At 47.6% G+C, this 72,089-nt stretch overlaps 10 non-coding genes and 1 pseudogene across 10 annotated transcripts; all 11 read right to left on the bottom strand.

Annotated features, from left to right (window-relative positions):
- Positions 1–3,587: 3,587 nt before the first annotated feature.
- LOC141099361 (U4 spliceosomal RNA) lies at positions 3,588–3,644 on the bottom strand (annotated as a pseudogene).
- Positions 3,645–17,645: 14,001 nt separating this feature from the next.
- Positions 17,646–17,785, bottom strand: LOC141099348 (U4 spliceosomal RNA). Its single transcript, XR_012234481.1, has one exon. It is a non-coding gene; the product is annotated as a U4 spliceosomal RNA (small nuclear RNA).
- Positions 17,786–20,045: 2,260 nt separating this feature from the next.
- On the bottom strand, positions 20,046–20,185 carry LOC141099358 (U4 spliceosomal RNA). The gene has a single exon (XR_012234490.1). It is a non-coding gene; the product is annotated as a U4 spliceosomal RNA (small nuclear RNA).
- A 4,609-nt stretch (positions 20,186–24,794) lies between these two features.
- Positions 24,795–24,934, bottom strand: LOC141099345 (U4 spliceosomal RNA). Its single transcript, XR_012234478.1, has one exon. It is a non-coding gene; the product is annotated as a U4 spliceosomal RNA (small nuclear RNA).
- A 1,309-nt stretch (positions 24,935–26,243) lies between these two features.
- Positions 26,244–26,383, bottom strand: LOC141099359 (U4 spliceosomal RNA). The gene has a single exon (XR_012234491.1). It is a non-coding gene; the product is annotated as a U4 spliceosomal RNA (small nuclear RNA).
- A 10,237-nt stretch (positions 26,384–36,620) lies between these two features.
- On the bottom strand, positions 36,621–36,760 carry LOC141099346 (U4 spliceosomal RNA). The gene has a single exon (XR_012234479.1). It is a non-coding gene; the product is annotated as a U4 spliceosomal RNA (small nuclear RNA).
- A 1,213-nt stretch (positions 36,761–37,973) lies between these two features.
- Positions 37,974–38,113, bottom strand: LOC141099366 (U4 spliceosomal RNA). Its single transcript, XR_012234497.1, has one exon. It is a non-coding gene; the product is annotated as a U4 spliceosomal RNA (small nuclear RNA).
- An 18,856-nt stretch (positions 38,114–56,969) lies between these two features.
- LOC141099350 (U4 spliceosomal RNA) lies at positions 56,970–57,109 on the bottom strand. Its single transcript, XR_012234483.1, has one exon. It is a non-coding gene; the product is annotated as a U4 spliceosomal RNA (small nuclear RNA).
- A 1,213-nt stretch (positions 57,110–58,322) lies between these two features.
- Positions 58,323–58,462, bottom strand: LOC141099364 (U4 spliceosomal RNA). Its single transcript, XR_012234495.1, has one exon. It is a non-coding gene; the product is annotated as a U4 spliceosomal RNA (small nuclear RNA).
- Positions 58,463–69,173: 10,711 nt separating this feature from the next.
- Positions 69,174–69,313, bottom strand: LOC141099351 (U4 spliceosomal RNA). The gene has a single exon (XR_012234484.1). It is a non-coding gene; the product is annotated as a U4 spliceosomal RNA (small nuclear RNA).
- Positions 69,314–70,524: 1,211 nt separating this feature from the next.
- LOC141099342 (U4 spliceosomal RNA) lies at positions 70,525–70,664 on the bottom strand. The gene has a single exon (XR_012234475.1). It is a non-coding gene; the product is annotated as a U4 spliceosomal RNA (small nuclear RNA).
- Between the last annotated feature and the right edge of the window lie 1,425 nt (positions 70,665–72,089).

Raw genomic sequence — 72,089 nt, 5'->3', positions numbered from 1 at the left:
AAAGCACCGCAAAAAGCACCCCCAAACGGAGCACAGCCCCAGACGATTACCAGGTCCTTAGAATCATTAAAAGTCAATGCACATCGCACTAGCTTCCCCAGCCACAGCGTACCACCAGCCCGACATTAATGAAAGTAATGTTATAGCTGCAACCTGCTCACCCACTACCTAAAGTACACCTCCCCCGCAGCAGCGCTGCACCACAACCGTGTCCCCATAATACCAGCCGGTCCTGACAAGTGCGCATAACGGAATAAATGACATAGCCATGTATTGCCGGACGGGCTACACCCACGCGGGAGACCATTCACACGGCCATCGAAACAACATGTCCTGCCTCATGCTCTATACAGAATTCCTGACAAATGGAACAACACCCGCTGGATAAACAAACCGTTCACCAACCAGGACCCCCGAGACCAGTAAAGCACACGCTGGGTTACCAAACTCAAATGTTGCATCATCCTTACGCAACACTTCACCCTGGCCCCCCCGTCCGGGGGCACCCAAAAAGAAGAGACTCTAAGGAGAGCTGTATACCCAGAAGGCAAAGCAGGACCAGCTGCACCCACAATAAACCTCCTAGCCCATTGTAACGAAAAACTATCCACTCTGTATAATAAACTCCTACGTAGCTGCAATCAACGGCTGTAACAAATACCACCCGATACAGCCTGCCAAAAGCTCAATCGGCAACCCTAAAGAACCGCAGTGAGAACCCACCAGTCCTTACGTACAAAAGTTGTTAAAACTGCCCCAGGGCAGCCACGACCAGCAAATTACCGTAAGAACGCCATATGACTGCAGATCATGCAAAAACCCCCAGTGGATCGTAGCCCCACGTATTCAATAACCAAAATCAACCCCCCAAAACAGCAGCGCGATATATATGGGAACCTAATAACGACCCCCGAGCTAACACGATGTACTCGTTAACCTAACCTGACTTAGACATAGGGCCCCAGGTGAATCAAACACTTTGACTTATCCAAACACATGATAACCGCAACAATGCCCTGAGCATGAAGAAACCCAAAGTAGTCAAGGGTTGGACCATGAACAGAAATAAGCACACCACCTTCCCTAATACCAGATAGTAGTCCCAGGTTGGACCATGAACAGAAAATAAGCACTGCACCATCCCTAATACCAGATAATCCCCAACTACCACACAGAAACCAAACCACGGACCTCAACAACCGGACATTGACCAACCATAACCCCAGCTCCACGCCATATCTACGTACCCCCAGAAATTAACCAGGAAAACAAATCCGGTAAAAGGTCAACTCCAAGCCCCCCGGGGGAAATGTCATCCATTGCTGCCAGAAAGGCAGGTTCCCGAAAGATCTGCCGTCCCAAGCATCTCGACCTCACCAGAACGTCTGCCGCAACAAACCAAAATGCCCCTAGTGAACATGAAAACCCTTAGTACACTCAAAGCCCCTATTGGTGAACCGAACCCGGCATATAAATAAAACACACCCTAATGAAAACTCGACCACCTACCCCCTCACCTCTGACCAGCAATAGAACACACCCCACTGTAACGTGAAAGATTAAGCCGCCCGATGCACTACCCAAACAGATCACCACGTCAGTGAACTGCCATCCAACCCTTATCAAATACTAGGCGCGGCGATAAAACTGCTCGCCACATCAGTGAACTACCATCAAGCCCTTATCAAATACTAGGCGCGGCGATAAAACTGCTCACCACATCAGTGAACTACCATCAAACCCTTATCAAATACTAGGCGCGGCGATAAAACTGCTCACCACATCAATGAACTAACATCAACCCTTATCAAATACTAGGCGCGGCGATAAAACTGCTCACCACATCAGTGAACTAACATCAACCCTTATCAAATACTAGGCGCGGCGATAAAACAGCTCACCACATCAGTGAACTACCATCAAACCCTTATCAAATACTTGGCGCGGCGATAATCCACCAGCCCAAAGACCCCATGCCTATAACAATAAACCATAAAACTGGCATGGATATGGCTATCCACCACCACTCTGCCAATATCCGTATCACCACCTGAATTACTCACAAACCGCCATGGAATCACCACCAGTCATACACAAACACCCAGAGAATGCAAGCACAATTATACTAACCAAAATAAAATGATGTCGTCACCTATAGATATACCCACTATCATAAAAGCAAACTAGCATGAAATTAAAAAATACCTCCCAACACTCATGAAGTGCACAAAACAGCCTCCTGGACCACAAAGCAACCATTCCCTCACAGATTCGAACGCTGTCCACATGGACCAGCAGCGCATCTTTCCGAACCCCTAGACAAACACCCGAAACCATACGTAGCAACACCCTTCCCAACCAATATAATCTAGACATTAATAAAGGTTTAAGTGAGCCTTACTTACTAGGCTGACTCCGCGGAACCCCACGGAACAGCCGTCACGTGTCCTCCGCGTCGAGCACCGCAACTGCGATCTTCTCCATGGATCTACGCCGACTGCAGCCCTCCTGGGCTGCAGCGCCAGCGCCCAGACCGACTGTCCGTCCGGGAACGCATGGCAAAAAGTCACTGGCTCGGAGCCTCAAACAGGGGGGGGAGGTTGGCGCTCCAGCCGCAGGCAACACCTCCTGAATCTGGCACCCAACGCCGGGGGAACGCGACGCCGGACCACATGACCTGTGGCCCCTGGCAGCTGAAGGGTGGCCACATGACCGAGCCACCGCCCGCTTCCCCCCAGCGCCGCGAGAAAGGAAATGAGGCCGGTGAAGTCACACACCACCTCGCCACCGGGCTCCTTGCCGCGTCACGTCACCGCCGTCCACCGATGCCGATGACCGCGCCGGGTCAGGTGACCACGCCGGGTAACGTGGCCGCGACGTGCGCGTCACCACTGTGTGACGCGATCCGAAATGGAGGGGAGGCCGGCCACGTCACTCACCGCCCCGTTACCTTGCTGCCTGCTTCTCGACTTCTGGCTCCGGCCCCGCGATGTCTTCTGCAACAGGTCTGCTAATGGGGCTCATCCTCCGCTGCAAACTTAACTCCAGGCTGAGGTGCTCAGGAGGCCGTGATCGTCGCTGCCGCTTCGGAGGCAGAGGGGTCCCATCTTCTCCGCCGTCGCCATCACCAGACCATCGCTGCAGCTGTTCCTTCATCCACTGCTGGCTGCGCTGCTCCATCATCCTCTTCATCTGTGCCACGAGGTATTCCATCTTCTGGATCCAAAGATTCAAGCTGAAGTCCCAGATGTGAGGAGCTGACGATTCCGGACGTCTGCAAGGTAAGGAATGACCATCCCCCCACAGTTCTGCCCTATATATCCATCCAACTACTGACCACTCCCTCCAACTCACATTGCACAATAAGCCCCATAGCTCCAACCCACACCTTCCCCACAAGCACAAAGCACTACTGACCACTCCCTGCCAACTCAAATTGCACCATAAGCCCCATAGCTCCAACCCACACCTTCCCCACAAACACAAAAGCACTACACCTTACCCTTCACTAACCCTCAGGCCTAGCATCCCTCCTTAGTCATGTGCGCCCTCCCTGTAGCCCCTTTGGGGCAGGCGTCAGGGCTTGCCTATAATCACGCCTCGGATAAACCTCATGGGCTATGATACTGCCACTGCGCAAAGCTGAAGCCTACCAATGAGGAGCCGCGGCCTCCGGATCTGGGGCTCTATCTACATTGTGGAGAGATGACGTAATCAGGGGGCTGTGGGAGCAAAGGATTCTGGGAGTGGATATGCTAATACCCCCCCTACCTTAAGGCTGGATCTGCCCCCATCCACCTTTCCTACAACCCCTACCCAACATCCCTACAGTCCCTACCCCTATTCCCTTTTGTGCACTTGCTTTGGCAAAACTAATGTGTACTTAGTCCTACCAATAAAGCTTCTTTGAATTTAAATTTGGAAGAAAGAAAAGACCCCCAGGCTGGGGGAAGGGAGCGGGTTTCTCTTCCTTTCTGGTAACAGAGTATCAGCACCTCCTACTATACAGACTGCTGTCTCCTGAGTCCTGGGTGGATCCTGCCCTTATGTATTAGAGGACTGCATTACCAGTGACGTCCTGCTGTTGGCGAAAGAGCATCAGAGAAGCATTACTGTCACAACGTGACCATAAAATAACACCAAATAGTGACTGAATACCATCATGCAATGACAAACTGACTTTCTCCTGCAGCCATCTGACTGCTCTTCCTTTCTGCTTACACAGTATCATCACGCACCACTGTACATTCCATCCATTGGTTTGTATGTAATGGAAGGGAACCTACACTTATATTCCATTCCAATCGTGTCCAGCAATGCAGAGATCATCCCATAAGACGTAACGTTTCAATAGCAGAGAGGATGACACCAGGGACTAATAATGAATTGGGGGTGGGGGAGGATGCTATACAGGGACTAATAATGAATTGGGGGTGGGGGAGGATGCTATACAGGGACAAATAATGAATTGGGGGTGGGGGAGGATGCTATACAGGAAATAATAATGAATTGGGGGTGGGGGAGGATGCTATACAGGAAATAATAATGTATTGGGGGTGGGAGAGGATGCTATACAGGGACTAATAATGAATTGGGGGTGGGGGAGGATGCTATACAGAGACTAATAATGAATTGGGGGTGGGGGAGGATGCTATACAGGGACTAATAATGAATTGGGGGTGAGGGAGGATGCTATACAGGGACTAATAATGAATTGGGGTGGTGGAGGAAGTTATACAGGGATTAATAATGAATTGGGGTGGGGGAGGATGCTATACAGGAACTAATAATGAATTAGGGGTGGGGGAGGATGCTATACAGGGACTAATAATGAATTGGGGGTGGAGGAGGATGCTATACAGGGACTAATAATGAATTGGGGGTGGGGAGGATGCTATACAGGGACTAATAATGAATTGGGGGTGGGGGAGGATGCTATACAGGGACTAATAATGAATTGGGATGGGGGAGGATGCTATACAGAGACTAATAATGAATTGGGGGTGGGGGAGGATGCTATACAGGGACTAATAATGAATTGGGATGGGGAGGATGCTATATAGAGACTAATAATGAATTGGGGGTGGGGGAGGATGCTATACAGGGACTAATAATGAATTGGGGGTGGGAGAGGATGCTATACAGGGACTATTAATGAATTGGGGGTGGGGGAGGATGCTATACAGGGACTAATAATGAATTGGGATGGGGGAGGATGCTATACAGAGACTAATAATGAATTGGGGGTGGGGGAGGATGCTATACAGGGACTAATAATGAATTGGGGGTGGGGGAGGATGTTATACAGGGACTAATAATGAATTGGGATGGGGGAGGATGCTATACAGAGACTAATAATGAATTGGGGGTGGGGGAGGATGCTATACAGGGACTAATAATGAATTGGGGTGGGGGAGGATGCTATACTGGGACTAATAATGAATTGGGGGTGGGGGAGTATGCTATACAGAGACTAATAATGAATTGGGGGTGGGGGAGGATGCTATACAGGGACTAATAATGAATTGGGGGTGGGGGAGGATGCTATACAGGGACTAATAATGAATTGGGGGTAGGGGAGAATGCTAAACAGGGACTGATAATGAATTGGGGGTGGGGGAGGATGCTATACAGGGACTAATAATAAATTGGGGGTGGGGAGGATGCTATACAGGGACTAATAATGAATTGAGGGTGGGGGAGGATGCTATACATTGACTAATAATGAATTGGGGTGGGGTAGGATGCTATACAGGGACTAAGAATGAATTGGGGTGGGGTAGGATGCTATACAGAGACTAATAATGAATTGGGGGTGGGGGAGGATGCTATACAGGGACTAATAATGAATTGGGGGTGGGGGAGGATGCTATACGGGGACTAATAATGAATTGGGGATGGGGGAGGATGCTATACAGGGACTAATAATGGATTGGGGGTGGGGGAGGATGCTATACAGGGACTAATAATGAATTGGGGGTGGGGGAGGATGCTATACGGGGACTAATAATGAATTGGGGGTGGGGGAGGATGCTATACAGGGACTAATAATGAATTGCGGTGGGGGAGGATGCTATACAGGGACTAATAATGAATTGGGGGTGGGGGAGTATGCTATACAGAGACTAATAATGAATTGGGGGTGGGGGAGGATGCTATACAGGGACTAATAATGAATTGGGGGTGGGGGAGGATGCTATACAGGGACTAATAATGAATTGGGGGTAGGGGAGGATGCTAAACAGGGACTGATAATGAATTGGGGGTGGGGGAGGATGCTATACAGGGACTAATAATAAATTGGGGGTGGGGAGGATGCTATACAGGGACTAATAATGAATTGAGGGTGGGGGAGGATGCTATACATTGACTAATAATGAATTGGGGTGGGGTAGGATGCTATACAGAGACTAATAATGAATTGGGGGTGGGGGAGGATGCTATACAGGGACTAATAATGAATTGGGGGTGGGGGAGGATGCTATACGGGGACTAATAATGAATTGGGGGTGGGGGAGGATGCTATACAGGGACTAATAATGAATTGGGGGTGGGGGAGGATGCTATACGGGGACTAATAATGAATTGGGGGTGGGGGAGGATGCTATACAGGGACTAATAATGAATTGGGGGTGGGGGAGGATGCTATACAGGGACTAATAATGAATTGGGGGTGGGGGAGGATGCTATAAAGGGACTAATAATGAATTGGGGGTGGGAGAGGATGCTATACGGGGACTAATAATGAATTGGGGGTGGGGGAGGATGCTATACAGGAACTAATAATGAATTGGGGGTGGGGAAGGATGCTATACGGGGACTAATAATGAATTGGGGGTGGGGGAGGATGCTATACAGGGACTAATAATGAATTGGGGGTGGGGGAGGATGCTATACAGGGACTAATAATGAATTGGGGGTGGGGGAGGATGCTATACGGGGACTAATAATGAATTGGGGGTGGGGGAGGATGCTATACAGGGACTAATAATGAATTGCGGTGGGGGAGGATGCTATACAGGGACTAATAATGAATTGGGGGTGGGGGAGTATGCTATACAGAGACTAATAATGAATTGGGGGTGGGGGAGGATGCTATACAGGGACTAATAATGAATTGGGGGTGGGGGAGGATGCTATACAGGGACTAATAATGAATTGGGGGTAGGGGAGGATGCTAAACAGGGACTGATAATGAATTGGGGGTGGGGGAGGATGCTATACAGGGACTAATAATAAATTGGGGGTGGGAAGGATGCTATACAGGGACTAATAATGAATTGAGGGTGGGGGAGGATGCTATACATTGACTAATAATGAATTGGGGTGGGGTAGGATGCTATACAGAGACTAATAATGAATTGGGGGTGGGGGAGGATGCTATACAGGGACTAATAATGAATTGGGGGTGGGGGAGGATGCTATACGGGGACTAATAATGAATTGGGGGTGGGGGAGGATGCTATACAGGGACTAATAATGAATTGGGGGTGGGGGAGGATGCTATACGGGGACTAATAATGAATTGGGGGTGGGGGAGGATGCTATACAGGGACTAATAATGAATTGGGGGTGGGGGAGGATGCTATACAGGGACTAATAATGAATTGGGGGTGGGGGAGGATGCTATAAAGGGACTAATAATGAATTGGGGGTGGGAGAGGATGCTATACGGGGACTAATAATGAATTGGGGGTGGGGGAGGATGCTATACAGGGACTAATAATGAATTGGGGGTGGGAGAGGATGCTATACAGGGACTAATAATGATTGGGGGTGGGGGAGGATGCTCTACAGGGACTAATAATGAATTGGGGGTGGGGGAGGATGCTATGCAGGGACTGATACTGAATTAGTGGGTTGGGGAGTATGCTTTACAGGGACTTATAATTACGTGGGAATATGGATGAAGCCATAAGGGACTTTATGAATATGTGGATTTTTGCCTACTTGATGTATAATATATAGATATGATTTCATACAAATCAAGCATTCAACGATGATTGCACTTTATGGACATCATTACTGTGTATGGTCCTTTTTTCTCTTTCAGTAATTTACTTCCATATCGAGACCACATAATAACACAAAATAATGACTGAATACCGCCATATAGTGCCCTGTATACAGACTGTCCACAAGTTCCAACCACTTGAAATATGTAACTAATGAGCTGTTGTTGGTGAAGGAGAACATGGTCTCTGCCCAAATCTGTGCAAAACTATCCTAAATCACAGTAACCGTGACATTTATGATACCACCATACCATAACCACATAATAGCATAAAAGAGAGGCTAAATACCGCCATACCATCACCACATAAAACCAAATGGTGACTGATTACTGCCATATTATCAGCACACAATATCACCAAGTAATGATTGTAATACCGCCATACCACAACAGAACATTCTAACATGACCATATGGAGTAATCTCCAGTGAAGCCGCTGACTAGATAGTAATCCTGTAACTCTTCCTCCTCGTTTCTTTCCTTTTGATCTTAGGGAAGTAAAATGTCCCATATAATTCTCAGCCTGACCCACGTAACATACGGCTCCAATAGAGCTGCATACAAATACTCTCTATAACTGCATTAACACTTTCTCTTCTACTATTAACCACTAGAGTTGAGCGACTTTTGGTTTTTTAGGGTCGAGTTTCGTTTCGTGAAACCCGACTTTTCCAAAAGTCGGGTCGAGCAAGATCGGCCGATTATAGGGAAAAGTCGGGGTCGTCCCGAAACACGAAACCCAATGTAAGTCAATGGGGAATAAAAGTCGGCAGTGAGAGGAGGACAGGAAACACACCTACAGTGCTCATTTGAATGCCAAAAGCATCAATTCTTCTTACTTAAGCTTGTCAACCTTAATTAACTTCATAATACAAGTTACGCACTGAAATATGGGGTTATTTGGCTAAAGTTGTGGGGGGGTAGGGCTGGCTCCAGGTTTTCATGTGCCCTGGGCAAAAGAGCGCCCCTTTAACACATACCACAACTCATCATGCTCCGATACGGCAGAGAAATAGCGGTATAGTACAATGAAAAATACCTCACTTTTTACATCTCATGACGAGGCCCATCTACAGTGGGGAAAAAAAGTATTTAGTCAGTCAGCAATAGTGCAAGTTCCACCACTTAAAAAGATGAGAGGCGTCTGTAATTTACATCATAGGTAGACCTCAACTATGGGAGACAAACTGAGAAAAAAAATCCAGAAAATCACATTGTCTGTTTTTTTTTCATTTTATTTGCATATTATGGTGGAAAATAAGTATTTGGTCAGAAACAAGCAATCAAGATTTCTGGCTCTCACAGACCTGTAACTTCTTCTTTAAAAGTCTCCTCTTTCCTCCACTCATTACCTGTAGTAATGGCACCTGTTTAAACTTGTTATCAGTATAAAAAGACACCTGTGCACACCCTCTAACAGTCTGACTCCAAACTCCACTATGGTGAAGACTAAAGAGCTGTCAAACAAAATTGTAGCCCTGCACCAGGCTGGAACGACTGAATCTGCAATAGCCAACCAGCTTGGAGTGAAGAAATCAACTGTGGGAGCAATAATTAGAAAATGGAAGACATACAAGACCACTGATAATCTCCCTCGATCTGGTGCTCCACGCAAAATCCCACCCCATGGGGTCAGAATGATCACAAGAACGGTGAGCAAAAATCCCAGAACCACACGGGGGACCTAGTGAATGAACTGCAGAGAGCTGGGACCAATGTAACAAGGCCTACCATAAGTAACACACTACGCCACCATGGACTCAGATCCTGCAGTGCCAGACGTGTCCCACTGCTTAAGCCTGTACATGTCCGGGCCCGTCTGAAGAGCATTTGGATGATCCAGAGGAGTTTTGGGAGAATGTCCTATGGTCTGATGAAACCAAACTGGAACTGTTTGGTAGAAACACAACTTGTCGTGTTTGGAGGAAAAAGAATACTGAGTTGCATCCATCAAACACCATACCTACTGTAAAGCATGGTGGTGGAAACATCATGCTTTGGGGCTGTTTCTCTGCAAAGGGGCCAGGACGACTGATCCGGGTACATGAAAGAATGAATGGGGCCATGTATCTTGAGATTTTGAGTGCAAACCTCCTTCCATCAGCAAGGGCATTGAAGATGAAACGTGGCTGGGTCTTTCAACATGACAATGATCCAAAGCACACCGCCAGGGCAACGAAGGAGTGGCTTCGTAAGAAGCATTTCAAGGTCCTGCAGTGGCCTAGCCAGTCTCCAGATCTCAACCCTATAGAAAACCTTTGGAGGGAGTTGAAAGTCCGTGTTGCCAAGCGAAAAGCCAAAAACATCACTGCTCTAGAGGAGATCTGCATGGAGGAATGGGCCAACATACCAACAACAGTGTGTGGCAACCTTGTGAAGACTTACAGAAAACGTTTGACCTCTGTCATTGCCAACAAAGGATATATCACAAAGTATTGAGATGAAATTTTGTTTCTGACCAAATACTTATTTTCCACCATAATATGCAAATAAAATGAAAAAAAAACAGACAATGTGATTTTCTGGATTTTTTTCTCTCAGTTTGTCTCCCATAGTTGAGGTCTACCTATGATGTAAATTACAGACGCCTCTCATCTTTTTAAGTGGTGGAACTTGCACTATTGCTGACTGACTAAATACTTTTTTTCCCCACTGTATTTCTCCATACAGAATCATTGGTCCCATATAATGTTTGAAACAGTATATGATGAGCTCCACATAATGCTACAGTATATGTTGGTCCCCATGGATGAAGCTCCACTGTCTTATGGGCCCAAATAATGCTCCAAACATAATGTGCCCCATTTCTAATGCTCTAGTGTATAATGGGCCCTGTAAATGCTGCTCCAGTGTCTGATGTCCACCTTTGGAATGTTCCAGTGTATGGTGGGCCCCATCTATCATTCTCCAGAGTATAGTGCTCCCCAAAAATTGCTGTCCCAACACTGAAAACAATCCAATAAGTCTCCTCGCTAGGGAATCCCTGTACTAGTCTGGACTCCTCCTCGTCCCCATCTTCCATCTCACTGCACAGTATTTCAACCTTGCAAGTGCTGTGATCCTGAACAAGCAGGGGGGGCCCACTCGTTGGCGACGGCACTGGCACAGGGCCCCTGATAGTACGGTGGTGTGTCTGATGGCGGGTGGGCCGAACCTGCACTTTCATCTGCAGCTTCCTCTTTGTCACCGTGTAAGATGGAACTGTATATGGGAAGGGTAACCTGAGTTTCATCAGGGTCAGATTCAGGCCGTGTAACGTGCGAGGGGAATGTAGTGGTCTGGGTCAATGTACCAGCAGATTCATCGAGCAGTGGCTGGGCATCAGTGCACTTGTGTCACCCCCAGGAGTACGGTCGCCACAGTGGCATTACCTTCCTCCTAGGGAGTGTGATGTCATGCTTGGGAGCAACGAAGGATCTCTCTAGCAGGTTAACTGATTGGGCGGCGTTATTCCCACGAGTCATGACCCTCCAAACAGCGTTCATGAAGGCAAAGTGTTTGTTTTACGTGGGCAGTATGGTTGCAAAGCTGAACCTTAAAGGAATGTCCAGAAGGGCACCACCAGGAGTGGAGCCTACGGTTAAATTCGACTCCACCTGGGAAACCTCAACCATGCCAGCTACAGAACAGATGCACACATTGCAAGCTTAATTCCGTTAACGAACGAGACTCCGTCATGCCCCGCGGTCCGAGTCCGGCTTACTAGAGGGACACGTGAGGCTCTGGCACATGAGATTGGCCAATAACTGGTGTGTCATGCCCTTACATGTCCGTGGCTGCATGTGCGTTACACTGAAAAGGCCAGCATTTGTGGCTTACAGGTGCAGATAACCCGCTGAACAACGTTAGTGATGGGGATCACTGATTACAATTATTACCCGCGAACGATGATTTCCCAGTAAGTGCAGGTCAACCGCAGTTCCGGAATTAGGCCTAACCGTCATTCCTGAAAAAATGAAAAACTTACGTGTGCAAACCACAGGTGCTGTAGCTTGCTTAACAGCTCGCCAGCCGTTCTCACGCCCAGTATGGATTACACGTGATTGTACAAAGGTGAGAAAGGGTACCGTATCCCCAGATAACATGTATGGATAGCGTACACATTCAAAATATATGTCTATACATCAGGAGGCAGGCTCAGACGGTGTTAGGCCCAGTATGGCTTGCACGTGATTGCACAAAGGTGAGAAAGGGTACTGTATCCCCGGATAACATGTATGGATAGCGTACACATTCAAAATATATGTCTATACATCCAGGAGGCAGGCTCAGACGGTGTCAGGCACAGTATGGATTTGACGGCCCAGACTACACAGCGGAGGAGCAGGGAGAGGTAAAGATTGCAAATGCTGGGGCCCTGCCCAAGCAAGGGGGGCCCACTCGTGGGCGTCGGTACTGGCACTGAGCCCCTCATAGTACGGCGGTGTGTCTGACGGCGGGTGTGCACCACCACCGTCAGAGACACTTGATTGCACTATGAGGGACCCTGTGCCAGTGCCCACGCCCAAGAGTCGGCCTACCCACCTGTCCAGGGCAACGGCACTCGCACGGTGTCGTGCGCTAGGTGGTGACCCCGGCCATGGGGGGGAGGCAGCACAGTTAGGGAGTTTTAGAAAGTGGCATATGTTGATGTTGGACATTCACCTGATGCAAAAGGCGAAATAGGTCATGTCCCAGGAAGAGGTGGACCAAAGCAAGCCATTTTTCTGTCACCCTATGTGTCATCAGGGGAAGGTGGGACAAAATCCTTGGAAACCCATGCATGGTTCATTTTAATGAAGGTTAGATCATCCACATTTTGGGTTGACAGACGGGTCCTTTTTTCTGTCAGGATTGATCCAGCTGCACTGAAGACTCTTTCCGATAGCACACTTGCAGCTGGGCAAGCGAGCTCCTGTAAGGCATATTGTGCCAATTCAGGCCAGGTGTCCAGTTTAGCGGCCCAATAGTCAAAGGGGAATGACCTGTGTGGGAGAACATCGATATGGGAGGAAAAGTAGTTTGTAACCATAGTTGACAACTGCTGTCTCCTGTCACTTTCCATCGATGCAGTATTACCAGTTGTGTGAGCGGTACTTGAAAAATCAGTCCACAACATTGTCATGAAACCCCTGTCTCCAACGCCACTTCTGCTGTGTGCACCATGAACACCTCTGCCAAGCTGCCCCCAGCCCGTACGGCTCGTGTGAGAACCATCACCACTGCTGTGTGCTGGGAATGCCTCAAGCAACCGATTTACCAGAGTTGCTTGTTTATTAGCCAATATTAGGTCAAGGTTCTCCTGTGGCATGATGTTTTGTAATTTGCCTTTATAGCGTGGATCCAGGATGCTGGCCAACCAGTAGTCGTCATCGTTCATCATTTTGGCAATGCGGGGGTCCCTTTTTAGGATCTGCAAGGCATAATCTGATATGTGGGCCAATGTTCCCGGTGTCAATGATGCACTGCGAGTGCTGGTTGGAGGAGCACTTTCTGGCAAATCCACATCCCTCCAGTCACGCACAAACCCTGTACCAGACCTTGCCACGCCAACATTTTCACTTGCCACATGAGATGCATCCTCCTCCCCTAAGTAATCATCCCCATCATCATCCTCCTCCTCTTCTTCCTCCACCTCGTCCAGGAGAGGTCCCTGAGCAGACAATGGCTGAATGTCATCAAGGATTCCCTCCTCGTCAACATTGGCTGCAGACGCCTGCTCCTTAAGGTGCGTCAAAGTTTGCATGAGCAGACGCATAAGTGGGATGCTCATGCTTAGGATGGCGTCGTCTGCGCTTACCAGCCGTGTGCATTCCTCAAAACACTGAAGGACTTTACAGAGGTCTTTCAGCTTCGACCACTGCACACCTGTCAACTCCATGTCTGCTCTCAAAGTGCCTGGCCGTGTATCCTCCCACAAATGCATTATGGCCTGCCTCTGCTCGCACAGCCGCTCCACCATGTGCAGGGTGGAGTTCCACCTTGTTGCAATGTCGATAATGAGGCGGTGGTTGGGAAGGTGGAGCAATCGCTGCAGCTTCTGCATACGAACGGAGTGTACAGGCAACCGGCGGATGTGCGCGCACAGTCTTCGCGCCTTCTGGAGCAGGGCTGTTAACTCCGGATAATTTTTGAGGAAGCACTACACCACCAGGTTCAAGGTGTGAGCCAAGCAAGGTATGTGGCTGAGTTTTGAAAGGGCTATGGCTGCCACAAAATTACGGCCGTTATCACTAACTACCTTGCCTGCCTCAAGATGTACACTGCCCAGCCATGACTCAGTTTGTCGCTTCAAGTACTCGGCCAGCACCTCGGCGGTCTGTCTGTCGCCCAAACACATCATCTGAAACACAGCCTGCTGATGCTTTCCACTAGCTGCTCGATAGGGGGACACCTCGTGTGCAACAGTGGCAGCTGCAGATGGAGTGCTCGTACGACTGCGCTCTGTGGACGAGCTTTCGCTTCTGGAGGAGGAGGAGGGTCGAACGCCTACAGCCAACTGTTTCCTATACCGTGGGCTAGGCAGCACTGTCCCACCACCGCTGTCCCCTGTGGACCCTGCATCCACCACATTAACCCAGTGCGCAGTGATGGACATGTAACGGCCCTGGCCATGCCGACTGGACCATGCATCAGTTGTGAGGTGCACCTTTCCACTCACTGACTGCTTGAGTGCATGGACAATGCGGTCTTTTACATGATGGTGGAGGGCTGGGATGGCTTTGCGAGAGAAGAAGTGGCGACTGGGTAGGTCATAGCGTGGTACTGCATAGGCCATGAGTTCGCAGAAAGCTGCGCTTTCCACCAACCGATAGGGCATCATCTCAAACGAGATTAGTTTGGCAATGTGGGCGTTCAAACCCAGTGTACGCGGATGAGAGACTGAGTACTTTCTTGACCTACTCATAGTGTCTGGGAGGGTGAGCTGGACTTGAGAGCTGCATATGGTGGAAGTAGCGGTGGACAGGGCAGACTGAGAGAGGGTTGATGATGGTGATGGAGTTGGTGTTCTTTCTGATGGCCTAGATTCAGTATTTCGTTGATATAACAGTGGGATTCCCTGACTGCTGTGGCCTTGCAACGACACCTCAACATTTGCTGCTGTGCTAACCGGTGGGCTTACAGTGGGGGACACAATGTAGCGTTGCTGACTACCTTCTTTGTGATCAGTTGCACATGTGGCACTTGAGGTTTGGTGTTGTGTCCACGCTTGCAAGTGCATGGTGGTTAAATGTCTAAGCATGCAACGGGTATTCAAATTTTTCAGATTTTTCCCTCGGCTAAAGGTCTTTGCGCACGTCTTACAGATAACCTTGGCCTGATCATGAGGATTTTGTTCAAAAAAGTGCCACACTGCACTCTTCCTACTTTGGCAGACATTTTGCGGCCTAGCACGCTGTGATCTTTTTACCCTCTGGACAAGCTGTCCAGCAACTCTTTTGATTTTTGGAACCTGTCTTTGGAGTGCTCCGGGCCTGCCAGATAACAGCTGTTGCGATGTCGATGTCTGCTGTGGATGCTCCTCATCTGAGCTATTGGAAGCAGCACCCTCTTCCCCCAATGGATGCCAATCTGGGTCAACAACTGGGTCATCCATCACCTCCTCTTCAATGTCATGTGCACCTTCCTCTGTGTCACCGTGTATGGTGGTATAGTGTGCGGGAAGGGGCACCTGAGTCTCATCAGGGTCAGAATCTGGCTCTGTACACTGCGAGGACAATGTAGTGCTCTGAGTGAATGTTCCAGCAGAATCATCTATCAGCGGCTGTGCATCAGTGCACTCCATGTCAGATTCATCTTGGCCTGGGTAATTCACCATTTCACTTGATAATCCAGGCATGGTATGTGAAAACAGCTCCGTGGAGTAATCAGTAGTATGGCCTGCGTCATCCTTCAATCTTGGTTGGGGTGAAGGACACAAGGAAAGGTGTGGTTCATGAACATGAGCCTCCAATGACGACTCAGTGCTTTTACTTTTTACAACTTCAGAAGAGGAAGCGATAGAGCTGGAGGCTGAGTCAGCAATGTAAGACAAAACTTTTTCCTGATGCTCTGGCTTTAAAAGCGGTTTGCCAACTCCTAGAAAACTAAGCCTTCGAAGCCTTATGGAGCCAGACGATGACGCAGGCTCAACACCTCCTGCATTCGGTCCTATTTTGCTCTTGCCACTACCATCAGATCCACCACCAACACCATCATTACCAGCTGCCAACCCCCGCCCAATTCCACGGCCTCTTCCACCAGCCTTCCTCATTTTTTGTAGAAATGTAGACAAAATCCAGCAAACTATATAGTAATGTAAAACAAGGTACAAGGTGTCTATAGGACAGGGGAGATTTAGATTTTCTGCAGACACTTGTGGACACTGGACACTTGGATTGTGTGAGGCCCACTGAATATCAGAGCGCTATGTCACAGGCTCGATGGCACAGGTGTGAAAAAAGTGACTACAGAATAAGGGAGATTTTGAATTTCTGCACACACTAGTGGACACTGGACACTTTTGGATTGTGTGAGGCCCACTGAATATCACAGCACTATGTCACAGGCTCGATGGCACAGGTGTGAAAAAAGTGACTACAGGATCACAGAGATTTTGAATTTCTGCACACACTTGTGGACACTGGACACTTTTGGATTGTGTGAGGCCCACTGAATATCACAGCGCTATGTCACAGGCTCGATGGCACAGGTGTGAAAAAAGTGACTACAGGATCACAGAGATTTTGAATTTCTGCACACACTTGTGGACACTGGACACTTATGGATTGTGTGAGGCCCACTGAATATCAGAGCGCTATGTCACAGGCTCGATGACACAGGTGTGAAAAAAGTGACTACAGGATCACAGATTTTGAATTTCTGCACACACTTGTGGACACTGGACACTTATGGATTGTGTGAGGCCCACTGAATATCAGAGCGCTATGTCACAGGCTCGATGGCACAGGTGTGAAAAAAGTGACTACAGGATAAGGGAGATTTTGAATTTCTGCACACACTAGTGGACACTGGACACTTTTGTATTGTGTGAAAAAATGCACGCTCAGTACCTCAGCAGGACAAAAAAAAAAATTGGGATTGCTTTTAAAAAAGCAGTTTGCAGAGCAGTGGGGAAACAGCAATGCAGCTGTCAGGAAGCCTTAGAAGGCAGCCTAACAACCAACACCGCTGATCCACCACAATATAGCCTCCCCTTGCACTGCACACACAGTGACTGGTGTGTTGTACAGGCAAAATCGCTAGCAGCACAAGCAGTTTTTTTTTCTTCTTCCCTGCCTAACGCTCTCCCTAAAGAATCAGCAGCAGCAACCTCTCCCTATGCTAAGATCGGCAGAAGTAAGATGAAGGTCGGCGTGCACGCCCTTTTATAACCCCTGTGACACCCACCAAAGCAAGCCAATCACTTGCATGCCCTTCTGAAAGATGGTGGTGACCCCTGCCTATGTCATCACGTTGCCCACAGTGTCCGTGGATCCTGATTGGCTGAAAAAGAGCGCAAAACAAACTTTTGAAACGCGACATTGGCGCACAAGTCGCCGACCTCATCCTAGGGTCAGGTTTCTTTTCATGAAATCCAAGTTTGCCAAAAGTCAGCGACTTTTGAAATTTTTCAACCCGTTTCTCTCAATTCTATTAACCACCTATTCAGTCTCCTGGGAGACTGTCAAAAATTGCCATGCTGACTGTATTACAAGCCATCATGGCGGGGTATTGGGAAAAGTTTTCAACTAGCAATAATCACACCTCGGATAAACCTCATGGGCTATGATACTGCCACTGCGCAAAGCTGCAGCCCATCTATGAGGAGCCGCGGCCTCCGAATCTGGGGCTCTATCTACATTGTGGGGAGACGACGTCATCAGGGGGTTGCAGAAGCAAAGGATTCTGGGAGTGGATATGCTAATACCCCTCTCCCCTAAGGCTGGATCTGCCCCATCCACCTTTCCTACAACCCCTACCCAACATCCCTACAGTTCCTACCCCTATTCCCTTTTGTGCACTTGCTTTGGTAAAACTAATGTGTATTTAATCCTGCCAAAAAAGCTTCTTTGAATTTGAATATGGAAGAAAGAAAGGACCCCCAGGCTGGGGGAGGGGAGCGGGTTTCTCTTCCTTTCTGGTAACAGAGTATCAGCACCTCCTACTATACAGTCGGCTCCTGAGTCCTGGGGGAGCCTGCAGGGACTAATAATGAATTGGAGGTGGGGGAGGAAGCTATACAGGGGCTAATAATGAAATGGAGGTGGGGGAGGATGCTATACAGGGACTAATAATGAATTGGGGGTGGGGGAGGATGCTATACAGGGACTAATAATGAATTGGGGGTGGGGGAGGATACTATACATGGACTAATAATGAATTGGCGGTGGAGGAGGATGCTATACAGGGACTAATAATGAATTGGGGGTGGGGGAGGATACTATACATGGACTAATAATGAATTGGGGGTGGGGGAGGATGCTATACAGGGACTAATAATGAATTGGGGGTGGGGGAGGATGCTATACAGGGACTAATAATGAATTGGGGGTGGGGAGGATGCTATACAGGGACTAATAATGAATTGGGGGTGGGGGAGGATGCTATACAGGGACTAATAATGAATTGGGGGTGGAGGAGGATGCTATACAGGGACTAATAATGAATTGGGGGTGGGGAGGATGCTATACGGGGACTAATAATGAATCGGAGGTGGGGGAGGATGCTATACAGGGACTAATAATGAATTGGGGTGGGGGAGGATGCTATACAGGGACTAATAATGAATTGGGGGTGGGGAGGATGCTATACGGGGACTAATAATGAATTGGGGGTGGGGGAGGATGCTGTACAGGGACTAATAATGAATTGGGGGTGGGGGAGGATGCTATACAGGGACTAATAATGAATTGGGGGTTGAGGAGGATGCTATACAGGGACTAATAATGAATTGGGGGTGGGGAGGATGCTATACGGGGACTAATAATGAATTGGGGGTGGGGGAGGATGCTATACAGGGACTAATAATGAATTGGGGTGGGGGAGGATGCTATACAGGGACTAATAATGAATTGGGGGTGGGGGAGGATGCTATACAGGGACTAATAATGAATTGGGGGTGGAGGAGGATGCTATACAGGGACTAATAATGAATTGGGGGTGGGGGAGGATGCCATACAGGGACTAATAATGAATTGGGGGTGGGGGGAGGATGCTATACAGGGACTAATAATGAATTGGGGGTGGGGGAGAATGCTATGCAGGGACTGATACTGAATTAGTGGGTTGGGGAGGATGCTATACAGGGACTTATAATTACGTGGGAATATGGATGAAGCCATAAGGGACTGTATGAATATGTGGATTTTTGCCTACTTGATGTATAATATATAGATATGATTTCATACAAATCAAGCATTCAACGATGATTGCACTTTATGGACATCATTACTGTGTATGGTCCTTTTTTCTCTTTCAGTAATTTACTTCCATATCGAGACCACATAATAACACAAAATAATGACTGAATACCGCCATATAGTGCCCTGTATACAGACTGTCCACAAGTTCCAACCACTTTAAATATGTAACTAATGAGCTGTTGTTGGTGAAGGAGAACATGGTCTCTGCCCAAATCTGTGCAAAACTATCCTAAATCACAGTAACCGTGACATTTATGATACCACCATACCATAACCACATAATAGCATAAAAGAGAGGCTAAATACCGCCATACCATCACCACATAAAACCAAATGGTGACTGATTACTGCCATACTATCAGCACACAGTATCACCAAGTAATGATTGTAATACCGCCATACCACGTCCATACAGCAACAGAACATTCTAACATGACCACATGGCGTAATCTCCAGGGATGCCGCTGACTAGATAGTAATCCTGTAACTCTTCCTCCTCATTATTTTGCTTTTGATCTTAGGGAAGTAAAATGTCCCGCATAATTCTCAGCCTGACACATGTAACATACAGATCCAATACAGCTGCATACAAATACTCTCTATAACTGCATTAACACTTTCTCTTCTACTATTAACCACCTATTCAGTCTCCTGGGAGACTGTCAAAAATTGCCATGCTGACTGTATTACAAGCCGTCATGGCGGGGTATTGGGAAAAGTTTTCAAGTAGCAATAATCACGCCTCAGATAAACCTCATGGGCTATGATACTGCCACTGCACAAAGCTGGAGCCCATCTATGAGGAGCCGCGGCCTCCGGATCTGGGGCTCTATCTACATTGTGGAGAGACGACGTAATCAGGGGGCTGTGGGAGCAAAGGATTCTGGGAGTGGATATGCTAATACCCCCCTACCTTAAGGCTGGATCTGCCCCATCCACCTTTCCTACAACCCCTACCCAACATCCCTACAGTTCCTACCCCTATTCCCTTTTGTGCACTTGCTTTGGTAAAACTAATGTGTATTTAATCCTGCCAAAAAAGCTTCTTTGAATTTGAATATGGAAGAAAGAAAGGACCCCCAGGCTGGGGGAGGGGAGCGGGTTTCTCTTCCTTTCTGGTAACAGAGTATCAGCACCTCCTACTATACAGACAGTCGGCTCCTGAGTCCTGGGGGGAGCCTGCAGGGACTAATAATGAATTGGGGGTGGGGGAGCCTGCAGGGACTGATAATGAATTGGGGGTGGGGGAGGATGCTATACAGGGACTAATAACGAATTGGGGGTGGGGGAGGATGCTATACAGGGACTAATAATGAATTGGGGGTGGGGGAGGATGCTATACGGGGACTAATAATGAATTGGGGGTGGGGGAGGATGCTATACAGCAGGGTTCCCCAACTCCAGTCCTCAAGGCCCACCAACAGATCATGTTTTCAGGATTTCCTTAGCATTGCTCAGGTGATAATTGCTTCACCTGTGAAATATAAAGGAAATCCTGAAAACATGATCTGTTGGTGGGCCTTGAGGACTGGAGTTGGGGAACCCTGCTATACAGGGACTAATAATGAATTGGGGGTGGGGGAGGATGCTATACAGGGACTAATAACGAATTGGGGGTGGGGGAGGATGCTATACAGGGACTAATAACGAATTGGGGGTGGGGGAGGATGCTATACAGGGACTAATAATGAATTGGGGGTGGGGGAGGATGCTATACAGGGACTAATAACGAATTGGGGGTGGGGGAGGATGCTATACAGGGACTAATAACGAATTGGGGGTGGGGGAGGATGCTATACAGGGACTAATAACGAATTGGGGGTGGGGGAGGATGCTATACAGGGACTAATAACGAATTGGTGGTGGGGGAGGATGCTAAACAGGGACTAATAACGAATTGGGGGTGGGGGAGGATGCTATACAGGGACTAATAACGAATTGGGGGTGGGGGAGGATGCTATACAGGGACTAATACTGAATTGGGGGTAGGGGAGGATGCTATACAGGGACTAATAATGAATTGGGGGTGGGGGAGGATGCTATACAGGGACTAATAACGAATTGGGGGTGGGGGAGGATGCTATACAGGGACTAATAACGAATTGGTGGTGGGGGAGGAGGCTATACAGGGACTAATAACGAATTGGGGGTGGGGGAGGATGCTATACAGGGACTAATAATGAATTGGGGGTGGGGGAGGATGCTATACAGGGACTAATAACGAATTGGGGTGGGGGAGGATGCTATACAGGGACTAATAACGAATTGGTGGTGGGGAGGATGCTATACAGGGACTAATAACGAATTGGGGGCGGGGGAGGATGCTATACAGTGACTAATAATGAATTGGGGGGTGGGGAGGATGCTATATAGGGACTAATAATGAACTGGGGGTGGGAGAGGATGCTATACAGGGACTAATAATGAATTGGGTTGGGGAGAATGCGATACAAGGACTAATAATGAATTGGTGGTGGAGAGGATGCAATACAGGGACTAATAATGAATTGGGGTGGGGGAGGATGCTATACAGGGACTAATAATGAATTGGGGTAGGGGAGGATGCTATACAGGGACTAATAATAAACTGGGGGTGGGGAGGATGCTATACAGGGACTAATAATGAATTGGGGTGGGGAGGATGCGATACAGGGACTAATAATGAATTGGGGGTGGAGAGGATGCAATACAGGGACTAATAATGAATTGGGGTGGGGGAGGATGCTATACAGGGACTAATAATGAATTGGGGTAGGGGAGGATGCTATACAGGGACTAATAATGAATTGGGGGTGGGGGAGGATGCTATACAGTGACTAATAATGAATTGGGGTGGGGAGGATGCGATACAGGGACTAATAATGAATTGGGGGTGGAGAGGATGCAATACAGGGACTAATAATGAATTGGGGTGGGGGAGGATGCTATACAGGGACTAATAATGAATTGGGGTAGGGGAGGATGCTATACAGAGACTAATAATGAATTGGGGTGGGGGAGGATGCTATACAGGGACTAATAATGAATTGGGGTGGGGGAGGATGCTATACAGGGACTAATAATGATTTGGGTGGTGGGGGAGGATGCTATACAGGGACTAATAACGAATTGGGGTGAGGGAGGATGCTGTACAGTGACTAATAATGAATTGGGGGTGGGGGAGGATGCTATACAGGGACTAATAATGAATTGGGGTGGGGGAGGATGCTATAAAGGGACACATAATGAATTGGGGGTGGGGGAGGATGCTATACAGGGGCTAATAATGAATTGGGGGTGGGGGAGGATGCTATACAGGGACTAATAATGAATTGAGGGTGAAGGAGGATGCTATAAAGGGACTAATAATGAATTGGGGTGGGGGAAGATGCTATACAGGGACTAATAATGAATTGGGGGTAGGGGAGGATGCTATACAGGGACTGATAATGAATTGGGGGTGGGGGAGGATGCTATACAGGGACTAATAATGAATTGGGGGTAGGGGAGGATGCTATACAGGGACTGATAATGAATTGGGGGTGGGGGAGGATGCTATACAGGGACTGATAATGAATTGGGGGTGGGGAAGGATGTTATACATTGACTAATAATGAATTGGGGGTGGGGAGGATGCTATACAGGGACTAATAATGAATTGTGATGGGGGAGGATGCTATACAGGGACTAATAATGAATTGGGGGTAGGGGAGGATGCTATACAGGGACTAATAATGAATTGGGGGTGGGGAAGGATGCTATACAGGGACTAATAATGAATTGGGGTGGGGGAGGATGCTATACAGGTACTAATAATGAATTGGTGAGGGGGAGGATGCTATACAGGGACATTCATAACTGGCTTAGTGATCGGACCCAAAGAGTGGTCGTAAATGTCTGCACATCCAGTTGGAAGAATGTCTCAAGTGGGGTATCACAGGACTCTATACTGGGACCTGTATTGCTCAACATCTTTATCAACGATTTAGATGAAGGAATTGAGGGTAAACTTATTAAATTTGCTGATGACACAAAGCTAGGAGGGATAGCTAATACTAGAGAAGAGAGAGAGAGGATTCAAAAAGATTTAAATAAACTGGAGAAGTGGGCAGCAACTAACAGAATGGTTTTTAACAGGGAAAAATGCAAAATACTACATCTAGGCAATAAAAATGAAAAAAGCATATATAGAATGGGAGGAATAAGGCTAAGCAACAGCACATGTGAAAAAGACTTGGGTATACTAATAGATCACAGACTGAATATGAGTCAACAGTGTGATGCAGCAGCAAAAAAGGCAAATGCAATTCTAGGATGTATTAACAGAAGCATACAGTCTAGTTAACGTGAAGTCATTATTGCCCTCTACTCCTCTTTGGTCAGACCTCATCTGGAATATTGTGTCCAGTTTTGGGCACCACATTTTAAAAAAGACCTCACCAAACTGGAGCAAGTTCAGAAAAGAGCGACCAGAATGGTGACCGGTCTGCAAACCCTGTCTTATGAGGAAAGGTTGCAGGATTTGGGAATGTTTAGTTTGCAAAAGAGAAGACTGAGAAGAGACTTAATAGCTGTCTACAAATATCTAAAGGCCTGTCACATTGTAGAAGGATCATCTTTATTCTCATTTGCACAAGGAAAGACTAGAAGCAATGGGATGAAACTGAATGGGAGGAGACACAGATTAGATATTAGAAAAAACTTTTTGACAGTGAGGGTGATCAATGAGTGGAACAGGCTGCCATGAGAAGTGGCGAGTGGTCCTTCAATGGAAGTCTTCAAACAGAGGCTGGACAGACATCTGACTGGGATGATTTAGCGAATCCTGCTTTGAGCAGGGGGTTGGACCAGATGGCCCAGGAGGTCCCTTCCAACTCTACGATTCTATGATTCTGATTCTGCATGAAGGGGATCATGATGGGGCATTTGGCACGTGCTGGCACTTCGTCATAAATCATTGGGTTTTAGGTTGCAGTTTGAGCGCTCGGTCTCAGAAAGGTTTGCCATCACTGCCATAACCACATAATAGCATAAAAGAGAGGCTAAATACCGCCATACATAATAGTGACTGAATACCGCCATACCATCACCACATAGCACCAAATGGCAACTGATTTCTGCCATATTATCAGCACACAATATCACCAAGTAATGATTGTAATACCGCCATACCACATCCATACAATAACAGAACATTCTTACATGACCATATAGAGTAATCTCCAGGGAAGCCGCTGACTAGATAGTAATCCTGTAACTCTTCCTCCTCATTTCTTTGCTTTTGATCTTAGGGAAGTAAAATGTCCCATATAATTCTCAGCCTGACACATGTAACATACGGCTCCAATACAGCTGCATACAAATACTCTCTATAACTGCATTAACCCTTTCTCTTCTACTATTAACCACCCATTCAGTCTCCTGGGAGACTATCAAAAATTGCCATGCTGACTGTATTACAAGCCATCATGGCGGGGTATTGGGAAAAGTTTTCAACTAGCAATAATCACGCCTCGGATAAACCTCATGGGCTATGATACTGCCACTGCGCAAAGCTGGAGCCCATCTATGAGGAGCCGCGGCCTCCGGATCTGGGGCTCTATCTACATTGTGGAGAGACGACGTCATCAGGGGGTTGTGGGAGCAAAGGATTCTGGGAGTGGATATGCTAATACCCCCCTCCCCTGTGTAGGGTCAGTAGCAGGCAGGGCGGCCGGAGACCATTGTCCCGATGTTGTCGCTGTGTGGGCCGCACGGTGTCATTATTCGCGCCGAGCTGTCGTTGCCGTTAGCGCTGACATTTTACTTTCAGTCGTTTTTTTTATTGCGATGCGGAAACCAAAAAATAATTTGCAATTTTATTATTTGTTGTTGTTTCTTTACATTTCACACTATATAGGGATAAATAATTGTATATTTCGATATTATTATTCGATATTTCAGTTGTATGTTATCCTTTTGTTATTGTGGAGCTGGCAGTGACTGTAGCGGGGCGTGCATATAGATTTCATCGGTGGGGTCTGTACCGTCCGCTCACGGCGAGTTCCCCAGTGACCGATCCGGCAGTGGAGGCGGCCGCGGCCTCGCTCACTAGAGATGTCGCCTCAATCTTTAAGGCCAAGTTCACACTGGGCTTTTTTTGCTGCTTTTTCCAGTCCCAGCGAAGCCCACGAGCGGCCAGACGTCTCCTGCACACATTGCTTTATCGTGTCCTCAGCGGTTTCAGGATTTTTGCACACACAGCGTCACTTCTTTCAGCGTTTCTCATGGTTTCCTACTTTTTTTTTCTTTTTTTTAGCCAAAATCTGATTCTACAGAATAGGACTTTATCTGTTTCCAATACTAAACTTTATCAACATGTGCACGAGAGACAGAAATGTCAAAACCGCATCACAGAAAACTAGGGAAAACATGATTTTTTTTCCTGCAGCTTTGTTCCTCCCAATACATCAGGTTTGGCTGCAGAAATAAAAAAAAAAAATTGAAAAAAACGCTTAGTGTAAACTTAGCCTGATTGCAGGCAGTGTAGTTCAGTGCTCCTGACGCTTGGTGGCAGCAGTGAGTCCTGTGTGATCTCTAAGTGTTTTCCCTGACAAACCTCTACTACAGGATGTCTCCTCTCACTGCAGTCCAAACATGGCGACCACAGAGAACCAGGAGAAAGCCCAAACCTCTAGAGAACACTATGGGGCATGATGTAAGGAGTACAAACATGACATAGCAAAAACATCATGAGAGTATAAACAAGGCGACCACAGAGAAAGCCCAAAACTGTGAAGGGACATCAGACGCTGTGCATTATGGGGCATAATAAAAGGAGCACAAACATGGTTTCCACCTCCACCTGCTTTTTACCACCTATTCAGTCTCCTGGGAGACTGTCAAAAATTGCCATACTGACTATATTTCAAGCCATCATGGCGGGGTATTGGGAAAAGTTTACAATTAGCAATAATCACGCCTCAGATAAACCTCATGGGCTATGATACTGCCACTGGGCAAAGCTGGAGCCTATCTATGAGGAGCCGCGGCCTCCAGATCTGGGGCTCTATCTACATTGTGGAGAGACGACATCATCAGGGGTTGTGGGAGCAAAGGATTCTGGGAGTGTCCACATGCTAACGACATCGCTTCTTATCGCCTTCCCCTTCCTATCGTCTCACCAACTAATTGCAGCGACCAACTCGCTCTGTTGGCGTAACACAGATCGTATGCAAATGAGGCAATATAGAAAATACAACGACGCTGAGCCTGTTCAGAACACAGGAACTCAGCGGTGCACGCGCGGTGAATGGTCACCGGAGTAGTTAAAAAACGGCACTCACTCCGCCAGGACCTACCGTAAACTCTCGTGGAAAACTGCGCTACAGCAGCGCGGCGTGAGACTTGCCGCAAGGTAACACTGCAGTAACGCAAGCGCGATGTTAGACGCTAGCAGGTGCAGTAGTGGAGCAATGGCGTGCTGACTACTGGCTATAACTCATTCCCTCACACAGCCGTAATATCCAAGGAAGGGGGCTTCAAATGAGTCATTCACCAGTCCATGCATCCATCCACATACACACAGCAGCAAGTATGACTATACTAGCACATGGCAGAGCAGCCATGCACACCTTTTATAGCGAACGTGACCTTCCAGATCTCTGAGCTGAGCCAATGGAATCTGGAGCAGGACCTGAGCACCTGACTCCTGAGCTCCAATGGCCGATTGTCCCACGAGCATGCTCAGAGGAAGGGACGAAGGACTTAGCCTCCGGAGAGAGTTGCTGTAAAGCAATCTCCTCTGCAATCTCCTTTACATTAGACAAAGAGCAGGAGACTGCAGCATGTGAGGGTCAAGATTCCTGCCTAGTAATGGCCGAAATCTGACTCCTAACATTACCCCCCCTCCTAGGGCCCCCTCCCTCCCTGAACCTTCCGAACTGATTAAATTTGCTGATGACACAAAGCTAGGAGGGATAGCTAATACTAGAGAAGAGAGAGAGAGGATTCAAAAAGATTTAAATAAACTGGAGAAGTGGGCAGCAACTAACAGAATGGTTTTTAACAGGGAGAAATGCAAAGTACTACATCTGGGCAATAAAAATGAAAAAAGCATATATAGAATGGGAGGAATAGGGCTAAGTGACAGCACATGTGAAAAAGACTTGGGTATACTAATAGATCACAGACTGAATATGAGTCAACAGTGTGATGCAGCAGCAAAAAAGGCAAATGCAGTTCTAGGATGTATTAACAGAAGGATACAGTCTAGATCACGGGATGTCATTATTTCCCTCTACTCCTCTTTGGTCAGACCTCATCTGGAATATTGTGTCCAGTTTTGGGCACCACATTTTAAAAAAGACATCAACAAACTGGAGCAAGTTCAGAAAAGAGCGACCAGAATGGTGACCGGTCTGCAAACCCTGTCTTATGAGGAAAGGTTGCAGGATTTGGGAATGTTTATTTTGCAAAAGAGAAGACTGAGAGGAGACTTAATTGCTGTCTACAAATATCTAAAGGGCTGTCACATTGTAGAAGGATCAACTTTATTCTCATTTGCACAAGGAAAGACTAGAAGCAATGGGATGAAACTGAATGGGAGGAGACACAGATTAGATATTAGAAAAAACTTTTTGACAGTTAGAGTGATCAATGAGTGGAACAGGCTGCCACAAGAAGTGGTGAGTTCTCCTTCAATGGAAGTCTTCAAACAGAGGCTGGACAGACATCTGACTGGGATGATTTAGCGAATCCTGCTTTGAGCAGGGGGTTGGACCAGATGGCCCAGGAGGTCCCTTCCAACTCTACGATTCTATGATTCTATGATTCTATGAACCACCAGCCTGTGCCCGACATTGGCACAGGCCCCAGACTTGTCCAAGGGCGAGCCTGATGTCCTGGTTGGTGACATAGAAAACCGGGACACACGGAAGGGATCAGCGGGGGCAAGGTCGCCAGGTCTCAAAAGGGACACCCGGGAGATGATGGGAGCGGGAGTTTCAGGGGAACGGCGCCGTGTGTCAGCGACCGTCGCTACTCTCCATCTGGGAAGACTATCCCGAGCACATAAGGTGCATGCCCGAATAAACTTTTTAACGTGCCGAGCCCTGTGCGGCCACCAATACGATCCGGCCAGCGACTTCGTGGTCTGCATATAGCCACGATGGCCGTCCACATTGGACGCTTGTGCCCACGCGAGAATCTTAGGCCGCAAGCGAGGAGGAACAAAAGTCTCGCCGACCGACTCACAATCTGACCATTGCGGGGCGCTATCTTCCTGAGAAGCAGCGTGTAGATGGTGACAACCGCACATGGACTCTTGAGCTGGATGTCTCTCAAAATTGGCGTGAGACACCTCCATGGGCTCTGGGGGTAGAACCTCTGGTTTGGGCAGCTCCAGAGGCTCAGAAAAGTTGGGAGCCGCAGTACCTCTCCGTTTGGAGTGAGCACGCTCCATACCGCGCTCCGAAAAACGGAGGTCAATACGGGAGGAGATGGATATTAACTCCTCCAGAGTGGTAGGGATCTCTCTAGTAGAGAGAGCATCCTTGATGTGCTCCGCTAAACCTCTCCAAAAAAACGAAATCAGTGCCTTGTCGGACCACTCCAGCTCGGACGCCAGTGTCCGAAAACGGACGGCATACTAGCTAACCGAGAGGGATCCCTGAATCAAGGCAAGCAACTGTAGAGAGGTGTCGTGTGTGACCCGTGGACCGAGGAAAAGTTGCTTGATGGCTGTTAGCAAGTGGGCAGCAGTCCGAATATCAGGATCACCACGCTCCCATAAAGGCGTATCCCATTCCAGCACCTTGCCCGACAGTAGGGAAATAATAAAGGCCACCTTGGCCCATTCTGTAGGGAATTGTGCAGCCAGCAGCTCCATGTGTATCGAGCACTGGCTGATGAAACCCCTGCAGGAGGCGCCATCACCAGAATATTTATCAGGCAACGGGAGGTGGGTAACTGTCGGCACAAGGGTGGACATGGACATACGTCCTACCGCATCTGTGAGTGCCTGTACAGCAGCATCAGTGGCCTGCGAAGCTGAGAGAGCCCTCTCAAGAGTGGCCAAGCGACCCTCGAGCTGTCGCACACACTGCAGAAGTTGCTGCTGTTCTGCCATCACTAGCCAGACCCTGGCACTAGTATAATGTTATGAACGGCGGAAGGCACTAAATAAAAAATATGAATAAAGTACCTTCACCACTCGGGGTCCACCGTGCGGTAGATGGAGAAGCCGCAGAGCAATCTGGCGGTAATGTGCACGGGGTTTAGATAGCACCCAGGTGCACAAAGGAATCTCTGTTAAACACACAGAGCCAATAAAGAAAATATAACAACGCTGAGCCTGTTCAGAACACAGGAACTCAGCGGTGCACGAGCAGTGTATGGTCACCGGAGTAGTTAAAAAACAGCACTCACTCCGCCAGGACCTACCGTAAACTCTCGTGGAAAACTGCGCTACAGCAGCGCGGCGTGAGACTTGCCGCAAGGTAACACCACAGTAACGCAAGCGCGATGTTAGACGCTAGCAGGTGCAGTAGTGGAGCAATGGCGCGCTGGCGCTGTCTACTGGCTATAACGCATTCCCTCACACAACCGTAATATCCAAGGAAGGGGCTTCAAATGAGTCATTCACCAGTCCATGCATCCATCCACATACACACAGCAGCAAGTATGACTATACTAGCGCATGGCGGAACAGCCATGCACACTTTTTATAGCGAACGGGACCGTCCGGAAATCTCAAAAGCCCTGAGCAGAACCAATGGAATCTGGAGCAGGACCTGAGCACCTGACTCCTGAGCTCCAATGGCCGATTGTCCCATGAGCATGCTCAGAAGAAGGGACGAAGGACTTAAGCTGGAGTCACACATAGCGACTTACCAGCGATCCCGACATCGATATCAACGTGTCAGGATCGCTGGTAAGTCGCTATGTGATCGCTGGTGAGCTGCCAAACAGACACCTTCACCAGCGATCAGCACAGCGATGCCATTGATTCATGTAAAAAAATAGAATTAAAATAAAATATATTGTTATTCTCACCTTCCGACGTCCCGCGCAGCATTCCCGCCTCTCTCCACGCTCCGGTCCCAGTGATCCTTTGTGAGAATGACCACGAGAATGTCACGGTCTTGCAGTCATTCGTGCAAAGGATCACTGGGATCGGGAGAGTGGAGAGAGGTGGGAATGCTGCGCAGGACGTCGGAAGGTGAGAATAACAATATTTTTTATTTTTTTTATTATTTTTTTACAGCTGATCACTGGTCTCCCGCCTGTCGCACGCAGCGATGCGTGCTGGCCAGCTGGAGACCAGTGACGAAAAATGTGTCCAGAGGTTTCTTGCAGCGATCAGCGATACCGGCAGGGGGGCCGCTCGCTGATCGGTGTCACACACAGCAAGCAAAGAACAGGAGACTGCAGCATGTGAGGGTCTAGATTCCAACCTAGTAATGGCCAAAATCTGACTCCTAACACTAACAATGAAATGGGGGTGGAGGAGGATGCTATACAGGGACTAATAATGAATTTGGGTGGGGGAGGATGCTATACAGGGACTAATAATGAATTGGGGTGGGGGAGGATGCTATACAGGGACTAATAATGAATTGGGGGTGGGGGAGGATGCTATACAGGGACTAATAATGAATTAGGGGTGGGGGAGGATGCTATACAGGGACTAATAATGAATTGGGGTGGGGTAGGATGCTATACAGGGACTAATAATGAATTGGGGTGAGGGAGGATGCTATACAGGGACTAATAATGAATTGGGGTGGGGGAGGATGCTATACAGGGACTAATAATGAATTGGGGGTGGGGGAGGATGCTATACAGGGACTAATAATGAATTGAGGGTGGAGGAGGATGCTATACAGGGACTAATAATGAATTGGGGTGGGGGAGGATGCTATACAGGGACTAATAATGAATTGGGGTGGGGGAGGATGCTATACAGGGACTAATAATGAATTGGGGGTGGGGAGGATGCTATACAGGGACTAATAATGAATTGGGGGTGGGGGAGGATGCTATACAGGGACTAATAATGAATTGGGGGTGGGGGAGGATGCTATACAGGGACTAATAATGAATTGAGGGTGGGGGAGGATGCTATACAGGGACTAATAATGAATTGGGGGTGGGGGAGGATGCTATACAGGGACTAATAATGAATTGGGGGGTGGAGGAAGCTATACAGGGACTAATAACTAATCGGAGGTGGGGGAGGATGCTATACAGGGACTAATAATGAATTGGGGGTGGGGAGGAAGCTATACAGGGACTAATAATGAATTGGGGGTTGGGGAGGATGCTATACAGGGACTAATAATGAATTGGGGTGGGGGAGGATGCTATACAGGGACTAATAACTAATCGGAGGTGAGAGAGGATGCTATACAGGGAATAATAATGAATTGGGGGTGGGGAGGATGCTATACAGAGACTAATAATGAATTGGGGGTGGGAGAGGATGCTATACAGGGACTAATAATGAATTGGGGGTGGGGGAGGATGCTATGCAGGGACTAATAATGAATTGGGGTGAGGGAGGATGCTATACAGGGACTAATAATGAATTGGGGTTGGGGAGGATGCTATACAGTGACTAATAATGAATTGGGGGTGGAGGAGGATGCTATACAGGGACTAATAATGAATTGGGGGTTGGGGAGGATGCTATACAGTGACTAATAATGAATTGGGGGTGGAGGAGGATGCTATACAGGAACTAATAATGAATTGGATGTGAGGGAGGATGCTATACAGGGACTAATAATGAATTGGTGTGGGGGAGGATGCTATACAGGGACTAATAATGAATTGGGGGTGGCGGAGGATGCCATACAGGGACTAAGAATGAATTGGGGGTGGGGGAGGATGCTATACAGGGACTAATAATGAATTGGGGAAGGGGAGGATGCTATACAGGGACTAATAATGAATTGGGGATGGGGGAGGATGCTATACAGGGACTAATAATGAATTGGGGGTGGGGCAGGATGCTATAAAGGGACTAATAATGAATTGGGGTGGGGGAGGATGCTATACAGGGATTAATAATGAATTGGGGGTGGGGGAGGATGCTATACAGGGGCTAATAATGAATTGGGGGTGGGGAGGATGCTATACAGGGACTAATAATGAATTGGGGGTGGAGGAGGATGCTTTACAGGGACTAATAACGAATTGGAGGAGGGAGAGGATGCTATACAGGGGCTAATAATGAATTGGGGTGGGGGAGGATGCTATACAGGGACTAATAATGAATTGGGGGTGGGGGAGGATACTATACAGGGACTAATAATGAATTGGGGTGGGGGAGGATGCTATACAGGGACTAATAATGAATTGGGGGTGGGGGAGGTTACTATACAGAGACTAATAATTAATTGGGGGTGGGGGAGGATGCTACACAGAGACTAATAATGAATTGGGGTGGGGGAGGATGCTATACAGGGACTAATAATGAATTGGGGGTGGGGGAGGATGCTATACAGGGACTAATAATGAATTGGGGGTGGGGGAGGATGCTATACAGGGACTAATAATGAATTGGGGGTGGGGGAGGATGCTATACAGGGACTAATAATGAATTGGGGGTGGGGGAGGATGCTATACAGAGACTAATAATGAATTGGGTGGGGGAGGATGCTATACAGGGACTAATAATGAATTGGGGGTGGGAGAGGATGCTATACAGGGACTAATAATGAATTGGGGTGGGGGAGGATGCTATACAGGGACTAATAATGAATTGGGGGTGGGGGAGGATGCTATACAGGGACTAATAATGAATTGGGGGTGGGGAGGATGCTATACAGGGACTAATAATGAATTGGGGGTGGGGAGGATGCTATACAGGGACTAATAATGAATTGGGGGTGGGAGAGGATGCTATACAGGGACTAATAATGAATTGGGCTGGAGGAGGATGCTATACAGAGACTAATAATGAATTGGGGGTGGGGAGGATGTTATGCAGGGACTAATAATGAATTGGGGGAGGGGAGGATGCTATACAGGAACTAATAATGAATTGGGGGTGGGGAGGATGCTATACAGGGACTAATAATGAATTGGAGGTGGAGGAGGATGCTATACAGGGACTAATAATTAATTGGGGGTGGGGAGGATGCTATACAGGGACTAATAATGAATTGGAGGTGGAGGAGGATGCTATACAGGGACTAATAATGAATTGGGGGTGGGAGAGGATGCTATACAGGGACTAATAATGAATTTGGGGTGGGGGAGGATGCTATACAGGAGCTAATAATGAATTGGGGGTGGGGGAGGATACTATACAGGGACTAATAATGAATTGGGGGTAGGGGGATGCTATACAGGGACTAATAATGAATTGGGGGTGGGGGAGGATGCTATACAGGGACTAATAATGAATTGGGGGTGGGGGAGGATGCAATACAGGGACTAATAATGAATTGGGGTGGGGAGGATGCTATACAGGGACTAATAATGAATTGGGGTGGGGGAGGATGCTATACAGGGACTAATAATGAATTGGGGGTGGGGGAGGATGCTATACAGGGACTGATAATTAATTGGGGGTGGGGGAGGATGCTATACAGGGACTAATAATGAATTGGGGGTGGGGGAGGATGCTATACAGGGACTAATAATGAATTGGGGGTGGGAGAGGATGCTATACAGGGACTAATAATGAATTTGGGGTGGGGAAGGATGCTATACAGGAGCTAATAATGAATTGGGGGTGGGGGAGGATACCATACAGGGACTAATAATGAATTGGGGGTAGGGGGATGCTATACAGGGACTAATAATGAATTGGGGGTGGGGGAGGATGCTATACAGGGAATAATAATGAATTGGGTTGGGGGAGGATGCTATACAGGGACTAATAATGAATTGGGGGTGGGGGAGGATGCTATACAGGGACTAATAATGAATTGGGGGTGGGGAGGATGCTATACAGGGACTAATAATGAATTGGGGGTGGGGAGGATGCTATACAGGGACTAATAATGAATTGGGGGTGGGAGAGGATGCTATACAGGGACTAATAATGAATTGGGCTGGAGGAGGATGCTATACAGAGACTAATAATGAATTGGGGGTGGGGAGGATGTTTTGCAGGGACTAATAATGAATTGGGGGAGGGGAGGATGCTATACAGGGACTAATAATGAATTGGGGGTGGGGAGGATGCTATACAGGGACTAATAATGAATTGGAGGTGGAGGAGGATGCTATACAGGGACTAATAATTAATTGGGGGTGGGGAGGATGCTATACAGGGACTAATAATGAATTGGAGGTGGAGGAGGATGCTATACAGGGACTAATAATGAATTGGGGGTGGGAGAGGATGCTATACAGGGACTAATAATGAATTTGGGGTGGGGGAGGATGCTATACAGGAGATAATAATGAATTGGGGGTGGGGGAGGATACTATACAGGGACTAATAATGAATTGGGGGTAGGGGGATGCTGTACAGGGACTAATAATGAATTGGGGGAAGGAGGATGCTATACAGGGACTAATAATGAATTGGGGGAAGGAGGATGCTATACAGGGAATAATAATGAATTCAGGGAGGGGGAGGATGCTATACAGGGACTGATAATGATTTGGGAGTGGGGGAGGATGCTATACAGGTACTAATAATGAATCGGTGTGGGGGAGGATGCTATACAGGGACATTCATAACTGGCTTAGTGATCGGACCCAAAGAGTGGTCGTAAATGGCTGCACATCCAGTTGGAAGAATGTCTCAGGTGTGGTACCACAGGGCTCTGTCCTGGGATCTGTATTGTTCAACATCTTTATCAACGATTTAGATGAAGGAATTGAGGGTAAACTTATTAAATTTGCTGATGACACAAAGCTAGGAGGGATAGCTAATACTAGAGAAGAGAGAGAGGATTCAAAAAGATATAAATAAACTGGAGCAGAGGGCAGCAACTAACAGAATGGTTTTTAACAGGGAAAAATGCAAAGTACTTCATCTGGGCAATAAAAATGAAAAAAGCATATACAGAATGGGAGGAATAGGGCTAAGCAACAGCACATGTGAAAAAGTCGGGTATACTAATAGATCACAGACTGAATATGCGTCAACAGTATGATGCAGTAGCAAAAAAGGCAAATGCAATTCTAGGATGTATAAACAGAAGCATACAGTCTAGATCACATGAAGTCATTATTTCCCTCTACTCCTCTTTGGTCAGACCTCATCTGGAATATTGTGTCCAGTTTTGGGCACCACATTTTAAAAAAGACATCAACAAACTGGAGCAAGTTCAGAAAAGAGCGACCAGAATGGTAACCGGTCTGTAAACCTTGTCTTATGAGGAAAGGTTGCAGGATTTGGGAATGTTTAGTTTGCAAAAGAGAAGACTGAGAGGAGACTTAATAGCTGTCTACAAATATCTAAAGGGCTGTCACATTGTAGAAGGATCAACTTTATTCTCATTTGCACAAGGAAAGACTAGAAGCAATGGGATGAAACTGAATGGGAGGAGACACAGATTAGATATTAGAAAAAAAATTTTGACAGAGTGATCAATGAGTGGAACAGGCTGCCACGAGAGGTGGTGAGTTCTCCTTCAATGGAAGTCTTCAAACAGAGGCTGGACAGACATCTGTCTGGGATGATTTAGCAAATCCTGCTTTGAGCAGGGGGTTGGACCAGATGGCCCAGGAGGTCCCTTCCTACTCTACGATTCTATGATTTTGATTCTACATTTCTTCATGAAGGGGATCATGATGGGGCATTTGGCACGTGCTGGCACTTCGTCATAAATCATTGGGTTTTAGGTTGCAGTTTGAGCGCTCGGTCTCAGAAAGGTTTGCCATCACTGCCATAACCACATAATAGCATAAAAGAGAGGCTAAATACCGCCATACATAATAGTGACTGAATACCGCCATACCATCACCACATAAAACCAAATGGTGACTGATTTCTGCCATATTATCAGCACACAATATCACCAAGTAATGATTGTAATACCACCATACCACATCCATACAATAACAGAACATTCTTACATGACCATATAGAGTAATCTCCAGGGAAGCCGCTGACTAGATAGTAATCCTGTAACTCTTTCTCCTCATTTCTTTGCTTTTGATCTTTGGGAAGTAAAATGTCACAAATAATTCTCAGCCTGACACATGTAACATACGGCTCCAATACAGCTGCATACAAATACTCTCTATAACTGCATTAACCATTTCTCTTCTACTATTAACCACCTATTCAGTCTCATGGGAGCCTGTCAAAAATTGCCATGCTGACTATATTACAAGCCATCATGGCGGGGTATTGGGAAAAGTTTTCAACTAGCAATAATCACGCCTCGGATAAACCTCATGGGCTATGATACTGCCACTGCGCAAAGCTGGAGCCCATCTATGAGGAGCCGCGGCCTCCGGATCTGGGGCTCTATCTACATTGCAGGGAGACGACGTCATCAGGGGGTTGTGGGAGCAAAGGATTCTGGGAGTGGATATGCTAATACCCCCCTCCCCTGTGTAGGGTCAGTAGCAGGCAGGGCGGCCGGAGACCATTGTCCCGATGTTGTCGCTGTGTGGGCCGCACGGTGTCATTATTCGCGCCGAGCTGTCGTTGCCGTTAGCGCTGACATTTTACTTTCAGTCGTTTTTTTTATTGCGATGCGGAAACCAAAAAATAATTTGCAATTTTATTATTTGTTGTTGTTTCTTTACATTTCACACTATATAGGGTTAAATAATTGTATATTTCGATATTATTATTCGATATTTCAGTTGTACGTTATCCTTTTGTTATTGTGGAGCTGGCAGTGACTGTAGCGGGGCGTGCATATAGATTTCATCGGTGGGGTCTGTACCGTCCGCTCACGGCGAGTTCCCCAGTGACCGATCCGGCAGTGGAGGCGGCCGCGGCCTCGCTCACTAGAGATGTCGCCTCAATCTTTAAGGCCAAGTTCACACTGGGCTTTTTTTTGCTGCTTTTTCCAGTCCCAGCGAAGCCCACGAGCGGCCAGACGTCTCCTGCACACATTGCTTTATCGTGTCCTCAGCGGTTTCAGGATTTTTGCACACACAGCGTCACTTCTTTCAGCATTTCTCATGTTTTGCCGCTTTTTTTTTTTAACCAAAATCTGTTTCCAATACTAAACTTTATCAACATGTGCACGAGAGACAGAAATGTCAAAACCGCATCACAGAAAACTAGGGAAAAGATAATTTTTTTTTTTTCTGCAGCTTTGTTCCTCCCAATAGATCAGGTTTGTCTGCAGAAATAAAAAAAAAAAATGAAAAAAAATACTTAGTGTAAACTTAGCCTGATTGCAGGCAGTGTAGTTCTATGCTCCTGACGCTTGGTGGCAGCAGTGAGTCCTGTGTGATCTCTAAGTGTTTTCCCTGACGAGCCTCTACTACAGGATGTCTCCTCTCACTGCAGTACAAACATGGCGACCACAGAGAACCAGGAGAAAGCCCAAAGTATGAATGGAGATCAGCCGCAGTGCACTATGGGGCATAATACAAGGAGTACAAACACGACATATAGAAAACATCATGAGAACACAAACATGGTTTCCACCTCCATCTGCTTTTTACCATCTATTCAGTCTCCTGGGAGACTGTCAAAAATTGCCATGCTGACTATATTTCAAGTCATCATGGCGGGGTATTGGGAAAAGTTTTCAATTAGCAATAATCACGCCTCGGATAAACCTCATTGGCTATGATACTGCCACTGCGCAAAGCTAACAACCAAGTCTGAGGAGCCGCGGCCTCACTGCCAGCACACCCCTGACAGCTCATGGAGAGCTGCGTCCACGCTGTACTGATGTGAAGCAGACAGGACCCTGGGAGTGTCCACATGCTAACGACATCGCTTCTTATAGCCTTCCCCTTCCTATCGTCTCACCAACCAATCACAGCGACCAACTCGCTCTGTTGGCGTAACACAGATCGTATGCAAATGAGGCAATATAGAAAATATAACAACGCTGAGCCTGTTCAGAACACAGGAACTCAGCGATGCACGCGCGGTGTATGGTCACCGGAGTAGTTAAAAAACGGCACTCACTCCGCCAGGACCTACCGTAAACTCTCGTGGAAAACTGCGCTACAGCAGCGCGGTGTGAGACTTGCCGCAAGGTAACACCGCAGTAACGCAAGTGCGATGTTACATGCTAGCAGGTGCAGTAGTGGAGCAATGGCGCGCTGACTACTGGCTATAACTCATTCCCTCACACAACCGTAATATCCAAGGAAGGGGGCTTCAAATGAGTCATTCACCAGTCCATGCATCCATCCACATACACACAGCAGCAAGTATGACTATACTAGCACATGGCGGTACAGCCAAGCACACTTTTTATAGCAAACGGGACCTTCCAGATCTCTGAGCTGAGCCAATGGAATCTGGAGCAGGACCTGAGCACCTGACTCCTGAGCTCCAATGGCCGATTGTCCCACGAGCATGCTCAGAGGAAGGGACGAAGGACTTAGCCTCCGGAGAGAGTTGCTGTAAAGCAATCTCCTCTGCAATCTCCTTTACATTAGACAAAGAGCAGGAGATTGCAGCATGGGAGGGTCTAGATTCCTCCCTAGTAATGGCCGAAATCTGACTCCTATCATTACCTCCCCTCCTAGGGGACTCTCCCTCCCTGAACCTTCCGAACCACCAGCCTGTGCCCGACATTAAGCCGACATTGGCACAGGTCCCAGACTTGTCCAAGGGCGAGCCTGATGTCCTGGTTGGTGACATAGAAAACCGGGACACACGGAAGGTATCAGCGGGGGCAAGATCGCCAGGTCTCAAAAGGGACACCCGGGAGATGATGGGAGCGGGAGTTTCAGGGGAACGGCGCCGTGTGTCAGCGACTGTCGCCACTCTCCATCTGGGAAGACTATCCCGAGCACATAAGTTGCATGCCCGAATAAACTTTTTAACGTCCCGAGCCCTGTGCGGCCACCAATACAATCCGGCCAGCGACTTCGTGGTCTGCATATAGCCACGATGGCCGTCAGCATTGGACGCGTGTGCCCACGCGAGAATCTTAGGCCGCAAGCGAGGAGGAACAAAAGTCTCACCGACCAACTCACAATTTGACCATTGCGGGGCGCTATCTTCCTGAGAAGTAGCGTGTAGACGGTGACAACCGCACATGGACTCTTGAGCTGGACGTCTCTCAAAATTGGCGTGAGACACCTCCATGAGCTCTGGGGGTAGAACCTCTGGCTCGGGCAGCTCCAGAGGCTCAAAAAAGTTGGGAGCCGCAGTACCTCTCCGTTTGGAGTGAGCACGCTCCATACCGCACTCTGAAAAACGGAGGTCAATACGGGAGGAGATGGATATTAACTCCTCCAGAGTGGTAGGGATCTCTCTAGAAGAGAGAGCATCCTTGACGTGCTCCGCTAAACCTCTCCAAGAAACCAGAATCAGTGCCTTGTCGGACCACTCCAGCTCGGACACCAGTGTCCGAAAACGGACGGCATACTGGCTAACCGAGAGGGATCAAGGCAAGCAACTGTAGAGAGGTGTCGTGTGTGACCCGTGGACCGAGAAAAACTTGCTTGATGGCTGTTAGCAAGTGGGCAGCGGTCCGAATATCAGGATCACCACGCTCCCATAAAGGCGAAGCCCATTCCAGCACCTTGCCCGACAGTAGGGAAATAATAAAGGCCACCTTGGCCCGCTCTGTAGGGAATTGCGCAGCCAGCAGCTCCAGGTGGATTGAGCACTGGCTGATGAAACCCCTGCAGGAGGCGCCATCACCAGAATATTTATTATCAGGCAACGGGAGGCGGGTAACTGTCGGCGCAAGGGTGGACATGGACATACACCCTACCGCATCTGTGAGTGCCTGTACAGCAGCATCAGTGGCCTGCGAAGCTGCGAGAGCCCTCTCAAGAGTAGCCAAGCGACCCTCGAGCTGCCGCACACACTGTAGGAGTTGCTGCTGTTCTGCCATCACTAGTCAGACCCTGGCGTGTTGTGAGTTCATTTTCCCCTTCACTACTGAGGCCCGAGGAACTCCCTCTTCTGGTGAAGAAAGGTAGTGAGCCTGATTGTCAGACACCTGGGGCTGATGATGATGACTGGCTAAGTGGAGTTAATGACTGGATATAAGGCTGCCGACGCCTTCTGGCCTGCGGGTGATTTCTCTGTGGACTTCTAGGAAACCAGTCTGATTCCTGCTCATCTAAAGCTAAGATTTCTGCTTTGCCTTTTTGCATTAGTGTTTTGTTTTCCTTGCTTTTCTGGATTCTGCCATTCCCTGCTGGGGTTAGTTGAATCTCCTTTTGCCTGTTGCTCTGTCTTCAGAATATTCCTGAGTACTGACATAGCTTTTTTGAAGCCTAGCGTCTTCAGGGCCTTTTTTACTGTCAGTTTGTTGGCTCTTATTTTCATAGGGTTTTTCACAGATTGCAGACAGCAGCCTTCCTGTCCTTTCCTATCTAAGCTAGTGTGGGCCCCATCTTTGCTCAGTCTATCTTTCTGTCTGTGTTTTGTTCTTTCTTCTTGCTTCACCGTCATTATATGTGGGGGGCTGCCTTTTACTTTGGAGTCTGCTCTGGGGCTGTTTAGATTTCCCTTTCTGTCTTTAGGCTATGTAGTCCTCTGGCTGTGATCGAGGGGCCTAGGGCATCGTAGGAGCCCCCCACGGCTACTGCTAGTTGTGTTGATAGGTTCAGGGGTCTGCAATCCGATAGCTGCCAACTTATCTGGTTTTATGGACTTAGCTAGCATTTCTATTTTTGCCTCCTACGGTGACTCAATCATAACACTGGCGCTAGTATAATGCTAGGAGTGGTGGAAGACACTAAATAAAAAATATGAATAAAGTGCCTTCGCCACTCGGGGTCCACCGTGCGGAGGATGGAGAAACCGCAGCTAAGTGACGCAGAGCAATCTGGCGGTAATGTGCACGGGGTTTGGATAGCACCCAGGTGCACAAAGGAATCTCTGTTAAACACACAGAGCCAATAAAGAAAATATAACAACGCTGAGCATGTTCAGAACACAGGAACTCAGCGGTGCACGAGCGGTGAATGGTCACCGGAGTAGTTAAAAAACAGCACTCACTCTGCCAGGACCTACCGTAAACTCTCGTGGAAAACTGCGCTGCAACTGCAGACGCAAACAATAGCTGCAACAGCAGCGCGGCGTAAGACTTGCCGCAAGGTAACACCGCAGTAACGCAAGCGCGAAGTTAGCAGGTGCAATAGTGGAGCAATGGTGCGCTGGCGCTGACTACTGGCTATAACTCATTCCCTCACACAACCGTAATATCCAAGGAAGGGGCTTCAAATGAGTCATTCACCAGTCCATGCATCCATCCACATACACACAGCAGCAAGTACGACTATACTAGCACATGGCAGAACAGCCATGCACACTTTTTATAGCAAACGGGACCTTCCGGAACTCTCCAGAGCCCTGAGCAGAACCAATGGAATCTGGAGCAGGACCTGAGCACCTGACTCCTGAGCTCCAATGGCCGATTGTCCCATGAGCATGCTCAGAAGAAGGGACGAAGGACTTAAGCTGGAGTCACACATAGCGACTTACCAGCGATCCCGGCAACGATATCAATGTGTCAGGATCGCTGGTAAGTCGCTATGTGATCGCTGCTGAGCTGTCAAACAGACAGCTTCACCAGCGATCAGCACAGCGATGCCATTGATTCATGTAAAAAAATAGAATTAAAATAAAAAATATTGTTATTCTCACCTTCCGCCGTCCCGCGCAGCATTCCCGCCTCTCTCCACGCTCCCGGTCCCAGTAATCCTTTGCGAGAATGACCACGAGATGTCACGGTCTCGCAGTCAATCGTGCAAAGGATCACTGGGACCGGGAGTGTGGAGAGAGGTGGGAATGCTGCGCAGGACGTCGGAAGGTGAGAATAACAATATTTTTTATTTTTTGTATTATTTTTTTACAGCTGATCGCTGGTCTCCCGCCTGTCACACGCAGCGATGAGTGCTGGCCAGCGGGAGACCAGCGACGAAAAATGGGTCCAGAGGGTTCTTGAAGTGATCAGCGATACCGGCAGGGGGGCCGCTCGCTGATCGTTGTCACACACAGCAAGCAAACAACAGGAGACTGCAGCATGTGAGGGTCTAGATTACAGCCTAGTAATGGCCGAAATCTGACAACTAACACTAATAATGAATTGGGGGTGGGGGAGGATGCTATACAGGGACTAATAATGAATTGGGGTGGGGGAGGATGCTATACAGGGACTAATAATGAATTGGGGTGGGGGAGGATGCCATACAGGGACTAATAATGAATTGGGGGTGGGGGAGAATGCTATACAGGGACTATTAATGAATTGGGGGTGGGGGAGGATGCTATACAGGGACTAATAATGAATTGGGGGTGGGGGAGGATGCTATACAGGGACTAATCATGAATTGGGGGTGGGGGAGGATGCTATACAGGGACTAATAATGAATTGGGGGTGGGGGAGGATGCTATACAGGGACTATTAATGAATTGGGGGAGGGGGAGGATGCTATACAGGGACTAATAACGAATTGGGGGTGGGGGAGGATGCTATACAGGGATAATGAATTGGGGGTGGGGAGGATGCTATACAGGGACTAATAATGAATTGGGGGTGGAGGAGGATGCTATACAGTGACTAATTACGAATTGGAGGTGGGAGAGGATGCTATACAGGGACTAATAATAAATTGGGGGTGGGGGAGGATGCTATACAGGGACTAATAATTAATTGGGGGTGGGGAGGATGCTATACAGGGACTAATAATGAATTGGGGGTGGAGGAGGATGCTATAAAGAGACTAATAATGAATTGGGGTGGGGGGATGCTATACAGGGACTAATAACGAATTGGAGGTGGGAGAGGATGCTATACAGGGACTAATAATGAATTGGGGGTGGCGGAGGATGCTATACAGGGACTAATAATGAATTGGGGGTGGGGGAGGATGCTACACAGGGACTAATAATGAATTGGGGGTGGGGGAGGATACTATACAGGGACTAATAATTAATTGGGGGTGGGGGAGGATGCTACACAGATACTAATAATGAATCGGGGTGGGGGAGGATGCTATACAGGGACTAATAATGAATTGGGGGTGGGGGAGGATGCTATACAGGGACTAATAATGAATTGGGGGTGGGGGAGGATGCTATACAGGGACTAATAATGAATTGGGGGTGGGGAGGATGCTATACAGGGACTAAGAATGAATTGGGGGTGGAGGAGGATGCTATACAGGGACTAATAACGAATTGGGGGTGGGAGAGATGCTATACAGGGACTAATAATGAATTGGGGATGGGGGAGGATGCTATACAGGGACTAATAATGAATTGGGGGTGGGGCAGGATGCTATAAAGGGACTAATAATGAATTGGGGTGGGGGAGGATGCTATACAGGGATTAATAATGAATTGGGGGTGGGGGAGGATGCTATACAGGGGCTAATAATGAATTGGGGGTGGGGAGGATGCTATACAGGGACTAATAATGAATTGGGGGTGGAGGAGGATGCTTTACAGGGACTAATAACGAATTGGAGGTGGGAGAGGATGCTATACAGGGGCTAATAATGAATTGGGGTGGGGGAGGATGCTATACAGGGACTGATAATTAATTGGGGGTGGGGGAGGATGCTATACAGGGACTAATAATGAATTGGGGGTGGGGGAGGATGCTATACAGGGACTAATAATGAATTGGGGGTGGGAGAGGATGCTATACAGGGACTAATAATGAATTTGGGGTGGGGAAGGATGCTATACAGGAGCTAATAATGAATTGGGGGTGGGGGAGGATACCATACAGGGACTAATAATGAATTGGGGGTAGGGGGATGCTATACAGGGACTAATAATGAATTGGGGGTGGGGGAGGATGCTATACAGGGGCTAATAATGAATTGGGGTGGGGGAGGATGCTATACAGGGACTAATAATGAATTGGGGGTGGGGGAGGATGCTATACAGGGACTAATAATGAATTGGGGGTGGGGAGGATGCTATACAGGGACTAATAATGAATTGGGGGTGGGGAGGATGCTATACAGGGACTAATAATGAATTGGGGGTGGGAGAGGATGCTATACAGGGACTAATAATGAATTGGGCTGGAGGAGGATGCTATACAGAGACTAATAATGAATTGGGGGTGGGGAGGATGTTTTGCAGGGACTAATAATGAATTGGGGGAGGGGAGGATGCTATACAGGGACTAATAATGAATTGGGGGTGGGGAGGATGCTATACAGGGACTAATAATGAATTGGAGGTGGAGGAGGATGCTATACAGGGACTAATAATTAATTGGGGGTGGGGAGGATGCTATACAGGGACTAATAATGAATTGGAGGTGGAGGAGGATGCTATACAGGGACTAATAATGAATTGGGGGTGGGAGAGGATGCTATACAGGGACTAATAATGAATTTGGGGTGGGGGAGGATGCTATACAGGAGCTAATAATGAATTGGGGGTGGGGGAGGATACTATACAGGGACTAATAATGAATTGGGGGTAGGGGGATGCTGTACAGGGACTAATAATGAATTGGGGGTGGGGGAGGATGCTATACAGGGACTAATAATGAATTGGGGGTGGGGGAGGATGCAATAGAGGGACTAATAATGAATTGGGGTGGGGGAGGATGCTATACAGGGACTAATAATGAATTGGGGGTGGCGGAGGATGCTATACAGGGACTAATAATGAATTGGGGGTGGGGGAGGATGCTATACAGGGACTAATAATGAATTGGGGGTGGGGGAGGATGCTATACAGGGACAAATAATGAATTGGGGGTGGGGGAGGATGCAATAGAGGGACTAATAACGAATTGGAGGTGGGAGAGGATGCTATACAGGGACTAATAATGAATTGGGGGTGGCGGAGGATGCTATACAGGGACTAATAATGAATTGGGGGTGGGGGAGGATGCTATACAGGGACTAATAATGAATTGGGGGTGGGGGAGGATACTATACAGGGACTAATAATTAATTGGGGGTGGGGGAGGATGCTACACAGATACTAATAATGAATTGGGGTGGGGGAGGATGCTATACAGGGACTAATAATGAATTGGGGGTGGGGGAGGATGCTATACAGGGACTAATAATGAATTGGGGTGGGGGAGGATGCTATACAGGGACTAATAATGAATTGGGGGTGGGGGAGGATGCTATACAGGGACTAATAATGAATTGGGGGTGGGGAGGATGCTATACAGGGACTAAGAATGAATTGGGGGTGGAGGAGGATGCTATACAGGGACTAATAACGAATTGGGGGTGGGAGAGGATGCTATACAGGGACTAATAATGAATTGGGGATGGGGGAGGATGCTATACAGGGACTAATAATGAATTGGGGGTGGGGCAGGATGCTATAAAGGGACTAATAATGAATTGGGGTGGGGGAGGATGCTATACAGGGATTAATAATGAATTGGGGGTGGGGGAGGATGCTATACAGGGGCTAATAATGAATTGGGGGTGGGGAGGATGCTATACAGGGACTAATAATGAATTGGGGGTGGAGGAGGATGCTTTACAGGGACTAATAACGAATTGGAGGAGGGAGAGGATGCTATACAGGGGCTAATAATGAATTGGGGTGGGGGAGGATGCTATACAGGGACTAATAATGAATTGGGGGTGGGGGAGGATGCTATACAGGGACTAATAATGAATTGGGGGTGGGGGAGGATGCTATACAGGGACTAATAATGAATTGGGGGTGGGGGAGGATGCTATACAGAGACTAATAATGAATTGGGTGGGGGAGGATGCTATACAGGGACTAATAATGAATTGGGGGTGGGGGAGGATGCTATACAGGGAATAATAATGAATTGGGGTGGGGGAGGATGCTATACAGGGAGTAATAATGAATTGGGGGAGGATACTATACAGGGACTAATAACGAATTGGGGTGGGGGAGGATGCTATACAGGGACTAATAATGAATTGGTGGTGGGGGAGGATGCTATACAGGGACTGATAATGAATTGGGGGTGGGGGAGGATGCTATACAGGGACTAATAATGAATTGGGGGTGGGGGAGGATGCTATACAGGGACTAATAATGAATTGGGGGTGGGAGAGGATGCTATACAGGGACTAATAATGAATTTGGGGTGGGGGAGGATGCTATACAGGAGCTAATAATGAATTGGGGGTGGGGGAGGATACTATACAGGGACTAATAATGAATAGGGGGTAGGGCGATGCCATACAGGGACTAATAATGAATTGGGGGTGGGGGAGGATGCTATACAGGGACTAATAATGAATTGGAGGTGGGGGAGGATGCAATACAGGGACTAATAATGAATTGGGGTGGGGGAGGATGCTATACAGGGACTAATAATGAATTGGGGGTGGGGGAGGATGCTATACAGGGACTAATAATGAATTGGGGGTGGGGAGGATGCTATACAGGGACTAATAATGAATTGGGGGTGGGGGAGGATGCTATACAGGGACTGATAATTAATTGGGGGTGGGGGAGGATGCTATACAGGGACTAATAATGAATTGGGGGTGGGGGAGGATGCTATACAGGGACTAATAATGAATTGGGGGTGGGAGAGGATGCTATACAGGGACTAATAATGAATTTGGGGTGGGGAAGGATGCTATACAGGAGCTAATAATGAATTGGGGGTGGGGGAGGATACTATACAGGGACTAATAATGAATTGGGGGTAGGGGGGATGCTATACAGGGACTAATAATGAATTGGGGGTGGGGGAGGATGCTATACAGGGACTAATAATGAATTGGGGTGGGGAGGATGCTATACAGGGACTAATAATGAATTGGGGGTGGGGGAGGATGCTATACAGGGACTAATAATGAATTGGGGTGGGGAGGATGCTATACAGGGACTAATAATGAATTGGGGGTGGGGAGGATGCTATACAGGGACTAATAATGAATTGGGGGTGGGAGAGGATGCTATACAGGGACTAATAATGAATTGGGCTGGAGGAGGATGCTATACAGAGACTAATAATGAATTGGGGGTGGGGAGGATGTTATGCAGGGACTAATAATGAATTGGGGGAGGGGAGGATGCTATACAGGGACTAATAATGAATTGGGGGTGGGGAGGATGCTATACAGGGACTAATAATGAATTGGAGGTGGAGGAGGATGCTATACAGGGACTAATAATTAATTGGGGGTGGGGAGGATGCTATACAGGGACTAATAATGAATTGGAGGTGGAGGAGGATGCTATACAGGGACTAATAATGAATTGGGGGTGGGAGAGGATGCTATACAGGGACTAATAATGAATTTGGGGTGGGGGAGGATGCTATACAGGAGCTAATAATGAATTGGGGGTGGGGGAGGATACTATACAGGGACTAATAATGAATTGGGGGTAGGGGGATGCTATACAGGGACTAATAATGAATTGGGGGTGGGGGAGGATGCTATACAGGGACTAATAATGAATTGGGGGTGGGGGAGGATGCAATACAGGGACTAATAATGAATTGGGGTGGGGGAGGATGCTATACAGGGACTAATAATGAATTGGGGGTGGGGGAGGATGCTATACAGGGACTAATAATGAATTGGGGGTGGGGGAGGATGCTATACAGGGACTGATAATTAATTGGGGGTGGGGGAGGATGCTATACAGGGACTAATAATGAATTGGGGGTGGGGGAGGATGCTATACAGGGACTAATAATGAATTGGGGGTGGGAGAGGATGCTATACAGGGACTAATAATGAATTTGGGGTGGGGAAGGATGCTATACAGGAGCTAATAATGAATTGGGGGTGGGGGAGGATACCATACAGGGACTAATAATGAATTGGGGGTAGGGGGATGCTATACAGGGACTAATAATGAATTGGGGGTGGGGGAGGATGCTATACAGGTACTAATAATGAATTGGGGTGGAGGAGGATGCTATACAGGGACTAATAATGAATTGGGGGTGGGGGAGGATGCTATACAGGGACTAATAATGAATTGGGGGTGGGGAGGATGCTATACAGGGACTAATAATGAATTGGGGGTGGGGAGGATGCTATACAGGGACTAATAATGAATTGGGGGTGGGAGAGGATGCTATACAGGGACTAATAATGAATTGGGCTGGAGGAGGATGCTATACAGAGACTAATAATGAATTGGGGGTGGGGAGGATGTTTTGCAGGGACTAATAATGAATTGGGGGAGGGGAGGATGCTATACAGGGACTAATAATGAATTGGGGGTGGGGAGGATGCTATACAGGGACTAATAATGAATTGGAGGTGGAGGAGGATGCTATACAGGGACTAATAATTAATTGGGGGTGGGGAGGATGCTATACAGGGACTAATAATGAATTGGAGGTGGAGGAGGATGCTATACAGGGACTAATAATGAATTGGGGGTGGGAGAGGATGCTATACAGGGACTAATAATGAATTTGGGGTGGGGGAGGATGCTATACAGGAGCTAATAATGAATTGGGGTGGGGGAGGATACTATACAGGGACTAATAATGAATTGGGGGTAGGGGGATGCTGTACAGGGACTAATAATGAATTGAGGGTGGGGGAGGATGCTATACAGGGACTAATAATGAATTGGGGGTGGGGGAGGATGCAGTAGAGGGACTAATAATGAATTGGGGTGGGGGAGGATGCTATACAGGGACTAATAATGAATTGGGGGTGGGGGAGGATGCTATACAGGGACTAATAATGAATTGGGGGTGGGGGAGGATGCTATACAGGGACTAATAATGAATTGGGGGTGGGGAGGATGCTATACAGGGACTGATAATTAATTGGCGGTGGGGGAGGATGCTATACAGGGACTGATAATGAATTGGGGGTGGGGGAGGATGCTATACAGGGACTAATAATGAATTGGGGGTGGGGGAGGATGCTATACAGGGACTAATAATGAATTGGGGGTGGGAGAAGATGCTATACAGGGACTAATAATGAATTTGGGGTGGGGGAGGATGCTATACAGGAGCTAATAATGAATTGGGGGTGGGGGAGGATACTATACAGGGACTAATAATCAATTGGGGGTAGGGGGGATGCTATACAGGGACTAATAATGAATTGGGGGTGGGGGAGGATGCTATACAGGGACTAATAATGAATTGGGGGTGGGGGAGGATGCTATACAGGGACTAATAATGAATTGGGGTGGGGGAGGATGCTATACAGGGACTAATAATGAATTGGGGGTGGGGGAGGATGCTATACAGGGACTAATAATGAATTGGGGTGGGGGAGGATGCTATACAGGGACTAATAATGAACTGGGGGTGGGGAGGATGCTATACAGGGACTAATAATGAATTGGGGGTGGGGAGGATGCTATACAGGGACTAATAATGAATTGGGGGTGGGAGAGGATGCTATACAGGGACTAATAATGAATTGCGCTGGAGGAGGATGCTATACAGAGACTAATAATGAATTGGGGGTGGGGAGGATGTAATGCAGGGACAAATAATGAATTGGGGGAGGGGAGGATGCTATACAATGACTAATAATGAATTGGGGGTGGGGAGGATGCTATACAGGGACTAATAATGAATTGGGGGTGGGGAGGATGCTATACAGGGACTAATAATGAATTGGAGGTGGGGGAGGATGCTATACAGGGACTAACAATGAATTGGAGGTGGAGGAGGATGCTATACAGGGACTAATATTGAATTGAGGGTGGAGGAGGATGCTATACAGAGACTAATAATGAATTGGGGGTGGGAGAGGATGCTATACAGGGACTAATAATGAATTTGGGGTGGGGAAGGATGCTATACAGGAGCTAATAATGAATTGGGGGTGGGGGAGGATACTATACAGGGACTAATAATGAATTGGGGGTAGGGGGGATGCTATACAGGGACTAATAATGAATTGGGGGTGGGGGAAGATGCTATACAGGGACTAATAATGAATTGGGGTGGGGGAGGATGCTATACAGGGACTAATAATGAATTGGGGGTGGGGGAGGATGCTATACAGGGACTAATAATGAATTGGGGGTGGGGAGGATGCTATACAGGGACTAATAATGAATTTGGGGTGGGGAGGATGCTATACAGGGACTAATAATGAATTGGGGGTGGGAGAGGATGCTATACAGGGACTAATAATGAATTGGGCTGGAGGAGGATGCTATACAGAGACTAATAATGAATTGGGGGTGGGGAGGATGTTATGCAGGGACTAATAATGAATTGGGGGAGGGGAGGATGCTATACAGGGACTAATAATGAATTGGGGGTGGGGAGGATGCTATACAGGGACTAATAATGAATTGGAGGTGGAGGAGGATGCTATACAGGGACTAATAATTAATTGGGGGTGGGGAGGATGCTATACAGGGACTAATAATGAATTGGAGGTGGAGGAGGATGCTATACAGGGACTAATAATGAATTGGGGGTGGGAGAGGATGCTATACAGGGACTAATAATGAATTTGGGGTGGGGGAGGATGCTATACAGGAGCTAATAATGAATTGTGGGTGAGGGAGGATACTATACAGGGACTAATAATGAATTGGGGGTAGGGGGATGCTATACAGGGACTAATAATGAATTGGGGTGGGGGAGGATGCTATACAGGGACTAATAATGAATTGGGGGTGGGGGAGGATGCAATACAGGGACTAATAATGAATTGGGGTGGGGGAGGATGCTATACAGGGACTAATAATGAATAGGGGGTGGGGGAGGATGCTATACAGGGACTAATAATGAATTGGGGGTGGGGGAGGATGCTATACAGGGACTAATAATGAATTGGGGGTGGGGAGGATGCTATACAGGGACTAATAATGAATTGGGGGTGGGGGAGGATGCTATACAGGGACTGATAATGAATTGGGGGTGGGGGAGGATGCTATACAGGGACTAATAATGAATTGGGGGTGGGGGAGGATGCTATACAGGGACTAATAATGAATTGGGGGTGGGAGAGGATGCTATACAGGGACTAATAATGAATTTGGGGTAAGGGAGGATGCTATACAGGAGCTAATAATGAATTGGGGGTGGGGGAGGATACTATACAGGGACTAATAATGAATTGGGGGTAGGGGGGATGCTATACAGCGACTAATAATGAATTGGGGGTGGGGGAGGATGCTATACAGGGACTAATAATGAATTGGGGTGGGGGAGGATGCTATACAGGGACTAATAATGAATTGGGGTGGGGGAGGATGCCATACAGGGACTAATAATGAATTGGGGGTGGGGGAGAATGCTATACAGGGACTATTAATGAATTGGGGGTGGGGGAGGATGCTATACAGGGACTAATAATGAATTGGGGGTGGGGGAGGATGCTATACAGGGACTAATCATGAATTGGGGGTGGGGGAGGATGCTATACAGGGACTATTAATGAATTGGGGGAGGGGGAGGATGCTATACATGGACTAATAACGAATTGGGGGTGGGGGAGGATGCTATACAGGGATAATGAATTGGGGGTGGGGAGGATGCTATACAGGGACTAATAATGAATTGGGGGTGGAGGAGGATGCTATACAGTGACTAATAACGAATTGGAGGTGGGAGAGGATGCTATACAGGGACTAATAATAAATTGGGGGTGGGGGAGGATGCTATACAGGGACTAATAATTAATTAGGGGTGGGGAGGATGCTATACAGGGACTAATAATGAATTGGGGGTGGAGGAGGATGCTATAAAGAGACAAATAATGAATTGGGGTGGGGGGATGCTATACAGGGACTAATAACGAATTGGAGGTGGGAGAGGATGCTATACAGGGACTAATAATGAATTGGGGGTGGCGGAGAATGCTATACAGGGACTAATAATGAATTGGGGGTGGGGGAGGATGCTATACAGGGACTAATAATGAATTGGGGGTGGGGGAGGATACTATACAGGGACTAATAATTAATTGGGGGTGGGGGAGGATGCTACACAGATACTAATAATGAATTGGGGTGGGGGAGGATGCTATACAGGGACTAATAATGAATTGGGGGTGGGGGAGGATGCTATACAGGGACTAATAATTAATTGGGGTGGGGGAGGATGCTATACAGGGACTAATAATGAATTGGGGGTGGGGGAGGATGCTATACAGGGACTAATAATGAATTGGGGGTGGGGAGGATGCTATACAGGGACTAAGAATGAATTGGGGGTGGAGGAGGATGCTATACAGGGACTAATAACGAATTGGGGGTGGGAGAGGATGCTATACAGGGACTAATAATGAATTGGGGATGGGGAGGATGCTATACAGGGACTAATAATGAATTGGGGGTGGGGCAGGATGCTATAAAGGGACTAATAATGAATTGGGGTGGGGGAGGATGCTATACAGGGATTAATAATGAATTGGGGGTGGGGGAGGATGCTATACAGGGGCTAATAATGAATTGGGGGTGGGGAGGATGCTATACAGTGACTAATAATGAATTGGGGGTGGAGGAGGATGCTTTACAGGGACTAATAACGAATTGGAGGTGGGAGAGGATGCTATACAGGGGCTAATAATGAATTGGGGTGGGGGAGGATGCTATACAGGGACTAATAATGAATTGGGGGTGGGGGAGGATACTATACAGGGACTAATAATGAATTGGGGTGGGGGAGGATGCTATACAGGGACTAATAATGAATTGGGGGTGGGGGAGGATACTATACAGAGACTAATAATTAATTGGGGGTGGGGGAGGATGCTACACAGAGACTAATAATGAATTGGGGTGGGGGAGGATGCTATACAGGGACTAATAATGAATTGGGGGTGGGGGAGTATGCTATACAGGGACTAATAATGAATTGGGGTGGGGGAGGATGCTATACAGGGACTAATAATGAACTGGGGGTGGGGAGGATGCTATACAGGGACTAATAATGAATTGGGGGTGGGGAGGATGCTATACAGGGACTAATAATGAATTGGGGGTGGGAGAGGATGCTATACAGGGACTAATAATGAATTGCGCTGGAGGAGGATGCTATACAGAGACTAATAATGAATTGGGGGTGGGGAGGATGTTATGCAGGGACAAATAATGAATTGGGGGAGGGGAGGATGCTATACAATGACTAATAATGAATTGGGGGTGGGGAGGATGCTATACAGGGACTAATAATGAATTGGGGGTGGGGAGGATGCTATACAGGGACTAATAATGAATTGGAGGTGGGGGAGGATGCTATACAGGGACTAACAATGAATTGGAGGTGGAGGAGGATGCTATACAGGGACTAATAATGAATTGGGGGTGGGGAGGATGCTATGCAGGGACTAATAATGAATTGGAGGTGGAGGAGGATGCTATACAGGGACTAATAATGAAATGGGGGTGGGAGAGAATGCTATACAGGGACTAATATTGAATTGAGGGTGGAGGAGGATGCTATACAGAGACTAATAATGAATTGGGGTGGGAGAGGATGCTATACAGGGACTAATAATGAATTAGGGGTGGGGAAGGATGCTATACAGGAGCTAATAATGAATTGGGGGTGGGGGAGGATACTATACATGGACTAATAATGAATTGGGGGTAGGGGGGATGCTATACAGGGACTAATAATGAATTGGGGGTGGGGGAGGATGCTATACAGGGACTAATAATGAATTGGGGTGGGGGAGGATGCTATACAGGGACTAATAATGAATTGGGGGTGGGGGAGGATGCTATACAGGGACTAATAATGAATTGGGGGTGGGGAGGATGCTATACAGGGACTAATAATGAATTTGGGGTGGGGAGGATGCTATACAGGGACTAATAATGAATTGAGGGTGGGAGAGGATGCTATACAGGGACTAATAATGAATTGGGCTGGAGGAGGATGCTATACAGAGACTAATAATGAATTGGGGGTGGGGAGGATGTTATGCAGGGACTAATAATGAATTGGGGGAGGGGAGGATGCTATACAGGGACTAATAATGAATTGGGGGTGGGGAGGATGCTATACAGGGACTAATAATGAATTGGAGGTGGAGGAGGATGCTATACAGGGACTAATAATTAATTGGGGGTGGGGAGGATGCTATACAGGGACTAATAATGAATTGGGGTGGGGGAGGATGCTATACAGGGACTAATAATGAATTGGGGGTGGGGGAGGATGCTATACAGGGACTAATAATGAATTGGGGTGGGGGAGGATGCTATACAGGGACTAATAATGAATTGGGGGTGGGGGAGTATGCTATACAGGGACTAATAATGAATTGGGGTGGGGGAGGATGCTATACAGGGACTAATAATGAACTGGGGGTGGGGAGGATGCTATACAGGGACTAATAATGAATTGGGGGTGGGGAGGATGCTATACAGGGACTAATAATGAATTGGGGGTGGGAGAGGATGCTATACAGGGACTAATAATGAATTGCGCTGGAGGAGGATGCTATACAGAGACTAATAATGAATTGGGGGTGGGGAGGATGTTATGCAGGGACAAATAATGAATTGGGGGAGGGGAGGATGCTATGCAATGACTAATAATGAATTGGGGGTGGGGAGGATGCTATACAGGGACTAATAATGAATTGGGGGTCGGGAGGATGCTATACAGGGACTAATAATGAATTGGAGGTGGGGGAGGATGCTATACAGGGACTAACAATGAATTGGAGGTGGAGGAGGATGCTATACAGGGACTAATAATGAATTGGGGGTGGGGAGGATGCTATACAGGGACTAATAATGAATTGGAGGTGGAGGAGGATGCTATACAGGGACTAATAATGAAATGGGGTGGGAGAGAATGCTATACAGGGACTAATATTGAATTGAGGGTGGAGGAGGATGCTATACAGAGACTAATAATGAATTGGGGGTGGGGAGGATGCTATACAGAGACTAATAATGAATTGGGGGAAGGAGGATGCTATACAGGGAATAATAATTAATTCAGGGAGGGGGAGGATGCTATACAGGGACTGATAATGATTTGGGAGTGGGGGAGGATGCTATACAGGTACTAATAATGAATCGGTGTGGGGGAGGATGCTATACAGGGACATTCATAACTGGCTTAGTGATCGGACCCAAAGAGTGGTCGTAAATGGCTGCACATCCAGTTGGAAGAATGTCTCAGGTGTGGTACCACAGGGCTCTGTCCTGGGCTCTGTATTGTTCAACATCTTTATCAACGATTTAGATGAAGGAATTGAGGGTAAACTTATTAAATTTGCTGATGACACAAAGCTAGGAGGGATAGCTAATACTAGAGAAGAGAGAGAGGATTCAAAAAGATATAAATAAACTGGAGCAGAGGGCAGCAACTAACAGAATGGTTTTTAACAGGGAAAAATGCAAAGTACTTCATCTGGGCAATAAAAATGAAAAAAGCATATACAGAATGGGAGGAATAGGGCTAAGCAACAGCACATGTGAAAAAGTCGGGTATACTAATAGATCACAGACTGAATATGCGTCAACAGTATGATGCAGTAGCAAAAAAGGCAAATGCAATTCTAGGATGTATAAACAGAAGCATACAGTCTAGATCACATGAAGTCATTATTTCCCTCTACTCCTCTTTGGTCAGACCTCATCTGGAATATTGTGTCCAGTTTTGGGCACCACATTTTAAAAAAGACATCAACAAACTGGAGCAAGTTCAGAAAAGAGCGACCAGAATGGTAACCGGTCTGTAAACCTTGTCTTATGAGGAAAGGTTGCTGGATTTGGGAATGTTTAGTTTGCAAAAGAGAAGACTGAGAGGAGACTTAATAGCTGTCTACAAATATCTAAAGGGCTGTCACATTGTAGAAGGATCAACTTTATTCTCATTTGCACAAGGAAAGACTAGAAGCAATGGGATGAAACTGAATGGGAGGAGACACAGATTAGATATTAGAAAAAAAATTTTGACAGAGTGATCAATGAGTGGAACAGGCTGCCACGAGAGGTGGTGAGTTCTCCTTCAATGGAAGTCTTCAAACAGAGGCTGGACAGACATCTGTCTGGGATGATTTAGCAAATCCTGCTTTGAGCAGGGGGTTGGACCAGATGGCCCAGGAGGTCCCTTCCTACTCTACGATTCTATGATTTTGATTCTACATTTCTTCATGAAGGGGATCATGATGGGGCATTTGGCACGTGCTGGCACTTCGTCATAAATCATTGGGTTTTAGGTTGCAGTTTGAGCGCTCGGTCTCAGAAAGGTTTGCCATCACTGCCATAACCACATAATAGCATAAAAGAGAGGCTAAATACCGCCATACATAATAGTGACTGAATACCGCCATACCATCACCACATAAAACCAAATGGTGACTGATTTCTGCCATATTATCAGCACACAATATCACCAAGTAATGATTGTAATACCACCATACCACATCCATACAATAACAGAACATTCTTACATGACCATATAGAGTAATCTCCAGGGAAGCCGCTGACTAGATAGTAATCCTGTAACTCTTTCTCCTCATTTCTTTGCTTTTGATCTTAGGGAAGTAAAATGTCACAAATAATTCTCAGCCTGACACATGTAACATACGGCTCCAATACAGCTGCATACAAATACTCTCTATAACTGCATTAACCCTTTCTCTTCTACTATTAACCACCTATTCAGTCTCATGGGAGCCTGTCAAAAATTGCCATGCTGACTGTATTACAAGCCATCATGGCGGGGTATTGGGAAAAGTTTTCAACTAGCAATAATCACGCCTCGGATAAACCTCATGGGCTATGATACTGCCACTGCGCAAAGCTGGAGCCCATCTATGAGGAGCCGCGGCCTCCGGATCTGGGGCTCTATCTACATTGCAGGGAGACGACGTCATCAGAGGGTTGTGGGAGCAAAGGATTCTGGGAGTGGATATGCTAATACCCCCCTCCCCTGTGTAGGGTCAGTAGCAGGCAGGGCGGCCGGAGACCATTGTCCCGATGTTGTCGCTGTGTGGGCCGCACGGTGTCATTATTCGCGCCGAGCTGTCGTTGCCGTTAGCGCTGACATTTTACTTTCAGTCGTTTTTTTTATTGCGATGCGGAAACCAAAAAATAATTTGCAATTTTATTATTTGTTGTTGTTTCTTTACATTTCACACTATATAGGGTTAAATAATTGTATATTTCGATATTATTATTCGATATTTCAGTTGTACGTTATCCTTTTGTTATTGTGGAGCTGGCAGTGACTGTAGCGGGGCGTGCATATAGATTTCATCGGTGGGGTCTGTACCGTCCGCTCACGGCGAGTTCCCCAGTGACCGATCCGGCAGTGGAGGCGGCCGCGGCCTCGCTCACTAGAGATGTCGCCTCAATCTTTAAGGCCAAGTTCACACTGGGCTTTTTTTGCTGCTTTTTCCAGTCCCAGCGAAGCCCACGAGCGGCCAGACGTCTCCTGCACACATTGCTTTATCGTGTCCTCAGCGGTTTCAGGATTTTTGCACACACAGCGTCACTTCTTTCAGCATTTCTCATGTTTTGCCGCTTTTTTTTTTTAACCAAAATCTGTTTCCAATACTAAACCTTATCAACATGTGCACGAGAGACAGAAATGTCAAAACCGCATCACAGAAAACTAGGGAAAAGATAATTTTTTTTTTTTCTGCAGCTTTGTTCCTCCCAATAGATCAGGTTTGTCTGCAGAAATAAAAAAAAAAAAATGAAAAAAAATACTTAGTGTAAACTTAGCCTGATTGCAGGCAGTGTAGTTCTATGCTCCTGACGCTTGGTGGCAGCAGTGAGTCCTGTGTGATCTCTAAGTGTTTTCCCTGACGAGCCTCTACTACAGGATGTCTCCTCTCACTGCAGTACAAACATGGCGACCACAGAGAACCAGGAGAAAGCCCAAAGTATGAATGGAGATCAGCCGCAGTGCACTATGGGGCATAATACAAGGAGTACAAACATGACATATAGAAAACATCATGAGAACACAAACATGGCTTCCACCTCCATCTGCTTTTTACCACCTATTCAGTCTCCTGGGAGACTGTCAAAAATTGCCATGCTGACTATATTTCAAGTCATCATGGCGGGGTATTGGGAAAAGTTTTCAATTAGCAATAATCACGCCTCGGATAAACCTCATTGGCTATGATACTGCCACTGCGCAAAGCTAACAACCAAGTCTGAGGAGCCGCGGCCTCACTGCCAGCACACCCCTGACAGCTCATGGAGAGCTGCGTCCACGCTGTACTGATGTGAAGCAGACAGGACCCTGGGAGTGTCCACATGCTAACGACATCGCTTCTTATCGCCTTCCCCTTCCTATCGTCTCACCAACCAATCACAGCGGCCAACTCGCTCTGTTGGCGTAACACAGATCGTATGCAAATGAGGCAATATAGAAAATATAACAACGCTGAGCCTGTTCAGAACACAGGAACTCAGCGGTGCACGCGCGGTGTATGGTCACCGGAGTAGTTAAAAAACGGCACTCACTCCGCCAGGACCTACCGTAAACTCTCGTGGAAAACTGCGCTACAGCAGCGCGGTGTGAGACTTGCCGCAAGGTAACACCGCAGTAACGCAAGTGCGATGTTACATGCTAGCAGGTGCAGTAGTGGAGCAATGGCGCGCTGACTACTGGCTATAACTCATTCCCTCACACAACCGTAATATCCAAGGAAGGGGGCTTCAAATGAGTCATTCACCAGTCCATGCATCCATCCACATACACACAGCAGCAAGTATGACTATACTAGCACATGGCGGTACAGCCAAGCACACTTTTTATAGCAAACGGGACCTTCCAGATCTCTGAGCTGAGCCAATGGAATCTGGAGCAGGACCTGAGCACCTGACTCCTGAGCTCCAATGGCCGATTGTCCCACGAGCATGCTCAGAGGAAGGGACGAAGGACTTAGCCTCCGGAGAGAGTTGCTGTAAAGCAATCTCCTCTGCAATCTCCTTTACATTAGACAAAGAGCAGGAGATTGCAGCATGGGAGGGTCTAGATTCCTCCCTAGTAATGGCCGAAATCTGACTCCTATCATTACCTCCCCTCCTAGGGGACTCTCCCTCCCTGAACCTTCCGAACCACCAGCCTGTGCCCGACATTAAGCCGACATTGGCACAGGTCCCAGACTTGTCCAAGGGCGAGCCTGATGTCCTGGTTGGTGACATAGAAAACCGGGACACACGGAAGGTATCAGCGGGGGCAAGATCGCCAGGTCTCAAAAGGGACACCCGGGAGATGATGGGAGCGGGAGTTTCAGGGGAACGGCGCCGTGTGTCAGCGACCGTCGCCACTCTCCATCTGGGAAGACTATCCCGAGCACATAAGTTGCATGCCCGAATAAACTTTTTAACGTCCCGAGCCCTGTGCGGCCACCAATACAATCCGGCCAGCGACTTCGTGGTCTGCATATAGCCACGATGGCCGTCAGCATTGGACGCGTGTGCCCACGCGAGAATCTTAGGCCGCAAGCGAGGAGGAACAAAAGTCTCACCGACCAACTCACAATTTGACCATTGCGGGGCGCTATCTTCCTGAGAAGTAGCGTGTAGACGGTGACAACCGCACATGGACTCTTGAGCTGGACGTCTCTCAAAATTGGCGTGAGACACCTCCATGAGCTCTGGGGGTAGAACCTCTGGCTCGGGCAGCTCCAGAGGCTCAAAAAAGTTGGGAGCCGCAGTACCTCTCCGTTTGGAGTGAGCACGCTCCATACCGCACTCTGAAAAACGGAGGTCAATACGGGAGGAGATGGATATTAACTCCTCCAGAGTGGTAGGGATCTCTCTAGAAGAGAGAGCATCCTTGACGTGCTCCGCTAAACCTCTCCAAGAAACCAGAATCAGTGCCTTGTCGGACCACTCCAGCTCGGACACCAGTGTCCGAAAACGGACGGCATACTGGCTAACCGAGAGGGATCAAGGCAAGCAACTGTAGAGAGGTGTCGTGTGTGACCCGTGGACCGAGAAAAACTTGCTTGATGGCTGTTAGCAAGTGGGCAGCGGTCCGAATATCAGGATCACCACGCTCCCATAAAGGCGAAGCCCATTCCAGCACCTTGCCCGACAGTAGGGAAATAATAAAGGCCACCTTGGCCCGCTCTGTAGGGAATTGCGCAGCCAGCAGCTCCAGGTGGATTGAGCACTGGCTGATGAAACCCCTGCAGGAGGCGCCATCACCAGAATATTTATCAGGCAACGGGAGGCGGGTAACTGTCGGCGCAAGGGTGGACATGGACATACACCCTACCGCATCTGTGAGTGCCTGTACAGCAGCATCAGTGGCCTGCGAAGCTGCGAGAGCCCTCTCAAGAGTAGCCAAGCGACCCTCGAGCTGCCGCACACACTGTAGGAGTTGCTGCTGTTCTGCCATCACTAGTCAGACCCTGGCGTGTTGTGAGTTCATTTTCCCCTTCACTACTGAGGCCCGAGGAACTCCCTCTTCTGGTGAAGAAAGGTAGTGAGCCTGATTGTCAGACACCTGGGGCTGATGATGATGACTGGCTGAGTGGAGTTAATGACTGGATATAAGGCTGCCGACGCCCTTCTGGCCTGCGGGTGATTTCTCTGTGGACTTCTAGGAAACCAGTCTGATTCCTGCTCATCTAAAGCTAAGATTTCTGCTTTGCCTTTTTGCATTAGTGTTTTGTTTTCCTTGCTTTTCTGGATTCTGCCATTCCCTGCTGGGGTTAGTTGAATCTCCTTTTGCCTGTTGCTCTGTCTTCAGAATATTCCTGAGTACTGACATAGCTTTTTTGAAGCCTAGCGTCTTCAGGGCCTTTTTTACTGTCAGTTTGTTGGCTCTTATTTTCATAGGGTTTTTCACAGATTGCAGACAGCAGCCTTCCTGTCCTTTCCTATCTAAGCTAGTGTGGGCCCCATCTTTGCTCAGTCTATCTTTCTGTCTGTGTTTTGTTCTTTCTTCTTGCTTCACCGTCATTATATGTGGGGGGCTGCCTTTTACTTTGGAGTCTGCTCTGGGGCTGTTTAGATTTCCCTTTCTGTCTTTAGGCTATGTAGTCCTCTGGCTGTGATCGAGGGGCCTAGGGCATCGTAGGAGCCCCCCACGGCTACTGCTAGTTGTGTTGATAGGTTCAGGGGTCTGCAATCCGATAGCTGCCAACTTATCTGGTTTTATGGACTTAGCTAGCATTTCTATTTTTGCCTCCTACGGTGACTCAATCATAACACTGGCGCTAGTATAATGCTAGGAGTGGCGGAAGACACTAAATAAAAAATATGAATAAAGTGCCTTCGCCACTCGGGGTCCACCGTGCGGAGGATGGAGAAACCGCAGCTAAGTGACGCAGAGCAATCTGGCGGTAATGTGCACGGGGTTTGGATAGCACCCAGGTGCACAAAGGAATCTCTGTTAAACACACAGAGCCAATAAAGAAAATATAACAACGCTGAGCATGTTCAGAACACAGGAACTCAGCGGTGCACGAGCGGTGAATGGTCACCGGAGTAGTTAAAAAACAGCACTCACTCTGCCAGGACCTACCGTAAACTCTCGTGGAAAACTGCGCTGCAACTGCAGACGCAAACAATAGCTGCAACAGCAGCGCGGCGTAAGACTTGCCGCAAGGTAACACCGCAGTAACGCAAGCGCGAAGTTAGCAGGTGCAATAGTGGAGCAATGGTGCGCTGGCGCTGACTACTGGCTATAACTCATTCCCTTACACAACCGTAATATCCAAGGAAGGGGCTTCAAATGAGTCATTCACCAGTCCATGCATCCATCCACATACACACAGCAGCAAGTACGACTATACTAGCACATGGCAGAACAGCCATGCACACTTTTTATAGCAAACGGGACCTTCCGGAACTCTCCAGAGCCCTGAGCAGAACCAATGGAATCTGGAGCAGGACCTGAGCACCTGACTCCTGAGCTCCAATGGCCGATTGTCCCATGAGCATGCTCAGAAGAAGGGACGAAGGACTTAAGCTGGAGTCACACATAGCGACTTACCAGCGATCCCGGCAACGATATCAACGTGTCAGGATCGCTGGTAAGTCGCTATGTGATCGCTGCTGAGCTGTCAAACAGACAGCTTCACCAGCGATCAGCACAGCGATGCCATTGATTCATGTAAAAAAATAGAATTAAAATAAAAAATATTGTTATTCTCACCTTCCGCCGTCCCGCGCAGCATTCCCGCCTCTCTCCACGCTCCCGGTCCCAGTAATCCTTTGCGAGAATGACCACGAGATGTCACGGTCTCGCAGTCAATCGTGCAAAGGATCACTGGGACCGGGAGTGTGGAGAGAGGTGGGAATGCTGCGCAGGACGTCGGAAGGTGAGAATAACAATATTTTTTATTTTTTGTATTATTTTTTTACAGCTGATCGCTGGTCTCCCGCCTGTCACACGCAGCGATGAGTGCTGGCCAGCGGGAGACCAGCGACGAAAAATGGGTCCAGAGGGTTCTTGAAGTGATCAGCGATACCGGCAGGGGGGCCGCTCGCTGATCGTTGTCACACACAGCAAGCAAAGAACAGGAGACTGCAGCATGTGAGGGTCTAGATTACAGCCTAGTAATGGCCGAAATCTGACAACTAACACTAATAATGAATTGGGGGTGGGGGAGGATGCTATACAGGGACTAATAATGAATTGGGGTGGGGGAGGATGCTATACAGGGACTAATAATGAATTGGGGTGGGGGAGGATGCCATACAGGGACTAATAATGAATTGGGGGTGGGGGATAATGCTATACAGGGACTATTAATGAATTGGGGGTGGGGGAGGATGCTATACAGGGACTAATAATGAATTGGGGGTGGGGGAGGATGCTATACAGGGACTAATCATGAATTGGGGGTGGGGGAGGATGCTATACAGGGACTATTAATGAATTGGGGGAGGGGGAGGATGCTATACATGGACTAATAACGAATTGGGGGTGGGGGAGGATGCTATACAGGGATAATGAATTGGGGGTGGGGAGGATGCTATACAGGGACTAATAATGAATTGGGGGTGGAGGAGGATGCTATACAGTGACTAGTAACGAATTGGAGGTGGGAGAGGATGCTATACAGGGACTAATAATAAATTGGGGGTGGGGGAGGATGCTATACAGGGACTAATAATTAATTGGGGGTGGGGAGGATGCTATACAGGGACTAATAATGAATTGGGGGTGGAGGAGGATGCTATAAAGAGACTAATAATGAATTGGGGTGGGGGGATGCTATACAGGGACTAATAACGAATTGGAGGTGGGAGAGGATGCTATACAGGGACTAATAATGAATTGGGGGTGGCGGAGAATGCTATACAGGGACTAATAATGAATTGGGGGTGGGGGAGGATGCTATACAGGGACTAATAATGAATTGGGGGTGGGGGAGGATACTATACAGGGACTAATAATTAATTGGGGGTGGGGGAGGATGCTACACAGATACTAATAATGAATTGGGGTGGGGGAGGATGCTATACAGGGACTAATAATGAATTGGGGGTGGGGGAGGATGCTATACAGGGACTAATAATGAATTGGGGTGGGGGAGGATGCTATACAGGGACTAATAATGAATTGGGGGTGGGGGAGGATGCTATACAGGGACTAATAATGAATTGGGGGTGGGGAGGATGCTATACAGGGACTAAGAAAGAATTGGGGGTGGAGGAGGATGCTATACAGGGACTAATAACGAATTGGGGGTGGGAGAGGATGCTATACAGGGACTAATAATGAATTGGGGATGGGGAGGATGCTATACAGGGATTAATAATGAATTGGGGGTGGGGCAGGATGCTATAAAGGGACTAATAATGAATTGGGGTGGGGGAGGATGCTATACAGGGATTAATAATGAATTGGGGGTGGGGGAGGATGCTATACAGGGGCTAATAATGAATTGGGGGTGGGGAGGATGCTATACAGGGACTAATAATGAATTGGGGTGGAGGAGGATGCTTTACAGGGACTAATAACGAATTGGAGGTGGGAGAGGATGCTATACAGGGGCTAATAATGAATTGGGGTGGGGGAGGATGCTATACAGGGACTAATAATGAATTGGGGGTGGGGGAGGATACTATACAGGGACTAATAATGAATTGGGGTGGGGGAGGATGCTATACAGGGACTAATAATGAATTGGGGGTGGGGGAGGATACTATACAGAGACTAATAATTAATTGGGGGTGGGGGAGGATGCTACACAGAGACTAATAATGAATTGGGGTGGGGGAGGATGCTATACAGGGACTAATAATGAATTGGGGGTGGGGGAGGATGCTATACAGGGACTAATAATGAATTGGGGGTGGGGGAGGATGCTATACAGGGACTAATAATGAATTGGGGGTGGGGGAGGATGCTATACAGGGACTAATAATGAATTGGGGGTGGGGGAGGATGCTATACAGAGACTAATAATGAATTGGGGTGGGGGAGGATGCTATACAGGGACTAATAATGAATTGGGGGTGGGGGAGGATGCTATACAGGGAATAATAATGAATTGGGGGTGGGGGAGGATGCTATACAGGGAGTAATAATGAATTGGGGGAGGATACTATACAGGGACTAATAACGAATTGGGGTGGGGGAGGATGCTATACAGGGACTAATAATGAATTGGTGGTGGGGGAGGATGCTATACAGGGACTGATAATGAATTGGGGGTGGGGGAGATTGCTATACAGGGACTAATAATGAATTGGGGGTGGGGGAGGATGCTATACAGGGACTAATAATAAATTGGGGGTGGGAGAGGATGCTATACAGGGACTAATAATGAATTTGGGGTGGGAGAGGATGCTATACAGGAGCTAATAATGAATTGGGGGTGGGGGAGGATACTATACAGGGACTAATAATGAATTGGGGGTAGGGCGATGCCATACAGGGACTAATAATGAATTGGGGGTGGGGGAGGATGCTATACAGGGACTAATAATGAATTGGAGGTGGGGGAGGATGCAATACAGGGACTAATAATGAATTGGGGGTGGGGAGGATGCTATACAGGGACTAATAATGAATTGGGGGTGGGGGAGGATGCTATACAGGGACTGATAATTAATTGGGGGTGGGGGAGGATGCTATACAGGGACTAATAATGAATTGGGGGTGGGGGAGGATGCTATACAGGGACTAATAATGAATTGGGGGTGGGAGAGGATGCTATACAGGTACTAATAATGAATTTGGGGTGGGGAAGGATGCTATACAGGAGCTAATAATGAATTGGGGGTGGGGGAGGATACTATACAGGGACTAATAATGAATTGGGGGTAGGGGGGATGCTATACAGGGACTAATAATGAATTGGGGGTGGGAGAGGATGCTATACAGGGACTAATAATGAATTGGGGTGGGGGAGGATGCTATACAGGGACTAATAATGAATTGGGGGTGGGGGAGGATGCTATACAGGGACTAATAATGAATTGGGGGTGGGGAGGATGCTATACAGGGACTAATAATGAATTGGGGGTGGGGAGGATGCTATACAGGGACTAATAATGAATTGGGGGTGGGAGAGGATGCTATACAGGGACTAATAATGAATTGGGCTGGAGGAGGATGCTATACAGAGACTAATAATGAATTGGGGGTGGGGAGGATGTTATGCAGGGACTAATAATGAATTGGGGGAGGGGAGGATGCTATACAGGAACTAATAATGAATTGGGGGTGGGGAGGATGCTATACAGGGACTAATAATGAATTGGAGGTGGAGGAGGATGCTATACAGGGACTAATAATTAATTGGGGGTGGGGAGGATGCTATACAGGGACTAATAATGAATTGGAGGTGGAGGAGGATGCTATACAGGGACTAATAATGAATTGGGGGTGGGAGAGGATGCTATACAGGGACTAATAATGAATTTGGGGTGGGGGAGGATGCTATACAGGAGCTAATAATGAATTGGGGGTGGGGGAGGATACTATACAGGGACTAATAATGAATTGGGGGTAGGGGGATGCTATACAGGGACTAATAATGAATTGGGGGTGGGGGAGGATGCTATACAGGGACTAATAATGAATTGGGGGTGGGGGAGGATGCAATACAGGGACTAATAATGAATTGGGGTGGGGGAGGATGCTATACAGGGACTAATAATGAATTGGGGTGGGGGAGGATGCTATACAGGGACTAATAATGAATTGGGGGTGGGGGAGGATGCTATACAGGGACTGGTAATTAATTGGGGGTGGGGGAGGATGCTATACAGGGACTAATAATGAATTGGGGGTGGGGGAGGATGCTATACAGGGACTAATAATGAATTGGGGGTGGGAGAGGATGCTATACAGGGACTAATAATGAATTTGGGGTGGGGAAGGATGCTATACAGGAGCTAATAATGAATTGGGGGTTGGGCGAGGATACCATACAGGGACTAATAATGAATTGGGGGTAGGGGGATGCTATACAGGGACTAATAATGAATTGGGGGTGGGGGAGGATGCTATACAGGGAATAATAATGAATTGGGGTGGTGGAGGATGCTATACAGGGACTAATAATGAATTGGGGGTGGGGGAGGATGCTATACAGGGACTAATAATGAATTGGGGGTGGGGAGGATGCTATACAGGGACTAATAATGAATTGGGGGTGGGGAGGATGCTATACAGGGACTTATAATGAATTGGGGGTGGGAGAGGATGCTATACAGGGACTAATAATGAATTGGGCTGGAGGAGGATGCTATACAGAGACTAATAATGAATTGGGGGTGGGGAGGATGTTTTGCAGGGACTAATAATGAATTGGGGGAGGGGAGGATGCTATACAGGGACTAATAATGAATTGGGGGTGGGGAGGATGCTATACAGGGACTAATAATGAATTGGAGGTGGAGGAGGATGCTATACAGGGACTAATAATTAATTGGGGGTGGGGAGGATGCTATACAGGGACTAATAATGAATTGGAGGTGGAGGAGGATGCTATACAGGGACTAATAATGAATTGGGGGTGGGAGAGGATGCTATACAGGGACTAATAATGAATTTGGGGTGGGGGAGGATGCTATACAGGAGATAATAATGAATTGGGGGTGAGGGAGGATACTATACAGGGACTAATAATGAATTGGGGGTAGGGGGATGCTGTACAGGGACTAATAATGAATTGGGGGAAGGAGGATGCTATACAGGGACTAATAGTGAATTGGGGGAAGGAGGATGCTATACAGGGAATAATAATGAATTCAGGGAGGGGGAGGATGCTATACAGGGACTGATAATGATTTGCGAGTGGGGGAGGATGCTATACAGGTACTAATAATGAATCGGTGTGGGGGAGGATGCTATACAGGGACATTCATAACTGGCTTAGTGATCGGACCCAAAGAGTGGTCGTAAATGGCTGCACATCCAGTTGGAAGAATGTCTCAGGTGTGGTACCACAGGGCTCTGTCCTGGGCTCTGTATTGTTCAACATCTTTATCAACGATTTAGATGAAGGAATTGAGGGTAAACTTATTAAATTTGCTGATGACACAAAGCTAGGAGGGATAGCTAATACTAGAGAAGAGAGAGAGGATTCAAAAAGATATAAATAAACTGGAGCAGAGGGCAGCAACTAACAGAATGGTTTTTAACAGGGAAAAATGCAAAGTACTTCATCTGGGCAATAAAAATGAAAAAAGCATATACAGAATGGGAGGAATAGGGCTAAGCAACAGCACATGTGAAAAAGTCGGGTATACTAATAGATCACAGACTGAATATGCGTCAACAGTATGATGCAGTAGCAAAAAAGGCAAATGCAATTCTAGGATGTATAAACAGAAGCATACAGTCTAGATCACATGAAGTCATTATTTCCCTCTACTCCTCTTTGGTCAGACCTCATCTGGAATATTGTGTCCAGTTTTGGGCACCACATTTTAAAAAAGACATCAACAAACTGGAGCAAGTTCAGAAAAGAGCGACCAGAATGGTAACCGGTCTGTAAACCTTGTCTTATGAGGAAAGGTTGCAGGATTTGGGAATGTTTAGTTTGCAAAAGAGAAGACTGAGAGGAGACTTAATAGCTGTCTACAAATATCTAAAGGGCTGTCACATTGTAGAAGGATCAACTTTATTCTCATTTGCACAAGGAAAGACTAGAAGCAATGGGATGAAACTGAATGGGAGGAGACACATATTAGATATTAGAAAAAAAATTTTGACAGAGTGATCAATGAGTGGAACAGGCTGCCACGAGAGGTGGTGAGTTCTCCTTCAATGGAAGTCTTCAAACAGAGGCTGGACAGACATCTGTCTGGGATGATTTAGCAAATCCTGCTTTGAGCAGGGGGTTGGACCAGATGGCCCAGGAGGTCCCTTCCTACTCTACGATTCTATGATTTTGATTCTACATTTCTTCATGAAGGGGATCATGATGGGGCATTTGGCACGTGCTGGCACTTCGTCATAAATCATTGGGTTTTAGGTTGCAGTTTGAGCGCTCGGTCTCAGAAAGGTTTGCCATCACTGCCATAACCACATAATAGCATAAAAGAGAGGCTAAATACCGCCATACATAATAGTGACTGAATACCGCCATACCATCACCACATAAAACCAAATGGCGACTGATTACTGCCATATTATCAGCACACAATATCACCAAGTAATGATTGTAATACCACCATACCACATCCATACAATAACAGAACATTCTTACATGACCATATAGAGTAATCTCCAGGGAAGCCGCTGACTAGTTAGTAATCCTGTAACTCTTTCTCCTCATTTCTTTGCTTTTGATCTTAGGGAAGTAAAATGTCACAAATAATTCTCAGCCTGACACATGTAACATACGGCTCCAATACAGCTGCATACAAATACTCTCTATAACTGCATTAACCCTTTCTCTTCTACTATTAACCACCTATTCAGTCTCATGGGAGCCTGTCAAAAATTGCCATGCTGACTATATTACAAGCCATCATGGCGGGGTATTGGGAAAAGTTTTCAACTAGCAATAATCACGCCTCGGACAAACCTCATGGGCTATGATACTGCCACTGCGCAAAGCTGGAGCCCATCTATGAGGAGCCGCGGCCTCCGGATCTGGGGCTCTATCTACATTGCAGGGAGACGACGTCATCAGGGGGTTGTGGGAGCAAAGGATTCTGGGAGTGGATATGCTAATACCCCCCTCCCCTGTGTAGGGTCAGTAGCAGGCAGGGCGGCCGGAGACCATTGTCCCGATGTTGTCGCTGTGTGGGCCGCACGGTGTCATTATTCGCGCCGAGCTGTCGTTGCCGTTAGCGCTGACATTTTACTTTCAGTCGTTTTTTTTATTGCGATGCGGAAACCAAAAAATAATTTGCAATTTTATTATTTGTTGTTGTTTCTTTACATTTCACACTATATAGGGTTAAATAATTGTATATTTCGATATTATTATTCGATATTTCAGTTGTACGTTATCCTTTTGTTATTGTGGAGCTGGCAGTGACTGTAGCGGGGCGTGCATATAGATTTCATCGGTGGGGTCTGTACCGTCCGCTCACGGCGAGTTCCCCAGTGACCGATCCGGCAGTGGAGGCGGCCGCGGCCTCGCTCACTAGAGATGTCGCCTCAATCTTTAAGGCCAAGTTCACACTGGGCTTTTTTTGCTGCTTTTTCCAGTCCCAGCGAAGCCCACGAGCGGCCAGACGTCTCCTGCACACATTGCTTTATCGTGTCCTCAGCGGTTTCAGGATTTTTGCACACACAGCGTCACTTCTTTCAGCATTTCTCATGTTTTGCCACTTTTTTTTTTTAACCAAAATCTGTTTCCAATACTAAACTTTATCAACATGTGCACGAGAGACAGAAATGTCAAAACCGCATCACAGAAAACTAGGGAAAAGATAATTTTTTTTTTTCTGCAGCTTTGTTCCTCCCAATAGATCAGGTTTGTCTGCAGAAATAAAAAAAAAAAATGAAAAAAAATACTTAGTGTAAACTTAGCCTGATTGCAGGCAGTGTAGTTCTATGCTCCTGACGCTTGGTGGCAGCAGTGAGTCCTGTGTGATCTCTAAGTGTTTTCCCTGACGAGCCTCTACTACAGGATGTCTCCTCTCACTGCAGTACAAACATGGCGAGCACAGAGAACCAGGAGAAAGCCCAAAGTATGAATGGAGATCAGCCGCAGTGCACTATGGGGCATAATACAAGGAGTACAAACACGACATATAGAAAACATCATGAGAACACAAACATGGTTTCCACCTCCATCTGCTTTTTACCACCTATTCAGTCTCCTGGGAGACTGTCAAAAATTGCCATGCTGACTATATTTCAAGTCATCATGGCGGGGTATTGGGAAAAGTTTTCAATTAGCAATAATCACGCCTCGGATAAACCTCATTGGCTATGATACTGCCACTACGCAAAGCTAACAACCAAGTCTGAGGAGCCGCGGCCTCACTGCCAGCACACCCCTGACAGCTCATGGAGAGCTGCGTCCACGCTGTACTGATGTGAAGCAGACAGGACCCTGGGAGTGTCCACATGCTAACGACATCGCTTCTTATAGCCTTCCCCTTCCTATCGTCTCACCAACCAATCACAGCGACCAACTCGCTCTGTTGGCGTAACACAGATCGTATGCAAATGAGGCAATATAGAAAATATAACAACGCTGAGCCTGTTCAGAACACAGGAACTCAGCGATGCACGCGCGGTGTATGGTCACCGGAGTAGTTAAAAAACGGCACTCACTCCGCCAGGACCTACCGTAAACTCTCGTGGAAAACTGCGCTACAGCAGCGCGGTGTGAGACTTGCCGCAAGGTAACACCGCAGTAACGCAAGTGCGATGTTACATGCTAGCAGGTGCAGTAGTGGAGCAATGGCGCGCTGACTACTGGCTATAACTCATTCCCTCACACAACCGTAATATCCAAGGAAGGGGGCTTCAAATGAGTCATTCACCAGTCCATGCATCCATCCACATACACACAGCAGCAAGTATGACTATACTAGCACATGGCGGTACAGCCAAGCACACTTTTTATAGCAAACGGGACCTTCCAGATCTCTGAGCTGAGCCAATGGAATCTGGAGCAGGACCTGAGCACCTGACTCCTGAGCTCCAATGGCCGATTGTCCCACGAGCATGCTCAGAGGAAGGGACGAAGGACTTAGCCTCCGGAGAGAGTTGCTGTAAAGCAATCTCCTCTGCAATCTCCTTTACATTAGACAAAGAGCAGGAGATTGCAGCATGGGAGGGTCTAGATTCCTCCCTAGTAATGGCCGAAATCTGACTCCTATCATTACCTCCCCTCCTAGGGGACTCTCCCTCCCTGAACCTTCCGAACCACCAGCCTGTGCCCGACATTAAGCCGACATTGGCACAGGTCCCAGACTTGTCCAAGGGCGAGCCTGATGTCCTGGTTGGTGACATAGAAAACCGGGACACACGGAAGGTATCAGCGGGGGCAAGATCGCCAGGTCTCAAAAGGGACACCCGGGAGATGATGGGAGCGGGAGTTTCAGGGGAACGGCGCCGTGTGTCAGCGACCGTCGCCACTCTCCATCTGGGAAGACTATCCCGAGCACATAAGTTGCATGCCCGAATAAACTTTTTAACGTCCCGAGCCCTGTGCGGCCACCAATACAATCCGGCCAGCGACTTCGTGGTCTGCATATAGCCACGATGGCCGTCAGCATTGGACGCGTGTGCCCACGCGAGAATCTTAGGCCGCAAGCGAGGAGGAACAAAAGTCTCACCGACCAACTCACAATTTGACCATTGCGGGGCGCTATCTTCCTGAGAAGTAGCGTGTAGACGGTGACAACCGCACATGGACTCTTGAGCTGG

Source organism: Dendrobates tinctorius, unplaced genomic scaffold (assembly GCF_039654945.1).
Source record: "Dendrobates tinctorius isolate UK_male_01 unplaced genomic scaffold, ASM3965494v1 ptg000099l, whole genome shotgun sequence".
Lineage (NCBI taxonomy): Eukaryota > Metazoa > Chordata > Amphibia > Anura > Dendrobatidae > Dendrobates > Dendrobates tinctorius.
The sequence above is the reverse complement of the archived record's forward strand: the minus strand, read 5'-3'. Positions and strand labels throughout refer to the sequence as shown.